General features: G+C 40.2%; 1 protein-coding gene across 14 annotated transcripts; it reads right to left on the bottom strand.

Annotated features, from left to right (window-relative positions):
* Nucleotides 1-13,716: 13,716 nt before the first annotated feature.
* On the bottom strand, nt 13,717-61,175 carry CCDC15 (coiled-coil domain containing 15). 14 transcript variants are annotated; one of them, XM_027959292.3, is made up of 16 exons: nt 61,147-61,175; nt 60,334-60,522; nt 58,016-58,165; nt 57,265-57,456; nt 51,534-51,647; nt 47,921-48,040; nt 45,741-45,857; nt 44,970-45,473; nt 43,953-44,075; nt 41,042-41,116; nt 40,020-40,142; nt 32,872-32,964; nt 32,613-32,716; nt 16,542-16,718; nt 15,887-16,035; nt 13,717-14,616 (listed from the first exon to the last, which is right to left on the bottom strand). In XM_027959292.3, the coding sequence occupies exons 2-16, from the start codon at nt 60,511-60,513 to the stop codon at nt 14,495-14,497; spliced, it is 2,343 nt and encodes a 780-aa protein (XP_027815093.2). In that variant the 5' UTR covers nt 60,514-60,522; nt 61,147-61,175; the 3' UTR covers nt 13,717-14,494. The 14 variants fall into 14 exon arrangements, 8 of the variants coding, with proteins under 8 accessions (XP_027815093.2, XP_011957233.3, XP_011957235.3 ...); XM_012101843.5 differs by having other exon boundaries at nt 60,883-61,154; XM_012101845.5 differs by having other exon boundaries at nt 61,077-61,154.
* Nucleotides 61,176-72,089: the final 10,914 nt, after the last annotated feature.

The following is a 72,089-nucleotide window of genomic DNA, read 5'->3' as shown; positions in this document are numbered from 1 at the left end:
TGAAGAAAGCTGAGCACTGAAGAATTGATGCTTTTGAACTGTGGGGTTGGAGAAGACTCTTGAGAGTCCCTTGAACTGCAAGGAGATCCAACCAATCCATCCTAAAGGAAATCAATCCTGAGTGTTCATTGGAAGGACTGATGCTGAAACTCCAATACTTTGGCCACCTGATGTGAAGAACTGACTCATTGGAAAAGACCCTGATGCTGGGAAAGATCGAAGGTGGGAGAAGGGGACTACTGAGGATGAGATGGTTTCATGGCATCACTAACTCGATGGACATGAGTTTGAGCAAGCTCCAGGAGTTGGTGATGGACAGGGAAGCCTGGCATGCTGCAGTCCATGGGGTCACAAAGAGTCAGACACAACTGAGTGACTGAAATGAACTGAACTGAACTGAGAGAAAAGAGGTATGTCTTCATAGAGCAGGTGGTAGTAATAGGCTTCCCTGACGGCTCAGCAGGTAAAGAATCCACTGGCAATGCAGGAGACAGGGATTCAACCTCTGGGTAAGGAAGATCCCCTGGAGAAAGAAATGGCGACCCACTCCAGTATTCTTACCTGAACTATCCCATGGAAAGAGAAGCCTGGCAGGCTATAGTCCATCGGGTCTCAAAAAGTCATACGAAATTAAGCATGCCCGTGGAGGTAATACTTGGCTTTAAGGGTGAGTAAAATTTTAAGACTGAGAACTGGAAGAATAAACAAAATGACTAGTAATCCTAAGGGACTCTCCTGACCCAAATGTTATGAGTCAGGACCCAGCACCCTTGTGTCCCCAAGGAAAGGCCAGACTCAATCCTGCGAGATTCATGTAGGAGCAATTCCCAATTTGGAAACAATATCAGGGAATCTCCCTGTATATCTGACCTGGCAAGGCTTACAGTCCCACTGCTCAGCTGCTGAAAGACTCCTGGCAAGACCAGGAGTGTGAGACCTGATGTAACTGGGATCCGTAGGCCAGGGATGTAGTTGTATGGATGGATCTAATTGCAGCTTACTCCTGGAGTCAAATTAGTTTCATTAATGACTTTTAACCCATACATTTCCGTTTTGACAATGGTAAAGAGGAAGAGGTAGGTAAGGAGTTCAGAAAATGTAATAGGACTTAAGGTAAGTTTCAGTTCAGTTCAGTCGCTCAGTCATGTGCGACTCTTTGCAACCCCATGAATCGCACCACGCCAGGCCTCCCTGTCCATCACCAACTCCCAGAGTCCACCCAAACTCATGTCCATTGAGTCGGTGATGCCATCCAGCCCTCATCCTCTGTCGTCCCCTTCTCCTCCCACCTCCAATCCCTCCCAGCATCAGAGTCTTTTCCAATGAGTCAACTCTGCATGAGGTGGCCAAAATATTGGAGTTTCACCTTTAGCATCATTCCTTCCAAAGAACACCCAGGACTGATCTCCTTTAGAATGGACTGGATGGATCTCCTTGCAGTCCAAGGGACTCTCAAGAGTCTTCTCCAACACCACAGTTCAAAAGCATCAGTTCTTCAGTGCTCAGCCTTCTTTAGGAGCTTAATGCAGGCCAACTCCGATACTTCAGTCTCATGTCTCCTGCAGCAGGAGTGTTCTTTTCCACTAGCGCCACCTGGGAAGTCCCTAAATAGAGTACATCTGTCATTTAAATTTCTTTTGTTTTAGAAAATTTTTCTAGTTGTATTGCCATTGTTTTCTTCCTTTAAAAAGTTTTTTTAATTTTATATTGGAGTATAGCCGATTAACAATGTTGTGATGGTTTCAGGTGGACAGCAAAGGGTCTCAGCCATACATATACACGTATCCATTCTCCCCCAACCTCCTTTCCCATGTTTTCTGTTTTTTTACAGAGCAGGGGTCACAGGCAGAAAGGCTCTTGTCTACCATCCCTGACCCAAGTTACTGGTATGAAAAGTACAAAGAGTTAACTTACGTGAAAAAAGACTCATGAGGCTGAATGCTTCAAGACTGAGCTGTGTGACAGTCAGGTTTTATGTGTAGGCTATAAAGTCTCAATAGTGACAGGAAGAGATGTGTTGTTAGTCAGCTCATTGGCAATTGCTTTGAACTCCTTAGAGGAAACACACAATCCATCTGGGTAAACAGGGTAAGACATGTTCCTTCTCCAGCTGAACTGCAACTCAGTGTTGCCAGTGTGATAAGGCGGCCAAATCCTGTGAGAGGAGGTACCTGCAGTTCTAAGCTAGGAAGGATTTCAAGGTAGGCATCATCTCATCTTGGGTTGAGCAATAAACAAGGCGTGCTAATTTACAACTTAAATGGCACACCCATCCATTTGGCAACTGGGCAAACTCTCTTTCCTTGATTCTCTACCTCAAAAAAAAAAAAAAAAAAATTGGCTTCAGTGGTAAGCAGGCTCACAGGAGGATGGAATAATGAATACAATCAAATACCCAAATCTTCCCTGGTGGCTCAGCTGGTAGAGAATCCACCTGTAGTACAGGGGACTTGAGTTCCATCCCTGGAGTGGGAAGAGCCCTTGGAGAAGGGAACAGCTACCCACTCCAGTATTCTGGCCTGGAGAATGCCATGGACTGTATTTCCATGGGGTCGCAAAGAGTTGGACATGACTGAGCGACTTTCACTTCACTTCAAATAAAGGTAAATGTCATCATAACCATGGGACTTAGAAAATCTTTTCACTTAGGCATTAATATGAAAAGTCAAATGAAATGTCTGAACCATCCCATTGAATTCTCACAACTCTATGAAGTAAGTACTATTATTATTCCCATTTTGCAGGTGATGAAATGGAGGCCCAGACAACTCAAGTAACTTGCTTAAGGTCACACAGCTGATACGTGGTACCATAAGAATTGAACCTGTGACTGTGACCTTAACCACAGCCCAAACTATCCCATAGAAGTAGGGCCTATGAAGACAGAGCAAGAAAGATATCTGACTACAAAAAAACAGTGTGACAATCTCTAGCAGATCCTATCCAGAGGCAGGATAGAAATCTAAATGACTTGTCCCATCTCTGATTTACAGCACATAAATATTCTTAGTCCCATTTTACCCTAAGATTTCAAAGCTTCTTTTACTAAATTACCATTTTGTTCTTTTTGTTATTTATACCGTATTTCCTTTTGTAATTTTTAAAATTTCTACCCTATTTTCACTCGGCTGACAAAGGTCCGTCTAGTCAAAGCCCTGGTTTTTCAAGTAGTCATGTACAGACGTGACAGTTGGACCATAAAGAAGACTGAACACTGAGGAATTGATGCTTTTGAACTGTGGTGTTGGAGAAGGCTCTTGAGAATTCCTTGGACTGCAAGGAGATCCAACCAGTCCATCCTAAAGGAAATCAGTCCTGAATATTCATTGGAAGGACTGGTGCTGAAGCTGAAACGCTAATACTTTGGTCACCTGATGTGAAGAGCTGATTCACTGGAAAAGACCCTAATGCTGGGAAAGATTGAGGGCAGAAGGAGAAGGGTTTCATCAGAGGATGGGATGGTTAAATAGCATCACTGACTCAATGGACATGAATTTGAGCAAATTCTGGGAGATGGTGGAGGACAGAGGAACCTGGAGTGCCACAGTCCACAGGGTCATAAAGAGTGAGACACGACTTACTGACTGAACAACAACTCTATTTTCCATGGTTTTACATCCCTGATTTTCCCAACTTTTATATGCCTGGGAATTTACCAAAAATAAAACCCAGTGACTGACTGCCCAGTCTTTCTTATAGAAAGACCACAAAATGGGAATTCCCTCGCAGTCCTGTGGTTAAGAATTTGCCTTCCAATCCAGGGGGTTCAATCCCTGGTCAGGAAGCTAAGATCCCACATACCTTGCGGCCAAGAAACCAAAACGTAAAACAGAAGCACTGTTGTAACAAATTCAATAGGCTTAAAAATGGTCCACATCAAAAAAAGAAAATAATCTTAAATAAAAGACCACAAAATGCTGCAGCCTCTAGGTTCTAATCACCACCTGAAAATAATGATCACGTCAGAAGTCACACAACTATAAAAATTAATTTTTAAAAAGTCACGCAACTAAGGGATATTACTTCCCTACCTAAACTTCCTATTATTGGGGAGGGCAGTGGAAGGGGAAGGGGAAAGGGAAGGACATTTTATAAGGCTAATAAGTTTATTTTAGTCTCAAGTTTTTTTTAATTATTTTAAAAATTATAAAAAAATAGAGTGAATAGCATAATAAAAACTCAATATACCTGCCCCTTAGATTCACTATTATCAAAGTGTTGCTGCACTTTATCTGTATCTTTTGTCCCATTTTGCTGAATTATTCCAAAGCAAATCTCAAACATAATTTTATTTCATCCCTGTATACTTCAGTATCCATTCCTGTATAGGTATTTTCTTATACTACCACTGTTCTCTTAACAAAATGAATAGCTTATACTATTCAAAATTGCTTCATACACACCTTTTTCAGACTCTTTTGTTTTGTTTTACATCAGGATCTAAGCAAGGTCCATACATTATATTTGAGGGTTATACTCTCTATGAATCTGTCTTAATGTAGAGCTACCTTCCCATTTTTCAAATTCAAGCCATTAACTTGTTGAAGAAATTGGGTGAATTTTCCTAGAGTGGTCTCTCCTCTAGATATCCGCTTTCTCATGGTAGAATTCATTTCCCTCTCTCTCCCTATCTCCTATAAAGGGAATTCTCACTGTTTTCCTCTTTACATATTCATCTAAACTAGAAAACACAGAAAATGATTTGCGACTGTTTTCTCAATTCTCCCAAGGAGGGTACACGGCGCGTGCCATTCTAAGCGTGTAACTAAGGTGAACTTGGGTCTTATTTGCCCACTAGGGAGCAGAGCCCATTCACTAACACCGGGGTGTCATGAAGGAAATGACAACATTTATTTGTAAGGTGCCAAGCAAAGAGTGCAAGGTAGCTGGTGCTCAAAAGACCTGAATTCCCCAGTGGATTTCAGGGAATGATTTTCAAGACAACCTTAGGGGCAGAGGTTGCAGGGAGCGTGATCAGCTCATGGACTTTCTTCTGATTGGTTGGTGATGAGGTGGTAACAGGGTGATGTTTCAGGAATCTTTATCATCAATCGTCTGGTTCCAACCAGTCTGGGGTCTGTGTGCTTATGTTCAGCATTTAGTTACCACCCTCCACCTGGGTGGGTGGGGGGCTCTAAGCCCCCCCAGAACAACTCAAAAATACATGTCAGGATTCCTGGAGGAGGAACTACGACTGTTTTATTGCTGAACTGGTTGACTGCTTTTCCTTTGATTCTGCGCTCCCTCACTTCCCTAATTAGCAACTGATTGAGTCTGCTCATTAGAACTCAGGGAAGTTTTAGTAGATGAAAACCTTTTTCTACAAGAAACGGGGGACACAGAGGGACTTTTGTGCCTGGGAAGGCCCCACCATCCACAGTTTCAATCCCCTTTTCTTTGATACTCTTCAGTTGTATCCAGTTCCCCTAGGGGACTAGAGGCAGGACAAGAAAGGGAATAACATTTTAGATAAAGAGGTTAATCATAAACTCAGCCAGAGAACTCAGTTTGAGGGGCACTTTGTTTCAACTGAAGGATTCCCTGGTGGCTCAGCTGGTGAAGAATCCGTCTGCAGTGCAGGAGACCTGGGTTCGATCCTGGGGTTGGGAAGATTCCCTGGAGAAGGGAAAGGCTACCCACTCCAGTATTCTGGCCTAGAGAATTCCATGGACTGTATAGTCCACGGGGTTGCAAAGAGTTGGACACGACTGATCAACTTACACAGACACTGGTGGCTCAGACGGTAAAGCATCTGCCTGCAATGTGGGAGACCCGGGTTCGATCCGTAGGTCGGGAAGATTCCCCTGGAGAAGGAAATGGCAACCCACTCCGTACCCCTGCCTGGAAAATCCCATGGACGGAGGAGCCTGGTAGGCTACAGTCCATGAGGTCGCAAAGAGTCAGACACAACTGAGCAATTTCACTTTTCCTAGAGAAGGGAATGGCTACCCACTCCAGTCTTCTTGCCTGAAGAATTCCATGAACAGAGTGAAGAGAAGTTAATTTATTATACATAGTGGATTCCTTAGGGCAGTAGAACTTAAATTTCAAAGCCAAAATGAAAAAGGTTTAAAATCTTGATTATATTGTTTCAACTTTTTTTTTTTTTTTTGGCAGAAATACTTTATTGAAGGCACTGAATGCTTCGTATTGAAGGTTATCAGGAGGTACAATGTCTATTCTCGCTTTTAGTGACAGAAAGATGAATTAATGGGTTCAGATGATGACAGTGAGTAATAGTTTCATCCATTAATGATTGCCATAGATATTTTGAGGGAGGGGGAGGAACCTAAGACAAGAATTGAGTGAAACATTCACCAAAGGTGATCTCATCTTAGGGCCTGGACAGGATGATGACTCATGCATCATATACACCACCAAACTGTCTTCATCAATCTTAATCGAAAGAAATCAATTTGACTTCTCCCCATCAGCACACCCAATAACAGTGGTCAGTAATACTGAGAGCCAAGACTAGACACAAACCATTCATTTATACCCCAAGAGAGCTTTAAAAATAAAAATCAACACATTCAAAGTCTTTTGGCCAGCAGAAGGGCACAGCCGGCCAGGAGAACATTTGCCTTTATCTTCCTCTATGGTATTTTCCAGGCTTCCCGGGTAGCTCAGCTGGTAACGAATCTGCCTGCAGTGAAGGAGACCCTGGTTCAATTCCTGGGTCAGGAAGTTCCCCTGGAGAAGGGATAGGCTACCCACTCCAGTATTCTTGGGCTTCCCTGATGGCTGACAGTAAAGAATCTGCTCGCAATGTGGGAGAACTAGGTTCAATCCCTGGGTTGGGGAGATCCCCTGGAGGAAGGCATGGCAACCCAGTACAGCATTCTTGCCTGAAGAATTCCATGGACAGAGGTGCCTGGCGGGCTACTGTCCAAAGAGGTCGCAGAGTCAGTCATGAGTGAGTGACTAAGCTCTGTACAGTATTTCCCTGGTGGCTCAGATGGTAAAGAATCCGCTTGCAATGTAGGAGACCCAGATTTGATCCCTGGGTGGGGAAGATCCACTGGAGAAGGAAATGGCAACCCACTCCAGTACTCTTGCCTAGAGAATTCCATGGACAGAGGAGTCTGGCATGCCAACAGTTGGACCCAACAGAGCGACTAACACGCGTGCGCGCGCGCACACACACACACACACACACACACACGTGTGCTTTCCTGAGAAGCAGGGGAGAATCCCCAAGATGGGACACACAGTAGACTATGATCACTACACTTAAAGGGACACTAAAGGAAATGTTTTGCTTCCAGAAACCAGAATCTAAGTAAGTAGACACAGAAAAGGCATACCTGCTAACTATCATACCGTAAATTGTTGGAAGATATGAAAGAAAGCAGCAGTTTCTAGCCTCTGCACTGAGTGGGTAGTCAATAAAATTGTTGACAATCTTATTCCTGCCCATCATAAAAGGGCTGAAAAAGTAAGGGTAAGTGATACTGGACAACTTCCAGTAATACGCTGGAGCAATGCCAGGGAGAGGACACAGCGTTCATTAAATCAGAGCAATTTGAGAAAGCTGTTTTAGGTTGAACTGCCTAGGAAAATATGTCACGCATCAGCTTTTTGATCATTATTGCATGAAAACGAGTACATGAATATCCTCTGCAACTACTATAATCCTGGAATTACCTCTATCACATACATATTCCGTCTCTTGGCCCAAATTCTCTAGTTGATACAGGTCTCTCTGGGGAACAGCACAGCTGAGCCTGGGGTATGGAACCCCCATTGCCGGACACACCTATAGTGTCCTACACCCTCCTGTCGTAGTCCACTATGACCCTACTGAACATGCATTTACTCTGACAAGATTAATATTGGAGTCAGAGTTGAAGGGAGTGAACTTGTCTAACACTATCGTGCTATCTACAAGTAAAATGTACGAGTCCACGACTCGTCATGAAGAGCAAATGAAATGGAGAGTTAGAGAGGTCAAAGGTGTAAAATGTAATTAATGAATTTGTAGAATGTTAGAGCTACAGGGGAGACTGAAGTTCACTTAGTATAACCCTCTTTACAGAAAACTGTAGCCCAGAGAAATTCAATTGCTTGCCCTGAATTAGTCTTAATTACAGAATGAAAAACAAAGTAACATGATGTCTGTAAGGACATCAAAAACATCAGGTAGGACTACTAATCATGTAGAAGCATTTGGAATTTAAAAAATTCAAGTCTGTGTATTTATTTAACATTTACTGAGAGCTTGTTACGTGCCAGATACAGCATTGAACAAAAATCCCTGTGTCCGTGGAGTATACAATCTAGTAAAGAAACTAAACATTAAGTAAACCATACAGTATGCCACACAGCTGTGGAGGAGGAAGTGGCAACCCATTCCAGCATTCTTGCCTGGAGAATCCCATGGGCAGAGAAGCCTGGCTAGCTACAGCCCACGGGGTCACAAGAGTCGGATACAACTTAGTGACTATACCATACAGCTGTAAATATCATGAAGAAAAATAAAGCAGGGAAAGGGGAGGGGGGACCTAAGGGGAGCAGGTGGATAGGAGGGTCACATTTTAAAACAGGTGGTCAGGGGCTTCCCAGGTGGCGCAGTGGTAAGAATCTGCCTGCCAATGCAGGAGATGCAGGAGACACAGGTTCGATCCCTGGGTCAGGATGATCCTCTGGAGAAGAAAATGACAACCCACTCCAATATTCTTGCCTAGACAATTCCATGGACAGAGGAGCTTGGCAGGCTACAGTCCACGGACTCATAAGAGTCAGACACAACTGGATGACTGAGCATACACACACACAGACACACACACACAGAATGTCCTCTAATTAAAATATACTTGATAAGGTAATAAAGTGATCCAAAAATTATCTGAGGAGAAGTGTCTCCAGACAGAGAAAGAGCTAATAAAGAAGACTTGAAGAAAGAGTCCCTGGAATGTCCATCCAAATACCAGGTCAACGAAGCTCAGCAGAACAAGCAAGGAGGAAAGCAGTGGGAGATAAACGTTTGAGAAGTTAAGTGGGACCAGATTTTGTCTGTGTGTGTTGTGTGTAGAAAGTGGGGATCATGAGATTTGGTTTTGGATGTGTTAAGCTTGGCTGCTGTATTGAGAAAGTACACAGATACAAATAGAGATTATTTTGTTTAGTTGTTAAGTCATGTTTGACTCTTTTTGTGACCCTTTGGACTGTAACCCACCAGGCTCCTCCGTGCATAGGATTTTTCAGGCAAGTATACTGGAGTCGGTTGCCATTTCCTTCTCCAGGGGATCTTAACAGCCAGAGACTGAACTTGCATCTCTTTCATTGTAGGCAGATTTTTTTTTACCACTGAGCCACCTGGGAAGAGATTACTTAGGAACTCTTAAGATAATCTATGAGATAGACGATGATGGTATGGACCAGGCATCTCACAGCAGAAGTAATGTGAACTGGAAATGTATTTTTCAGGTAAAGCTGACACAATTTGCTGATCAAGTGAAGGATGAAAGAGACAGAGTGGGGAAATTCAATGATTTCTTCAAGGTTCTTGGTCTCAATAACTAGACACATGGAATTGCTAATTAACCAATATGGGGAAGACTATAGGAAGAGCAAATTGAGGGGAACCAATTTGGAGAAGGCAATGGCACCCTACTCCAGTACTCTTGCCTGGAAAATCCCATGGATGGAAGAGCCTGGTGGGCTGCAGTCCATGGGGTCGCAAAGAGTCGGACATGGCTGAGCGACTCCACTTTGACTTTTCACTTTCATGCATTGGAGAAGGAAATGGCAACCCACTCCAGTGTTCTTGCCTGGAGAACCCCAGGGATGGGGGAGCTTGATGAGCTGCTGTCTATGGGGTCACACAGAGTCGACACGACTGAAGTGACTTAGCAACGATGAGGAAATGTTAAGTGGCAGTTAAGGTTAAAAATTTGGATTTTCAGAGAGAGATCTATGCCAGATATATAAATGTAGGAGTTATCAGTATATAGATAAGAGACCCATGAGATTAAAACAGATGACCAGAAGAGCAAGTGTAGACAGTAAAGGTGTCCAGGGACTGAGACCCGGGATACTCTTAAAAGCTTTGGGGTTGTGGAAGCCAGGTGTAAGATATTTCAATAAAAAATGGAGTGATCAATTGTGTTTAAGTCTGATGGCAGGTCAAGATAAACTTTAAGAATGACCATTGAATTTAGCAATGTGGAAGTCACTGATGGCTTTGAAAAGCCACTTCACCAGAGAGGTAAAGGCAGATAAGTCTTACTACAATGTATTCAAGAGATAATGTGATGAGAAGAACAGGAACAACAGACATTAAAAAATTAGTTCAGAAAGGTTACAAGATACAAGACTAAAAAATGAAAGTGACAGTTCTCAGTCATGTCTGACTCTTTGTGACCCCATGAACTACAGATTCCATGGAATTCTCTAGGCCAGAATACTAGAGTGGGTAGCCTTTCCCTTCTCCAGGGGATCTTCCCAACCAACCCAGGGATCCAACCCAGGTCTCTAACAATGGAGGTGGATTCTTTACCAGCTTAGCCACAAGGGAAGCCCAAGAGTACTGGAGTGGGTAGCCTATTCCTTCTCCAGCAGATCTTCCTGACCAGGGATTAAAACGCTGTCTCCTGCACTGCAGGTGGATTCTTTACCAACTAAGCTATCATAATATACAAAATTCAACTGTATTTCTACACCCTTATGATGCACAATGAGAAAATAAAATTAAGAAGATCCATTTAAGAAGTATCAAAAAGAACAAAATACTTTGAAATAAATTTAACAGAAAAGTACACATTATATGCTCTGAAAATTATAAAACATTGTTGCAAGAAATGAATGGAAAGACATCCATGTTCATGAATCAGATGACAACTCCCAAACTGATTTATAGATTCAATGTGACCCTTATCAAAATCTCAACTAGCTTTTTTTGCAGGAAGGTGATCTTAAAATTTCATATAAAAATGCAAGGGACTCAGTATAGCAAAACAATCTTTAAAAAGAAGAACAAAGAAGCCTCATGCTTCTCAATTTTGTAACTTGCTACAGTAATTAAAACAGACTACTTTGGTTTAAGCATAAATACATAGATTAATGGAATAGAAAAGAGATTTCAGAAATAAACCCTAATATTAATGGTCCATTGATTTTTGACAACAGTGTCATATCAATTCAGTGGGGTGAATAATAGTTTTTTGAACAAATGATGCTGGGACAACTAGATATCCTCATACAAAAGAATGAGGTTGGATGCCTATCTAGCTCTATACATAAATATTAACTCAAACCAGATCATAGACCCCAGTGTAAGAGCTGAAACTAAAAAACTCTTAAAAGCACACACAGGAGTAAATCTTTGTGAACTTGGACTGCGTGCACACATGCTCAGTCACTTCAGTCGTGTCTGATTTTGCAGCCATATGGACTGTAGCTCGCCAGGCTCCTGTCCATGGGATACTCGAGGCAAGGATACTGGAGCGGGGTGTCAGTCCCTCCTCCAAGAGATCATCCTGACCCAGGGATTGAATCCATGTCTCCAGCACTGCAGGCAGCTTCTTTACCCACTGAGCTACCGGGGAAGCCCTGAACTTGGATTAGGTAATGACCAAAGCAACAAGAGAAAAAATAGATGAATTGGACTTCCTCAAAATTAAAAAATTCTGTCCTGCAAAGGAAACCATCAAAAAAGTGAAAAAAAAAAAAAAATCCCCAGAACAAGAAATATTTGCAAACCGTAAGTCTAATAAGGAACCTTATGCAGAATATATTAACAACTCTCAGAACTCAATAATCAAAAGATAAATAACCCAATTACAAAATGGCAAAGGATTTGAAAAGACAGTTCTCCAAAACAGATATACAAGGGGCTAATAAGCATGTGAAAAGATGCTCACCATCGCTAGCCATCAGAAAAATAAAGATGCTCACCATTGTTAGTCATCAGGAAAATCAAAATCACCATGAGATACCACTTCATACGCTTTAGGATGACTATAATCAGAGAGATAGATAAGGATAAGAGTTGGAGGATGTGAAGAAAATCTGAACCCTTATACACAACTGGTGTGAATGTAAAATGATGCAGATGCTTTGTAGAAGTTTTCAGTTCCTTAAAATGTTCAACATTAGGCTACCATATGACCCAGCAAATCCCCTCCTGGGTATATAGCCAAGAGAAATAAAAACACAGCAAAGCTTGTAAACAAATGTTCATAGCAGCATTATTCACAGTAGCTAATGAACAGAAACAGCCCAAATGTTCATCAACTGGGTAAATAAAATAGAGTATATCCAGAGTGGAATATTATTCAGCAATAAAAAGCAATGAATTACTGATACAAGCTACAACATAGAGAAATCTTTAAAACATGATACCACATGAAAGACTCTAGGCACAAACGACTATTTCTTACATGACTCCATTTATATGGCAAGTCCAAAATAGGCAGATCTATAGAGACAGAAAGCGGGCTGGTGATTGGCTGAGAGAATGAGAAACAACTGCTAGTGGGTATGGGATTTTTCTTTTCTATACTAAAAAAATTGGATTATTGTTAGAAAAAAACTATAAAATTCACAGCTGTAACCAATTTTAAGTGTATCTTAAGTGTATTTATATTCACACTGTTGTGAAAGAGACCTCTGGAACTTCTTCATCTTGCAAAACTGAAACTCTACTCATTACTCACTTCCCATTTCCTCCTGACCCCAGATCCTGGCAAGCACTACTCTGCTTTCCTTTTTTTAATTTTGGCCGTGCTGGGTCTTTATAGCAGCACACGGGCTTTTTCTCTAGTTGCGGATGCACACTTCTCTTGTTGCGGGGCACAGGCTCTAGAATGCGAGGGCTCAGCAGGTGCAGCCCACGGGCTTGGCTGCCCTACAGCATGTGGGATCTTAGTTTCCCAACCAGGGATCGAAGCTGTGTTTCAAGCATTGGAAGATGGATTCCTATCCACTGGACCACAGGGGAAGTCTCCATCACTACTTTCTGTCTGCATGAATTTGATTATTCTAGGTTCCTAATGTGAGTGGAATCACACAGTATTTGTCTTTTTGTTCCTAGCTTACTTCACTTAGCACAATGTCCTTAAGGCTAATACAGGTTACACTACATGACAGGATTTCTTTCCTTTTTAGGGCTGAAGAGTATTCCATTGTATGTATACACCACATTTTGTTTAACACCCATCTGTTGATGGAAATTTAGGTTGCTTCCATCTCTTGCCACTATGAACATATCTGTTGAAGATTCTGCTTTCAATTATTTAGGATATATACCCACAGTGGGATTGCTGGATCACCTGGGCATCTCCTTAGAGTGACAAGTGTTCTAAACTTTGATAGTGGTAATAGTTGTACAACCATAGAGTATAATAAAAACCACTGAATTGTACATTTCAAGTCGGTGAATCAAATGATATATGAATTATATCTCAACAAAGGTGTTAAAAAACACAACTCAGAAAGGCTAAAGCAAGGATTTAGTTGCATAAGGATTTTGACTGAATTGGATAATTAATCTGATTAAATAACCAGTCAATCTTGTCACACAAGTAATTCTAACACTTATTTTCAATGACCTGGCTAGATGTTTAGGTGTTTTCTGAGACATAACTTCAGTGCTTTTTCAACACTGACCATTAGAAGTAGGAAAAAGAAAATCTCAGTACCTCTCCTTAATTCACAATATTAAAACTTTTCATATTTTGTGTCAAGAAACACTGTAAAGAAATAACAAATTCATACTAACTATAGCAATTTTTATTTCACCTGCTCTGTAGGTATGGCATTCACCAGATTTTTTAGAGATAGAAAAATAAAGTAGGACTTTACTCTCTTTGACTTCAGATTCACTTTTTGAAATGTCACTCACAATTATTTCACATAAAACATGCTCAAAAGGCAGAGGGTTTATTTGCCTTTTTTGCTATAAAAATTATAAAATTAAAAAGTCCTGTGTTCATCATCACTGAATGGGGAAAGAGGTAATAAAAACACGAGAGAAAAAATTTTGAGGAAAAAACATACATCAAATTCAGATTGTTCTCATCTCTAACTGCTGTACACAACTAGAAAAGCTAACAGCAATACAGATGGCCACTGGTGCTCAGAAATTCATTTCTTCATCTTCTCGTCTTCATCCAAACATTTTCAATTTTGTCAAGATTCAAGTGGTACAGTTATTAAAGATAATAAATCAGATAATCTCAAAGATTTCTAATAATATCTTCTGAGCAGAGCAGAGCAAAGTGAGAGAAACCTCACCAGCCTGAGTGATCATTTTTAAAACAATAGGTACCAGATGGTTTACAGTAATGAGACAAGTCTGGAAGCCAATTTTCAATCTTGGTCCCAAGCAGAGAGTGAAATAATGGTCATGATTTAATTAAAAAGACACCAATTGTGTGGGACAGTCTTTCCAAATTACACATCTTATACACTTTGACAGTTTTTCCTAAAATAATCTCTTGGGGTAGATTTTAAGTAGGTTGAAATACTAATGGTTGATTTCAGATTCTTATTACAGGTTTTTCAAAGTCCGTCTATGTGCAGAAGCAAAATTATGAATGGCAACTCGAAGATCTGAGTTCCCCTCAGGGATGTCACAGGAATTGATGACTGAATGTAGCGCCCGGGTATATGCTGCAAATAAAGATTAACATAGTGATGAATGAAGTAGGATTCTAAAAGTTCTCCCAACCTCTTCCTAATAGTACTGCTTCTCTGCCCAGTCTTATAGGCATTAACTTTAACAATCCATTGAATAAGTATTGAGTATTTACCACATGCCAAGTACTCTGTGATTACAGAAAAGATCATGAGAGGATGGACACAAAAATTAAATTACAGTGTACTATTTCCAAACCAGAGGCATATACAAAATGTCATCACAGCATGAAGTTCAAAATGAAAAAAAACTAGGAGAGGATGAAAAAGATTCCCAGAAGTGGCAACATTCCAAAAAAAAAAGGAATCGGTAACATTTAAGATGGTATTGAAGGATTAATAGAAGTAAAGGAAAGAAGACCTTCTAGGCAAAGAAATGAGTGTGTGGGGGTACAAGGATATATATTTTTTTAATGTGGTGTGTACTGACAATAGCAGGTTCGATATGGCTGGAGTATGGCCTGGAGCCAGAGGGAAAACATGCCGGTTATACACTCTATTTTGTATTGCAGTGGTAAGTCCTACAGGTCTGATGATAAGGGAACGGCACAATCAGATGTGAGTTTTTAAAACATAATTCACAGGACTGATAAGAAACTCATATCATAGATGGAACATTAGGGATACAAACACCACCACCATATTCGGTATTTGTATGAAGCCTCTATAATCTCTACACTATGTAAATCAATACATTTAAGAATGGACAGGAAACAAAAATATGAGTGACAACAGGAAATGACTCCATTTCTTCTAGCTGGCATTCTTAACAGAGTTTACATTGGTCCTCATGTTTCTCAGTGACTCCTAGCAGAACTGGCAGTCTAATGTGGATATACACACATTATAAATAATATACAGATGATAAGTCTATGTTAGATAACATTTAAGAATTTGGATAACAGGGTATTCAACTGGACAGAGGCCTAACTTAGATAGCTATAAACCTCTAATCTTCTTCATTGATAGGAGGACCTGCAACCCTAGTCTCATTACTGTACAATGGGCTAGGACTATTTCCCTAGCATAAATGAAGACAAGAAGATAACATATCTCAAAGAGAAATATAACTCATTATAGTTATTTTTATTGCCTCAGAGTTGTTATGTAAAGGGGGGGTGTAACAGTCTTTGATATATAATAAGCACTTAGTCAATAAATGCTATATTTCTACTACAATCACTACTTTTACTCTTGTTATTTTTTATCTGCCACCAGGCCCCAACCATTCCTTGAAGACACTTACCTTTGTGGTTTTTATAGAAAATACAATTATTGGCACAGGTATCAGGATGAGCATCCCAAAAATCAGGACCACAGCAGCAGAGTGGAGGTAAAGTAATATTATATAGTTGCATTTTCTCCTGGATCTGGGCTCTTAAAGCTTCTACATATCTATAAAAATACAGTATGACCAAGCAAAGTGAACCATTAGGAAGAGAATAAGCATGAGTCCTTATTTTACTCCTAGCTCAAACTGTTAAACTATTTCATATCACTGTGCTTCAATCCTTCCTCTGTGTACGAAGAAGCAGTACAAGGGAAAATGCAGTGCTATTCCAGAGAGGTATTAGGCAATCAAGAAATCTGTTCACCTTCTGAGGCACAGGGTGAGGGTTTGATCCCTGGTTGGCAAGCTAGGATCCCACATGCCTCATGGCCAAAAACAGCCAAAGAACATAAAACAGAAACAATATTGTAACAAATTCAATAATGACTTTAAAAAACAGTCCACATCCAAAAAAAAAAAAAAAGTCTTAAAAAAAAAGAAATGTGATGAAGTTCTGTGCCTCCTGAAGCATAAGAAGACACAGTCAATTCATTTTAGGGAAAATGAGAACACCGACTTCCTAACAGGTTTCCTCTAGGGCCAAAATTTCATGCAGAACTTTCCAAAGTACCTTTGGTATTCTTTTTCTTTCTGCTGTTGTTTTTCTCTGGCTCCTTTTACTTCCTCAAGCTGTAGTTGGGCTAACATCTCACTCATCTTCTCCCCTGAACATGGCTCTTCATGGGAGTTCATTCTTAATATTCTTTGTTCTTCAGCATAACGTTGCTGCTCTTTCTTTTTCTTAATTCTGAGAATAAAATCAACATGGTTAGGAATTTCATCAAGTCATTATTTAGAATTAGCTTTTAGATCCAAATACCTCAAGAAATTCCCAGAAAGAGGGGAGTCAGGAAGTCAGTTTAACAACCCTAGAAAAGCCTCAAAACTCCCTGCTGGCTGATTTAAGTTTATCTCATTGCTCATGTGTACACATAGTCTCTTGAATGGAAATGACTAATAGTTACTACTAAAAGAGTGTTCCTGGAAGAATTCTAACACAAGAACTTTCTGAGGTTAAAATTACAAGTAGATAGGACTTCTCCTTTTAGCTAAAATGGATTACCAGGGACTGGATTTGCCCTACCACCTTAAACAACCAAATAAATAAAACAACAAATCAACCCAGAAACCACAAACAAACAAACAAAAACCAAGTAACTTAAATAAAAGTGCTAGTTGTTCAGCTGCGTCTGACTCTTTGTGACCCCAAGGACTGTAGCCCTCAAAGCTCCTCTGTCCATGGGATTTTCCCGGCAAGAATCCTGGAGTGGGTTACCATTTCCTTCTGCATCCCTAAACAAAGCTCAGAAAAATATTATCAAAATACAAAAATAACCAGTAACCAACCAATGAGGTAAATTCAACGTTGGACGTCTAATCAAAAATTACCAGGCATGCAGAGGCAGGAAAATACAATTCATAATGGAGAGAGTAATCAACCACCCAAAATCAACTTAGAATAGACAGTGATTAGAATTAGCATAGAAGGACATTAAAACAAGATAGTACAATTATTAATAGATCCTGTATGTTCAAAAAGCTTAGACATAAAGAAGACTGAAATCAACTTATCAAGATGAAAACTACAATTTCTGAAATAAAAAATACATTGGAGAATAAGTCTATAAGTTAAAGAAATAGAATAATTAGTAACCTTCCAAAACAGAAAGCACCAGACCCAGATGGGCTCACCAAACAATTAAGGAAGAAGTTACACCAGATGTCTTCAATCTCTTTCAGTGGACAGAAACAGAAAGCATGCTTCTTAACTCATTCTGTGAGCATTACTCTAAAATCATTCTCAGCATTACTCTAAAATCAAAACCAGATAAAGATATTAGAAAGTATTACCAATACCTCTCATGAACAAGACGCAAAAATCCTCAAAAATATTAGCAAGTCGAATCTAACAATGTACATATATATCACAATCAAAAGGAATTTAGGCCAAGAATGAAAGGCTGGTTCAACATGAAAAAAATCAATTAATGTAATAGAGCACTTCAAAAGCTATATAAGAAAAATCACAATTCTATAAAAAGATGCAGAGGAAGCATTTGACAAAATCAAACACCACACAATCCAGCAGTGCCCCTTGGTATTTACATAACTTACACCCACACAAAACCTGCGCATGGATGTTTGCAATAGTTTAGTTGCCAAATGCTAGAAGAAACCACGATGTCCTTCAGTAGATGAACGGATAAATAAACTGTTGTACTTTCAAACAGCAAAATAATATTCAGTACTAAAAAGAAATGAGCTATCAAGCCATGAAGAGATGTTTGATGTAAATGCCTATTACTAAGTGAAAGAACCCAATCTCTAAAGGCTACATACTGTATGATTCCAACCGTATGACATTCTGGAAAGAGTAAAACAATGAAGACAGTGAAAGATCAGTGGTTGCCAGAAGCTGGGGTTGGAGAGAGGGAAAGAAGGTGAACAGGCAGAGCATAAAGGAGTTCTAGAGTAGTAAAACTCTTCTATATGATACTTAATGATGGATACAAGTCATTACACATTTGCCCAAACCCATAAATGTGCAAGACCAAGAGTGAACCCTAGTGCAAATTATAAACTTTGGTTGATAATGATGTACCAATATAGGCTTATCATGTGTTAACAGTTGTACCACACTGGTAGGGGATGTTGATAATGGAGGAGGCTCTGAATGTCAAGGGATAGTACATATGCTCTACCTTCCTCTCAATTTTGCCATGAACCTAAACTGCTCTACAAAAATAAATTCTTTATTTAAAAAAATACACTGGATGGGATTACTAGCACGTTAAACATTGCAAAACTAAATCTGAAAGCATAATAATAGAAATTATTCAAAATAAACCACAGGGAGAAAATCCAAAAGTTTAAAAAGAACACAGAAGACCCACAGAGATGTTATGGGGAGGGGAGGTGGGAGGGGGGTTCATGTTTGGGAACACATGTAAGAATTAAAGATTTTAAAATTAAAAAAATTAAAAAATTAAAAAAAAATAAAATAAATAAAAGGAACACAAGATGCTTGCTCCTTTTAAGAAAAGCAATGACAAACCTAGACTGTTAAAAGGCAGAGACATTACTTTGCCTACAAAGATTCATATAATCAACGCTATGGTTTTTCCAGTAGTCATGTATGGATGTAAGAGCTGGACAATAAAAAAAGCTCAGCACAGAAGAATTGATGCCTTCGAACTGTGTGCTGGAGAAGACTCTTGAGAGTCCCTTGGACAGCAAGGAGATCAAATCAATCAGTCCTGAAGGAAATCACCCTGAATATTCATTAGAAACACTGATGCTGTTGAGTGTATTTTCAAGTGCTTATTAGCCATTTATATATTATTTCCTTAGGAGAAATGTCTATTTAAATCCTTTGTCTACTTTTTAATTGGGTTATCTTTTTTATTACTGAGTTATGAGTCCCTTTATAGATTCTGACTACAAGTTTCTCATCAGATATATGATTTGCAAATAATTTCTCCCATCTTTAGTTGTTTTTTTCACCTTCTTTATAGTTTTTAATTTTGATGAAGTCCAACTTATCAATGTTCTCTTTTACTATTCGTTGGACAATTGATTTTTGACAAGTGCACCAAAGTATGCAGAGGAGAAAGAATAACTTCAGCAAGAGGATATCCTTATACAAAAAAACCACTTCACACTACATGTGAAATGAACGCAAACTACATCACAGACTTAAATGTAAAACCCACAATGAAAATCTTTCTAGAAGAAAACATCAACAAATTTTTGTGACCTTTAGTTAGGCAGTGATTTCTTAACTATGACACCAAAAGTACAATCTCTTTAGTCATTTAAGAAATGTAAACTAAAACCACAATGAGGTACCACTACATACCTATTCAAATGGCTAAAATGAAAAAGACCGATCACACTAAGTGCTGGCAATGATGTAAGGGAACTTGAACTCTCTTACACTGCTGGTGGCAACATAAAGTGGTACAACTACTTTAGAAAACCATACTGAAATATATACCTACCATGATGATCCAGTCCACTCTCAGGTATTCACCCAAGAGAAAAGGTAACAGATTTCCAAAGACTTGCTCATGAATGTTCACTGCAGCTTTATCTGTATTAGCCCCAAACTGGAAGCAACCCAAATGTCCATCAACCTTTGAAACAGATTGTGGTATATCCAAACAATGGAATACTATCTATAAGAAAAAGGAATAAACGCTTGATACCACTACAACAAAGACAAATCTTCAAAATAATTACTCTGAATAAAAGGAGGTAGGCCAGGACTTCCCTGGTGGTACAGTGGATAGGAGTCTGCCTGCCAATGCAGGGGACAGGGGTTCAATCCCTGGTCCAGGAAGAGTCCAACGGCAGCAGAGCAACTAAACCCATGAGGCTATGCTCTAGAGCCTGTGAGATGCAACTACTGAGCCCGTGTGCTGCAGCTACTGAGCCCTCGCACTGACAGCCTGCGCTCCACAGCAAGAGACGCCACTACAATGAGAAGTCCTCACACGGCAACTAGAGTAGTCCCCACTCTGCAACTAGAGAAAGCCCATGCACAGCAACAATGACCCAGTGCAACCTCCACAAAGTAAAATTAACTAATTTTTTAAAAAAGGAGCTGGGCCAATCCCACTCCTAGGTATATATCCAGAGACAATCACAATTTGAAAGGATGCCATGTACTCTTGACGTTTATTGCAGCACTATTTAAAATAGTCAGGACATGGAAACAATCCAGATGTCCATCGACAGAGGAATGGATAAAGAAGATGTGATATATATAAACAATGAAATATTACTCAATCATAAAAGGAACAGAATAGTGACATTTGCAGAGATGTAGATGGATCTAGAGATTGTCACACAAAGTGAAGTCAGTCAGAAAGAAAAAAACAAACATTGCATAATATTGCTTATATGTGGAATCTAGAAAAATGACAGAGATGAACTTATGTGCAAAGCAGAAATACAGTCACAGATATACAGGACAAACTCACGGCTACCAAGGGGGATGGGATGAATTGGGAGACTGGGACTGACACTTATACACTACTAGGTGTAGGATAGACAACTAATGAGAACCTATCGTATAGCACAGGGAACTCTACTCAGTGCTCTCTGGCGACCTAAGTGGGAAGGAAATCCATAAAAGAGGGGATTTATGTATACGTATGACTGATTCACTTTGCTATACAGCAAGAAACACAACACTGTAAAGCAACTACACTCCAATAAAATTTACTTAAAATAAAAGGAGCTGGGTACAAGAGTACATGCTGCAGAACTCCAGAAAATGCAAACTAATCTACAGTGACACAAAGCAAACAAGTAGCTGCCTGAGGAAGAGGGGGCTGTGCAGCTAAGAGGTACTACCAAGGCAGGAGGAAACTTTTGAGGATGACAGGTATGTTCACTGTCTTGACTATGATAGTCACTTAATGTCATCTATACTCACTTCTAGTAGTTCTAGTTGCTAGATTGTCTAATGTCACCTCCATGGTAGAGGTGACACAGATTCAACTCTAAACTAAGGATTTTTCAACTTATGAGACTGTCAATCTCTGCATGCACACGTCAATAAAAGCATGGTCTGCTGAAAATTCTGATCCACATGTTTTAAAAATAGCTGGCTGTCCTATCAAAGATCAGGCACTGTTTGTTAAGTTCATAGTTCTGTCTCCAGTAGTGACAAGTCGTCTGTTCACTCCATTCTGGGGTCTACCCTCATCTAGAACATGCTATGCCAGCATCCTCTGTCCTTCACTGTCTCCCACTGAGTTGGTGATGCTATCTAACCACTTCATCCTCTGCCGTCCCCTTCTCCTCCTGCTCTCAATATTTCCCAGCATCGGGATCTTTTCCAGTGAGTCAGCTTTGTGCATAAGGTGGTCAAAGTTTTGGAGCTTTAGCTTCAGCATCAGTCCTTCCAATGAATATTCAGGGTTGATTTCCTTTAGATGGACTTAGGTTTGGACTTTAGATTTGATCTTCTTGCTGTCCAATGGACACTACTCAAGAGTTTTCTTCACACCAGAGTTCAAAAGCATCAACTCTTCAGCGCTCAGCCTTCTTTATGGTCCAACTCTCACATCTGTACATGACTGCTGGAAAAAGCATAGTTTTGACTATACGGACCTTTGTTGGCAAAGTGATATCTCTGCTTTTTAATACACTGCCTAAGTTTGTTGTAGCTTTCCTTTCAAAGAGCAAGTGCCTTTTAATTTCATGGCTTCAGTCACTGTCTGCAGTGATTTTGGAGCACAAGAAGATAAAATCTGTCACCACTTCCACTTTTTCCCCATCTATCTGCCATAAAGTGATAGGACTGAATGTCATGTTAGGTTTTCAAATGATGCATGTTAAGCCAGCTTTTTTACTTTCCTCTTTCACCCTCATCAGGAAGCTCTAAAGAGCTTCCTTCACTGTCTGGAAAGAGGAAAAAAGTTTCTTGTCACTTTCTGCCATTAGAGTGGTATCATCTCTATATCTGATTGTTGATATTTCTCCTGGCAATCTTGATTCCAGCTTGTGATTCATCCAGCCTGGCATTTCACATGATATACTCTGCACAGAAGTTAAATAGGCAGAGTGATGATATATAGTTTTGATATATATTCCTTTCTCAGTTTTGAACCAGTCAGTCGCTTCATGTCCAGTTCTAACTGCTGCCTTTTGACTCACATACAGGTTTCTCAGGAGACAGGTAAGGTGGTCTAGTATTCCCATCTCTTTAAGAATTTTCCACAGTATGTTGTGATCCACACAGTTAAAGGCTTTAGTGTAGCCCATAAAGCAACAGTACAAATTCCTCTGGAATTCTCTTGCCTTCTCCAACGAATGTTGGCAATTTGATCTCTGATTCCTCTGCTTTTTCTTTTTCTTTTTTTTTCCTCTGCTTTTTCTAAATCAGCTTATATCTGGAAGTTCTCAGTTCACCTATCGCTGAAGCCTAAAGGATTTTGACCATAACCTTGCTAGCATGTAACATGACCACAATTGTACAGTAATTTGAACATTCTTTGGCACTGCCCTTCTTTGGGATTGGAATGAAAACTGATCTCTTCCAGTCATGTGGCCACTAATGTGTTTTCCAAAGTTGCTGATATACTGAGTACAGCACTTTAACAGCATCATCGTCTAGGATTTTACATAGCTCAGCTGGAATTCTATCACCTCCGCTAGCTTTGTTCATAGTAATGCTTCCTAAGGCCCACTTGACTTCACATTATAGGATGTCTGGCTCTAGGTGAGTGACTACACCATCATGGTTTTCAGGGCAATAAGACCTTTTTCATACAGTTCTTCATATAGTTCTTCTGTGTATTCTTGCCACCGCTTCTTAATCTCTTCTGCTTCTGTTAGGTTGCTTCTGTCCTCGCTATCGTGCCCATCCTTACATAAAGTTTTCTCCTGATACCTCTCTCTTGAAGAGATCTCTAGTTTTTCCCATTCTATTGTTTTCTTCTATTTCTCTGCATTGTTTGTTTAAGGAGGACTTCTTATCTCTCCTTGCTCTTCTCTGGAATTCTGCATTCAGTTGGGTATATCTTTTCCTTTCTCCCCTGCCTTTCGTGTTCCTTCTTTCCTCAGCTATTTGTAAAGCCTCTTCAGACAACCGCTTTGTCTTCGTCCATTTCTTTTTTTTGGTAATGGTTTTGGTCACTGTCTCCTGTACAATGTTATGAACCTTCATTGATAGTTCCTCAGGCACTGTACCAGATCTTATGCCTAGAATCTATTTGATCCTCTACTGTACAATCATAAGGGATTGGTTTATGTCATACCTGAATGGCCTTGTGGTTTTTCCTACTTTCTTCAATCTAAGCCTGAATTTTGCAATAAGAAACTAATGATCTGAGTCACAGTCTGCTCCAGGGCTTCTTTTTGCTAATTGTATAGAGTATCTCCATCTTCGGCTGCAAAGAATATAATCAATTTGATTTTGATATTGACAATCTGGTGGCTCAGATGGTAAAGAATCTGCCTACAATGCAGGAGGCTCAGGTACGATCCCTAGGTTGGGAAGATTTCCCTGGAGAAGAGCATGGCAACCCACTCCAGTATTCTTGCCTGGAGAATTCCATGGACAGAGGAACCTGGCGGGATACAGTCCATGGGGTCCCACAGAGTCAAACATGACTGCACGGAGACCATCTAGTGATGTCTATGTGCAGAGTCATCTCTTGTGTTGTTGGAAAAGGGTGTTTACTATGACCAGTGTGTTCTCTTGACAAAACTGTTAGGCTTTGTCCCGCTTCATTTTGTACTCCAAGGCCAAACTTGCCTGTTACTCCAGGTTTATCTCTCGACTTCTTACTTTTGCATTCCAATCTCCTATGATGAAAAGGACATCTTTGTTTGGTATTAGTTCTAGAAGGTGGTGTAGGTCTTCACAGAACCGGTCAACTAGCTTCTTTGGCATTAGTGGTTGGGGCATAGACCTGGATTACTGTGGTTACTGAATGGTTTACTCTGTAAATGAACCAAGGTCATTCTGGGGTTTTTGAGACTGCACTCAAGTCCTGCACTGTGTACTCTTTTGTTGACTATGAGGGCCACTCCATTTCTTCTAATGGATTTTTGCCCACAGCAGTAGATATAATGGTCATCTGAACTAAATTCGCCCTTTCCTCTCCATTTTAGTTAACTGATTCCCAAGATGTCGATGTTCACTCTTGCCATCTCCTGCTTGACTACGTCCACTTTACCTTGATTGATGGTCCTAACATGCCAGGTCCTTATGCAATACCGTTCTTTACAACACTGGGTTTCACTGCCACCAACAAACACCTCTGCAAACTGAGCATTGTTTCTGCTTTGGCCCAGTGGCTCCATTCTTTCTGCAGCTATTAGTAATTGTCCTTGGCTCTTCTCCAGCAGCATACTGGATACCTTCTGGCCTTGGGGGCTCATCTTCCAGTGTCATATCTTGTTGCCTTTTCATACTGTTCATGGGGTTCTCGCAGCAAGAATACTAGCCATTCCCTCCTCCAGTGGACCACATTTTGTCAGAACTCTTCACTATGACCCGTCTGTCTTGGGTGGCCCTGTATGGCATGGCTCATAGCTTCACTGTGTTACATAGCCCCTTCACCACGATAAGGCTGTGATCCATGAAGTGGATCACAATCAAACTCAAATGCAATATAAAGTTGGAACAAGGTAGAAGTAAGAAATCTCAATACTCCAACTTGTGTAGAGAGATGTTTTATTCCTAGCAAGGATCAAGATACAAAGGCACATCAGGCAGTGTACTAGGAACATGAGAAAGGTAATGTGGAGAAGAGCCACAGCACACATACTTATTCACACCTGAATTTTCTTCTTTTGGCCACGCTGGACAGCATGCAAGATCTGACTTCCCTGACCAGGGATTGAACCCATGCTCACTACAGTAGATGTGCAGAGTCCTACCCACTAGACTGCCAGGGAATTCCCCACAATTAACTTCAAAATATACATCAATTTGCTCTCTTAAAATATAATGCATGATATAAGTAAGAGAATAAAAGGAGGAGATTAAAAAAGTATAAAAGTTTAAATATGAGCCTAGGATCATAGATGCCCTTCGCCAAGGATCTATTTACATAAAGATCTTTTCCCAAAGAGAGCCAGTTTTAAAAAGCAAATGTTTTGAGGACAATTCATATTTGATTAGTTCAATAACTCCTGAGCTGGTGAAAAATGCAAATGTGAAAAGATTTTTCACAGATGAGAAATTGAACTGAGGTTTTCAATTGTTGCTGTTGTTTAGCTGTGTCTGACTGTTTTACAACCCCATGGACTATAGCCCACCAGGCTCCTCTGTCCATGGGGTTTCTCAGGCAAGAATACTGGAGTGGGTTGCCATCTCCTTCTCCGGGGCATCTTCCCTACCCAGGGATCAAATCCGCGTTTCCTGTATTGGCAGGCGAATTCCTCACCATTGACCCACCAGGGAAGCCTCAGGTTTTCAAGAGTGAAACTTAAATGGAGCCAAGTGAATAATAACAGAATGGTTTAGTTACTGGTATAATTCTCCATAGGCTTCCTAGGTGGCAGTAGTGGTAAAGAACCCAACTGCCAACGCAGGAGACGCGAGATGCTGGTTCGATCCCTGGGTCAGGAAGATCCCTTAGAAGAGGGCATGGCAACCCACTCCAGTATTCTTGCCTGGAGAATCCTATGGACAGAGGAGCCTGGCGGGCTACAATCCATAGGGTCACAAAGAAATCCGACACGACTCAAGTGACTTAGTGCACACACATAATTCTCTATACCATTTATTCTCTATACCTATAAACTAAGAGCTAAGGAAACATGTCAGCATTGTTTCTCAAACGTGGGTAACAGGAAAATTACTCGAAATTGTTGGTAACAGGACAATTACTAGCAGTGATGTAATCAGCCCTTTCCCCTTCTTCCCCCCTAGTTAGTCCTCTCTTCACAGTCAAATATCTTAAGAGTCTAGCTTTTTCCTCTCTGATCTCCTCTCCCCTCCAATATGGCTGTTAACACCCATCAATCACTCCACAAAAAACTCTCTCTAAGGTCATTGGTGGCCTACAGGTTAATCCATCTGGCATTTACATTCTCAACAGGGGCGACATTATACCCACGGCAGCAAAAACTGATTCTAGGGAGCAAAATATCTTAGATGTTAAAATAGTTTGTGGCCCTTGAAAAGGTCATAGTACATAAGCAGAAATATACCATGTCTATTTCTTCCTCTAGAAGAAGGCATTGTCCATTTCTTATTCTATGCCTTCTCCCTAGGTGACTTTCTGCATACCATCTGCTTCTGTGACCACCCCTATCATCTGTAACTCATTAAGCTCCCGCTCCGGCATAGACCATTCCTCTGAGATTTAAACCTATTTAACTGCCTGCCAGTTTGACATTCCACTTGAGTGTCTCAAAGGTATTTATCTGGGAAAAGGATCCACAGCTTTGGTTAGATTCTCAAGTTAAGAACTACTGCCACACATTAGTTTCAAAAACGATCGTAACAATAAAAAATGGCAAAACCAACCTAAAAAGTTGAGGAAAACAATTACTTTATAAACCTCTCAAATGTCCTTAAAGCTTCTTGCGTAAATATACTTTTTAGTTGATACACAATAGAAATTTAACTAGGTTGGAAATCAAGATGTCAACACACGGGTTTTCCCCAGGGCACTGACGTGAATACAATTACAGTGGTTCTCGGGTCATGCTAAACCCAATGTCAAACTTTCAGTAAAAGAGAGTAAGAATATAAAACTCTGCAAATTGATTTGTCAACTTGCTGCACTGAGTGTGTGCACAACAAGGAGATGGCAATATTTACATTTGGAAAGAATCCTGAAGAGAAAGCGGTATCATAGGCAAAGTACGCTAAAAATACATTCTTATAACTACAACAACTCAAAAACTCTTGTTAGTCATCCTTCATATAAGGTCACGCCACTAATCCTTTACAAGGTTAAACTTTGTAATAGAGATCTAGAACTAAAATTGAAGGCTTTTTGGCTCTATGAATTCATACCTCTTGAGCAATCCCAGAAATCTGCCAACACTAACACTGTCAAATAAAGGGAACTCTGCATTCAAGAATAAGAAGTAGCTTTATTCCTGGAGTTAAAAGAGGTGTCTGCTAGAAAAATAACTTCTTAAGGAGATGAAAGAAATCTTCCTCTTCAGTACAACAGGATTAAGGTCTAATCTAGCACAGTCTAAATCTCTGCTTGCCAATCCTGTTTTCCTGTTCAACCTTTTTCTCTCGTTCTTGATTCTGACAGTATTCTTCCTTAGTGATTTCTGAAATCATTACTAAAAATAACCTAATATTTCCTACTGGATGCTCTACCTGAATTTCCTTTAAGGCACTTCAAATCCAATTTGCCCCAAACTAAACTTATCTTCTCCACCTCTACCTCCTTGCTGGAAAATCTGTTTCAAAGCAGCTGATTAGGTAAAAGGGCTAAGGGTGGCCTAAGCCATAAACCTGGAACTTATCTTTGAATTCTCCTCTAGCAGTATCTTATCAATTCTATGTCTTCTGCTCTTAAAACTGCCTCCTTGTCACTGCCTCCCTGGCCCTGGCTTATAACTTATTGAAGTTACAGACTTCAAAGCAGTTAGGTGATGGAACTAAATAAATTTGGGATTGAATCCCAGTTCTGCCACTGTTAAGTACGATCTTTATCTTAGGCAACTTAGTTAACCTCTCTGGGGCTCATTTTCTCATCTGTAAAATAAAAAGAATAATAATCTCCTAACATCTAGTCTTAGCCATTTTACCCATTCCTCACAATGTATCTAAGTGGCTTCTGTTTTCAGGATAAAATCCAAATTCCTTCTTATAACATACAAAATTCTTTATAATCTTTCCTCATTTTATAAAGCTTACCTCTTGCCATTCTATTAGCTCCGATCATATCCAGCTCATAAGTGTCATATTCTTCGTGTTACTGCTTTTACAGTGTTAGTCTTTCTGCCTGGAATCGCTATCTACTCTTGGTCCACCCGGTTCCAGTTGTGTCTTATACACTTCTGACCCTTAATACCTCAGCCCAGGAAGTCTTCCCTGTACTACTATATTGGGACCCCAATTTTGGGTTCAAAACAGTTTCTGTGCTCTCATACCTTCTTGTAATTTTTTCCTTCTACTGACATTAGAAGAAAGATTTTACTTTACTAATATTTTACTTGATATTTTTACATTTATGTTGATTAAAGAAATTAGTCTGTAATATTGCTATCTTTTAATATCCAAGACAGGTTGATTTGAAGGTTATACTGGCTTCTATAATTATTTGGCAAGTATTCCTGTTTTCCATTCTCTGGAATATTTTATGTAAAACTTAGTGCTATTTTTCCCTTAAATATTTGGTAACTAACATTTATTGAGCATGTGTCACATGCCAGATTCTACACTAAGTTCATTTGCCATGTTACCTCATTTAATCCTCACAGTAACTTTCTGAGGTGTATATTCCTCTTATACCTGTTTTATAGAGAAGAAACTAGGGCTAATAGAAAGTAACTTTCCCAAAGTCAAGAAGCTGGTGGGCAGCAGAGCTAGGACTTGAACAGGTATCTCCCCAGGTTCTTAATCACATGCTATACTGTCTTGTAATACTTAACATATCACACTATAATTATTCATTTATTTGCCTCCCCATTAGTCAGTGGAATCTATCTACTAAGATCCTCGAAGGATGGGATCATCCATATTTTATATGCTTTAAATCTAGCATCATGTCTACCAATTAATAGATGCTCAATAAATAGCTGCTAAATGAATAAATGAAGACATATCATTTGATTCTCGTAACACCTGGGTGAGGTAAAGTGGTTACTATCAATTCCTATGTAGAAAGTAGGTATATGTTTATTTTAGAATGCTGCTAAAGTGGTTTCTGTCTTCAAGTTAAAACAAATAATCCCCATGCAAAGAAGGGCATACATTTCGTTTCTTCAACAAGTAAAAAGCAAAAAATAATTTTATATTATTTGCAAACTGTCATTGACAACAGATTTAATGTTCTGATACCATCTGTAAGACAGAGACCTTCATATTTCTTCCGGGGTCAAGAGTATAAATCCAACAAGAAAAAGATTATCCAGTGAAAAAATGGCAATAAAACAAAAGCCTTAAGCAGAAAAGCTTTCAAAGAAGGTCAGCAGAATAGTAAAGAAGAATTCCCCACTGACTACACCATGTGGTAGGCATGTCATAAGAAGATTTAAGGTAGACATAAAATACCCACAGCAGAGATGTCTTGGCTTCAATTAGATGAACTAAAATTTCTATTCTGTGTTTTGCCTGATAAGTCTGTAAAAATGCTTATATATGGGCACCACAGAATTCAGATTTTTTTATTTTTGATGGAGATCAGATCATAATTATGGCAAAAGAGAGCCAATGTCCTTAGATTCTGAAACTATTATCCAGGGAATTACATAATTACAGTCCCAAAGAACATTAAGAAGAGAAAATATCCTTGAACTATTTAAACAGAATTCTGCCTAAAGGCTACCCTGGCTAACTTCACAAGGATTTTTCCAAGCCTCTCTCTTTTAATCCCAATCCAAAACATACATACATATACACTTTTTTACTGCAGCAGTTTCTGCCAAGTCGCGTTTAGGACAACAGTATTATAACATGTCTCAAAGGGGAAAAAATGTGAGAATAAAAACATACCAAAGGAACTACTAAACACCTCACAGGAAAACCATTCTCATCAGTGGACTGCCACATAAAAATTTCAGAAGTCATTGTAGTCTTTATAGCAAAAAAACAAGACATTAATCTAGGGGGCCCTTACTGCTTAGGCTCCCAGAGTCAAATATATAAATAATAAAAAATTAAAGTGCAGAAAGAATAGAAAAAAATTATTTATTTCCCCCAGTGAAAGACAATTCTTGAACATCTTGCAATGCTTAATTTAATCATTGTGTTCATCATCATTGTTCTTGCAAAAAGCTCTGCTTCCGTTGGGTCCATGTCTTGGGAGAAGTTCAGGGGTAGTTAAGAAGCTGTCCTGGGGAAGAAGGCAGATGCTTGGGCAGAAGCCCTAAGGTCAGGGGCTAATAGGTGAAGCAGTGCCCCTAATAGGCCACTAGGTCTTCTTATTCTAATTTCAAGTAAAATTTATATTCATGAGAGAAATTAAGCTTATAAATGTTGCTTTCTTATAAAGTCCTTGTCAGGTTGGTACTAAGATTATGCTGGCCTCTACAATTATTTGGGAAGTATTCACTATTTTCCATCCTCTAGAATAGCTTATATAAACCCTGGTGTTATTTTTTCCCTTAAATATTTGGGATCCCCTAATGCAGACATCAACCTAGATAGCATATTAAAAAGCAGAGACATTACTTTGCCAACAAAGGTCCATCTAGTCAAGGCTATGGTTTTTCCAGTGGTCATGTATGGATGTGAGAGTTGGACTGTGAAGAAAGCCGAGCACTGAAGAATTGATGCTTTTGAACTGTGGTGTTGGAGAAGACGCTGTTTTTGTTTTTTTTTTTTTTTGGAGAAGACTCTTGAGAGTCCCTTGAACAGCAAGGAGATCCAACCAGTCCATCCTAAAGGAGATCAGTCCTGGGTGTTCATTGGAAGGACTGATGCCAAAGCTGCAACTCCAATACTTCAGCCACCTCATGGGAAGAGTTGACTCATCAGAAAAGACCCTGATTCTGGGAGGGATTTGGGGCAGGAGGAGAAGGGGACAACAGAGGATGAGATGGCTGGATGGCATCACTGACTCGATGGACATGAGTTTGAGTAAACTCCAGGAGTTGGTGATGGACGGGGAGGCCTGGTGTGCTACAATTCATGGGGTCGAAAAGAGTCGGACATTACTGAGCAACTGAACTGAACTGAACGCAGACATCTGAGCCTGTATCTAAACGTGAGTTTTTCTTTTTGGTAAGATTTTTTTCAAAAAGTGATTTAATTTGTTTATATTCCATAACTGATTTTTTTTTTTTTGGTGGGGTTAGTCAGATTTCTATTTCTTCTTGCATTCATTTTGCTCTTTTTACGAATCTGTCTATTTCATCAACGTGTTCAAATTTTCTGTCTTCTTATTAATATTTAATGTTTCCAGGCTCTGTAGTAATGGCTTCTTTTTCATTCCTAATATTGGTAAATGATGCCTTCTTTCTTTTCAAGTAACAGTTTTAATTCTTCCTTTCTAATTTAATGTCTTTTATTTATTTCTCTTGCCTAACTGCTCAGGCTAGGATTTCCTATACTATGCTGAATAGAAGTGGCAAGAATAGGTATTCTTGTCTTGTTTCTGATACTAAAGGAAAAGCTTTCAGCTTTTCACCATGGAGTATGATGTCAGCTATGGACTTGTCACATATGGCCTTTATTATGTCAAGGTACATGTCCTCCATATTCACTTTGTTGAGAGCTTTTATCATGAATGAATGCTGAATTTTGCCAAGTGCTTTTTCTGCATCTATTGAGACAATCACATGATCTTAATCATTCATTATGTTAATTTGGTGTATCATGTTGATTGATTTGTGGATCTGAACCACCCTTGCATCTCCAGAATAAATTCCACTTAATCCTGGTATGCAGTAGTTTCTTAGAAAAATGAACATCCTCTTACCATATAATCTAGCAAACGTACTCCTCATTATTTACCCGAAGGAGCTGAAAATGTATGGCCACACAAAACCTACACATGGATGTTTAAAGCAGCTTTATTATAACTGCCAAATCTTGGGGAAAAAAAATAAGATATCCTTCAGGAAGTGAATGGACAAACAAAATGTAGTATTTCCAGATATTAGAGTATTATTTGTCCATATGTAAAATAGGATTATGGTGTGTCAATGTAGGTTTATGAGTGGTAATAAATTCACCACTATGGTATAGGATATTGACAGTGGAGGAAGCAGTCCATGTGCAGGGGTAAGAAGTAAATGGGAACTTTCCGGACTTTTTGTTTAATTGTGCTATAAATCTAAAACTATTTCAAAAAAATAAGTCTATTAAAAAAAATAACTCTTAACCATCTTTTAATATTGCAACTGAGATAAAAAATAGTTGTTTCCACTATGGATAAGAAGGTGAAACCACTGCCTGACTCTTTCTAAAATCTAGCTTCCAAAATAATCTTATAACTGGTAATTTACAGCTCACAATGAGGATCAAAGCACTTACTTTTCAATTTTCTTCTTATGTTCTTTTTGCCTTTGTTGTTCTTTCACTTGTTCTCTTTCAATATCCATGAAAAGTCGTCTATACCTCAGGTATTGCTTTTGACGCTAAAGAAAAGAAGTAAAAATTGTTAAGACTCTGCTCTCAGAGACTTTCCAAGAAAGGAAAATATCCTTAAACTACTAGCTCAGTATGTTAGGATACAACAAATTGCTTCCAATCTCACATATATTGATGTCCAAAAGCCATTACCACTACATACCTCTTTCTTGTCTTCCTCTTGACTTACTCCAGACTGAAGTGCCAGGGGAGTTTGAAATTCAGGGTTCAATCTTGACTGATACTCATCACCAACCTGTTAGGAAGTCCAGTCGTGCAAAGTGACAAAACTGCCAAAAGCTAGACAGACCTAGGCACGCTTTTGATAATTTTATCTACTAATTCTTTCCTCCTGCAATCTTGAGCTCAACTAGATTTTAAAAGTTTAAAAAAAATATATATATATATATATAAAAGAATAAAATTTTAAGAAAGAATAAAAGGAATTAATCAAACAAAAACAAAAAACTCAGGTCAAAGACAAGGATGAATTCATGACAAATCAAAATGTTCAGAAGCCTTCTAAAATGGTCACTTGAAATCATTCTATTATGACTGTGTGCTTGGGATCGAATATAGGATATAAAATTAGATCTCTTACTATCTCATATCTATAATAATTTTCAATTTGTACATATTCTTGATGGTGTGAATTTAGAGAATAAAAGCTTGAAAGAAAATATTATAGCAATCAGCTGTCATGGCAGGGAAGAAACTAGAACTTATTTTCTCCCAAAATACTAGGAAAGCCTGTTGACATAACTTAATACACTTATTTTGACATTATATGGCTCAAATTATGATCTCTAACTTTTAGAAATACAAGTTTTAAATTACTTTGATCTTTTTAACTTAAAAGTTATTTATCAAAAAGAAGTTATTTATCTGTCAGCAAAGTTGCAAGATACAAGATCAGCATGCAAAAATCAATTAAATTTTTATGTACTTGCAACGAACAATTTGAAAATGAAATTAAAGGTAAAATTCATATAATACACCATCAAAACACACCTTATGAATAAATTTTATGAAAGAAATACAAATTGCATACACTGAAACCTACAAAACCATGTTAAAAGAAATAAAAGATCTAATTGAGTAAAAACACATCTCTTGTTCACGAATCAGAAGACTTAATACTGTTAAGATGGCAAATGAGTCAACAGATTTAATGCAGTCTGCATCAACATTTAAGTTGATGGGACTTCGCTGGCAGTCCAATGGTTAATATTTCACCTTCTAGACTTCCCTGCTGGTCCAGTGGTTAAGACTCCACCTGCCAAAGTGGGGTACATGAATTTGATCCTTGGTCTAGGAATATTCCACATGCCACAGGCAACTAAGCCCATGCGCCACAACTACTCAGCCCACGCTCTAGAGCCTGTGTGCCACAACTACCAAAGCCTGCACTCCCTAGAGCTTGGGCTCTGCAACAAGAGAAGCCATGGCAATGAAAAGCCTGTACACCACAACTAGACAAAGCCTTCCTGCAGCACTGAAGATTCACCTTCCAATGCAGGAGATGGGGGTTCGGTCCCTGTTCAGGGAGCTAAGATCTCACAGGCCTTGCAGTACAAAAACAAAAGCATAAGACAGAAGCAATATTGAAAAAAAAAAAAAAACAAACAAACAAACACCTCAATAAGGACTTCAAAAATGGTCCACATAAAAAAAATTTCAAAAAAAATTCAGTTTACTTCTCTGTAGAAGTTGACAAGGTAATCCTTAAATTCATATGAGTGAAAGTCACTCAGTCGTGTCCGACTCTTTGCAACTCTGTAGACTATACAGTCCATGGAATTCTCCAGGCCAGGATACTGGAGTGGGTAGCCTTTTCCTTCTCCAGGGGATCTTCCCAACCCAGAGATCGAACCCAGGTCTCCCATATTGCAGGCGGATTCTTTACCAGCTGGGCTTTACCCAGAATAGCTGAGATGATCTTGAAACAAAGTTGGAGAACTCACTTTTTTCAATTCAAAACTTATTACAAAGCTACACTAATCAACACAGTGTGGTACTAGCATAAGGACAGACCCATAGATCAGTGGAACAGAACTGGTAGTTCAGAAATAAACTCATATTTACAATCAACTGATTTTTGACAAGAGTGATGAGAATTCAGTGAGTAAGAAGAGTCTTTTCAACAAATGATGTTGGGTCACCCTGGATACCCACATGCAGAAAAGAGTGAAACTGGACCCCTACCCAACACCATATATAAAGATTAATGCAAAGTGGATCACAGGCCTGTTCTTAGAGAAATATTAGGTAATGGTTTCTTAGATACGACATCAAAAGCACAAGCCACAAAAAAGTAGATAATATGGACTTCATCAAAATTAAAAATTTCTGAGATGGATGAAACTGGAGCCAATTATACAGAGTGAAGTAAGCCAGAAAGAAAAACACCAATACAGTATACTAACACATATATATGGAATTTAGGAAGATGGCAATGACGACCCTGTATGCAAGACAGGAAAAAAGACACAGATGTGTATAACGGACTTTTGGACTCAGAGGGAGAGGGAGAGGGTGGGATGATTTGGGAGAATGGCATTCTAACATGTATACTATCATGTAAGAATTGAATTGCCAGTCTATGTCTGACGCAGGGTGCAGCATGCTTGGGGCTGGTGCATGGGGATGACCCAGAGAGGTGTTGTGGGGAGGGAGGTGGGAGGGGGTTCATGTTTGGGAACGCATGTAAGAATTAAAGATTTTAAAATTTAAAAAATAAAAAACTAAAAAAAAAAAAAAAAAATTTCTGTGCTGCAAAAGAAACCACTGACAAAGTGAAAAGACAACCCACAGGATAGGAGAAAACATTTTCAAATCACAAAATAAGGGTACTATGTGTAGAATATATTAAGAACTCACATAAGTTAATAATCAAAAGACAAATAATCCAATTAGAAATTGCACAGAGGATTTAACAGTTTTCTGAAGAAAATACACATATGGCCAATAAGCACATGAAAAGATGCTCATCAAGAAAATGTAAACCAAAACCACAATGAGATATCATTGCACACCCATTAAGAGAGCTATAATTAAAAAGACAAAAGACAATAAATAACAAGTGTTTGTGAGGACGTGGAAAAACAGAAACCTCGTAATACTGCTGGTAAGAACGGACAGCACTGTGCCACTTGGGAAACCAGTTTGGCAGTTCCTCCCCAAAGGTTAAGCATATGGATGGATACCATAAGTCTCAGCAATCTCCTCCTACTTATACACCCAAGGAAAATGGAAACACATATCACAGAGAAACATATAAACAAATGTTCACAGCAGCACTATTCACTATTAATAGTCAAGAAGTAGAAACAATCCAAACGCCTATCAACTGATGAATGGATAAATAAAATATGCTACATGCATACAATGGAATATTATCCAATGACTAGCAATCATTGCTACATGCTATAAGCATTGCTACATGCTATAAGGTCTATGACTTGGAAAACATTACGCTAAGTTAAAGAACTCAGTGATAAAAGGCCATTCTATGATCCCTTTTATATAAAATGTCCAGAATAGGCAAATCTAGAGAGATTTAAAAGTAGACTAGTGGTTACCTAGGACTGGGGTTGGAGGTAAGGGGCAAAAGGGAATGAGTGGTTGCTAAAGGGTATGTGACTTCCGGACAGTGATTAAACATTCTAGAAGTGACTATAGCAAAGTCTGCACAACATTCTGAATATAGTAAAAACACTGAACTGTAAATTTTCAATGGGCTGTATACCTGTTTGGTATACAAAGCAGCTAGGCTTCATTATTTGACTACTCCTTATTTGTGAATTTGCCTATTCACCAAGACGTATTTGTTATCGTAGAATTAACGCTTGCAGTGCTTGTGGTCACCTCCAGACGTGAGCAGTGCTGGGAAAAATGTGAGTCATCAGATGGACATGTTGTCAGCTAAGGTCAAACACTGTGATGCTCTGCCTTCTTATTTCAGCCTTCATACTGTAAACAAGTATCCTTTCAAATGTACATTGAGTCCAAAGCTTTTTGCATTTTTGTGTTTTTTTCGTTGATTGTGCTATTTAAAACACCCCTCAAGCACAGTGCTCAAGTTCTACCTAGTGTTTTTAGCATAAGAAGGTTGTGATGTGCCTTATGGAGAAAATACATCTATTAGATAAGCTTCATTCAGGCGTGAGCTATAGTGCCGTTGGCAGTGAGTCCAATGTTAACGAATCAACAATACATTTTAATAAGGTATCTAAACAGAAATTCATGCAAAACAGTTAAGCAACGGTTCAGTACTGACTAAAATTCAGTTGCAGTATTTATGGCAAGTTTATAGAACATAACTATTATGAATAAAGAGAATTGACTATACACCTCAATAAAGTTTGTTACAGATAAAATCTAAAAACAATATGTAGCAAAAGGTTAATGGTGGCTATCTCTGTAATTTGGGGTCTTTTTTCCTTTTTATTTGTATTTACTTTTTGCTGTAATAAAAATGAAATTATTTTTTCTGCTTTCATAAACGTAAAAAAGGACTGCCCCAGTGGTCCAGTGGTTAAGAATCTGCCTGCCAATGCAGGAGACACAGGTTTGACCCCTGGTCCAGGAAGATTCCACACACTATGGAGCAGCTAAGCCCGTGCATCTCAACCACTGAAGCCCATGCCCCTAGAGCCTGTGCGCCACAACAGAAGCCACCGCAATGAGAAGCCAGCAGGCCACAGCTCCAGAGAGCCTGCATGCGGCAAGGAAGACCCAGTACAGCCAAAAGTAAGTACAGGAAAAATCACTGTTATAAAGTAAGAAAAATCAGACTTCCAGCACTGGCCAAGGAGTAAGCCCACTCCGAGCCTCTAGCTCTCTCTCACTGATTCTAAGTAAAAATTGTAGGAAATGTGGCTCTAAGTATCTGGAGAGTATATGCGTGTGGTACCCTGAAGAGGGGTGAGTATGGAATGCTACTCAACACTCCGTAATAACCTAAATGGGAAAAAGAATCCAAAAAAGAATGCAGATATGTGTCTGCATGACTGAGTCACTCTGCTGTACACCTGAAACTAATACAACATTGTAAATCAACTATAATCCAATAAAAATTAATTTTTTAAAAAAGGAGTGAGTTAGAAAAGTGGATTCCTTAATTCTATGTATGAAATGGCATACACCCCAGAATCACCCCTGAGCTGTGCTGCCTGGGATGGACTTAATGGAGTATAAAGAAGGCTCTGAGAACTGAACTAACATTGGAGCTGCTATTCACAGAAGATGAGAGAGAACTTGGAGCCTGAACTTAACCAGGTCAACTGCCTGCTAGAACAAAAAAAGGAACATTCTTCAGAGGATTTTAACAAGAAGTCAGTCTCACAATATAATGTTCAAAACTGGACCCAGAAGAAAACATGGAAAGTGAATCCAGAATATGGATCCAAAGAAAAACAACTCTGGGATGGGACATTCCTGGCGGTACGGTGGATAAGACTTCACACTCCCAATGCAGGGGGCCTGGGTTCGATACCTGGTCAGGGAACTAAGATCTCATGTGCCATACAGTCCAAAAGGAAAAAGGACGATTCTTCCTCTGAGATTAGTAGAAACAGAGAAAAATGGCAAAAGAGTAAATGGTCAAGGGAATTATTGAATGATGGCCCCCTTTTTAATGAAAGTCAAAGAGTATAGGGTTGCAGAAAGAACTTTATGGAGTATTTAAGGTTTAGAATTATCAGTGTGGGCCATGTGTGAGGGAGCTAACAAATAGCAACTAAGAAAAATGGTAAGCAGCACTGGGGATCTATTTGTGACTGTAACACCCCAAGTATGGATGTGTATAATTATATCTATACCACTAAAGAGGTGTTTTTTTTTTTTTTTTACAATAAACCTGGATTGTTTGGGAGTCTGAAAGGTGAAAGGACTGATCTAGGGTTTTCAGGGCTGGTGTGACAGAAGGACAGGCAGAAGAGATTCTGACTATTAAAGTGGCACCCTGAATCAGACAGTCAGGACTAGGTGCCCCTCTTCTTGCTCAGTTAATGGCCTATCAATTCTCTACCACTAATTACGTTGCTTCATAATTACCGCTTATTTGTCAGTCTCTCTTCTTCAGACGGTCTGAAACTTGAGTGCTAAGTCTTATTCACAGCTATATCTTTAATATTTAAAACCTAAACAATGGCTAACATCAAACTGGTGCTCAATAAACATTTGATTGACTGACCAATTCTTTCTAAACAAATTTAGCAAGAGACAAGCAGGTACTAGGCACCATGCTAAAGGCTGTCCACACTCCAGTAAACAAAACAGGTATGCTCTCTCTCTTCATAAAGCTTACAGACTACTGGAAAACATGGAAATAAGTAATTACCAACTGTCTTGTGTATGGAAAAGGAAACAAACAGAATGCAGGGACAGAGGAAAACCACAAAAGGGGAGGAGGCCTACTTCTGATAAGGTGGTCAGAGCAGAAGCTGAAGTTGAAATTCTAAAGGATGAGAAGAGACCAGCTTCGCAAAGAAAAAAAAAAGAAGACTCTCAAAAAGAGGAAAAAATAGGCAAAGGACTGCAAGTAGAAAGGGCTTGCAGAATATAGAAATGGTGATGCAGAATAAAACACAACAGCCTTCCCTTAGACCAACCTTAGAGACCTAAACCAAAAATAATAAAGCTGCAGTTTAGTCTGAAAAGCTCAGCCCAAGTCCTTCTTTTTGCCTTTCTTCCTTTTTTTCTGCTCTTTTAAAAGGACCAAGGGAAAATTTCTCTTGATCTTTTTCATATATTCTAACAATGCTGGTTGCCTGAAGGCTCTGTTTCTAAAATAACAAAAAACCACGAGTTAGAAATTATGCAGACAGTGTAAAATTCTGATGGGAATAAACTAGACTTCAGTCATAGGGAAATCTCAGTAGGCCAGAGTACTGTGACATTTTCTTGCAAAACATAACCCTAACAAGTTCCAGCCTAAATGTCTTAGTGATCCTGCCTCATGCTCTACCAGGTTCCTGATGGGGATCTAGTCCTGGCTGTTGGGTTAAGATCCTCCTGACCCCGACCCTTCAGAAACCACTTACTTCTTTCCTTCTCATAAAAGAAGAGACACCAAAAAAACACCTTTTATAAGAGAATACACATGTAAAAAATACAATTTTTCCAATAGGCAACAAGTGTTTCTGACAATACCCTAGCCTTCAGGGAGTAATCTTAGGTCAGGATAGGTTTCACACACCATGAAATAAACCAAGAATCTGCTTTTTGCTCAGCCTTACTGTTCCCAGCTCAGTAGGTACCTATGACCCTATCTAAATCCCACTGCTCACACTCCACAGTCTGCTCTACCTGTTTTCTGCTAGAAGCCTCTCTCTGCTGCTTGGATGCAAGATGCTGATGCCCATCCAGAAGCAAATCTTCCTGCCATTTTTCAGCTGTTCCAACACATGGTTGCTGTATGGAGGATAAGCTCTGAAAGATACAAAAGTGTTCACCAAATTGCATGAGCAGTGACATGATGTTGGTGAAAATACTTTAGGCTGCAGTGATAGCCCTGATGTAATCTAAACATGTCAGAAGAGACTGATGCATTAGGGCATGAAAGTAGACACTACACTTCTTGCCACTACTATGGATTTTTAACTGTATCTGCGAAGCAATCCTAAGTTTCTCTATTGGTAAAACAAGGAATAATGGCATCGATCTCCCAGGGTTATTTTGAGAGTTTAATGAGACAACGGATACAAAGTTCTAGAACCATTGTGGCTATGGTAAATGTTTAATGAATTTAAGCTGTTATTCATAATGATACTAATAACATTACTAATACTGTTAATAAGAGATAACACTATCATCATTGCTTGCTGGCAGCATAGCTCTGGCAAGCCCGTATCAAACTCTCACTAATTGACTTTCTACTGCTTACTCCTCACTATACTAAGCTCTACCTTCTCTCTGGCAGAGACTGGATCCTGGATTTCATGAATGACACATTCACAGTGCTCCAGAAATAGCTCCTCTCTCCATCTCTCATCTGTCACATTATGCGAGGCCTGCCCATAGTTCCTGTGCTAAAAGAAAAGAAACCTTGAACAACTGTCCAAGAAGTAGCATCAGGCCAGGGCCCTAGCGAAAGCTTCAGTGAAGAGGCCAGAACCAGTCTCAACAGGGCAGAACAGTCACAGAACAAGAGGACGTTATACCTTTGCCCATTGTTATTGACCTTAACACTAAACCCCTGAAGCAGTTATGACTTTGCCCTGCCAATCTGGAATTCAAACCTAAGGAATCTGTCGTCACTTACTCCCCACTATATTCTGTTCTACTTGCTTTCTGGGAAGGGCTAGGTCTTGAACACTGGTGAGACTTACCAACCACACTCCAGAAGCAATTCCTCTTCCAAGCTCCGATTTCTTGAAACGTGAGGGTTGCATAACACACTTGCTCTAAAGGAACAACAAAATACAAAACTAATTGAGCAAAAATAATAGGTTATTATTTAATAACCTATTAAATAATAACCTATTAAATAATAATAGTAGTTTAATAATAGTACTGTACACTTCAGTGACAACCCACAATAATGATACGAGGGAAGGATAATTTAACAGGTGTGTGCATGTATGTATTTAATATAAAATTTCCAAACACACATCAAAGTAGAAAAAAAATAGTATAAGGAATCCAAAGATACCCATCACCCAGTGTCAGCAGTTAGCAATATCATGTTTTTTCATATATCTTTTCTCCCACATTTTTCCTAGGGTATTTGAAAGCAAATCCTAGATTATTCTGTTTTTTTCTTTTTCTTTTCTTGCATGGGGTAACTCTTTATTCAACAACACATTTAGAATAAGATAAGGCAACAAGAAAATATCTTTACAAAGTTGCCAACATATTCTCAGGTAATGCCAGGAAACAAGCTTGTGTCACTTCCCTTAAGGACGCTTACTCAGTGTCCCTGATAATTCCGTGCACAAACAACAGAAGTGGTGAAGTCTGGGAAGCTGTGAGTGGCAAACAGCTTGTTTTGTTCTTCATCATAATTGGTCTGTAAACTGGATGTCTGGCTTTGGTGTACTGCTTCAGCTGCCCAAGAGTAGAATTCCTTCAATGTATAGAAGACTAAATGTTCAAAGCCAAATTTACTGAAGGACTTGAGTTTACTAAGAACTATTTACTGACAACCAATCAATATTATACAAGTAAAATCTATCTCTTATTTGGCCCAAATGACAGACATATGCTTTGTCACCTGGACTCTCTTTAGATTTGACACATTTTGAAATAACTGAAGACATCATACTCTTAGTCTAATGCCAGAAGCTTTAATTCTATGCAACCTACATACAAGCTAGCTTGACAAGCTCTAGCCCAAATCTTAAGTAATCTCAGTTCAGTTCAGTTCAGTCGCTCAGTCATGTCCAACTCTTTGCGACCCCATGGAATGCAACACACCAGGTCTCCCTGTCCATCGCCAACTCCCAGAGTTTATTCAAACTCATGTCCATTAAGTCAGTGATGCCTTTCAACCATCTCATCCTCTATTGTCCCCTTCTCCTCCTGCCTTCAATCTTGCCCAGCATCAGGGTCTTTTCAAATGAGTCAGCTCTTCGCATCAGGTGGCCAAAGTATTGGAGTTTCAGCTTCAGCATCAGTTCTTCCAATGAATATTCAGTACTGATTTCCTTTAGGATTGACTGGTTGGATCTCCTTGCAGTCGAAGGGACTCTCAAGAGTCTTCTCCAACACCACAGTTCAAAAGCATCAATTCTTCAGTGCTCAGCTTTCTTTATAGTCCAACTCTCACATCCATACATGGCTACTGGGAAAACCATAGCTTTGACTAGATGGACCTTTGTTTGCAAAGTAATATGTCTGCTCTTTAATATGCTGTCCAGGTTGGTCATAACTTTCCTTCCAAGGAGCAAGCGTCTTTTGATTTCATGGCTGCAGTCACCACCTGCAGTGACTTTTTTAGAAAGCAGATAGCGTGCCCACTGTCTTCTGCTCTACCTGCCCTCTGCAGGGAGGGAGGTGGTCTTACATTTTAGGTTGAATGTACTGATGTCACCCCAGAGTCAATTCATCTTTCTTCTCGCATTAGAGATGACAGTTGCTTCAGAAATACGTTTAAAAGAAATGACAAACACAGAAAACAAATCGTCTAACCAGGGCAACATGCTAACCTTAACACTCTGGGCTTCAGTGAGAATGCCAGGGAAATGGTACCACATGAGGGTATTCTGATACATTTTAGTTTGAACAGGGATGTTAAACTTTTAACCCAACTCTATAGATCTTACTTTTTAATCCCGAAACATTCACAGAACAGTCTGACAACCCCCTCAAATTTTAAGTAATTTAGGATCTGCTAATTCCCCTACATTGTTCATGTAAGAGCAGTATACCTGTGGGAATAATGCCTCACCAAAAGTTATAGCATAATCTTAATAAATTAAAATAGTCTGATTCCGCAATAAGAATACAAGTGTGATTTATCAGTCTTCTGAATGACAGAACTGCTTTGACTGATACAGTTCACTAAACAAGGGTCTGATTCTATATTTCACATTACCAGTTGTTGGAAATGTATAAAATCCAGTTACTTTATTTTCCATCTATGTCTCTTCTTTTTTTGCAGGGTGGGGAGGAGGGGCACACCTCGGAGCATGTGAGATCTTAGTTCCCCAATCAAGGACTGAATTGCACCCCTGCAGTGGAAGTGCAGAGTCTTAACCACTGGAATAGTGTTGTCACTCAGTTGTGTCCGACTCTGCGACCTCATGGACTGTAGCCCGCCAGGCTCCTCTGTGCATGGGCTTCTCCAGGCAAGAATACTAGAGTGGGTTGCTATTTCCTCTGCCAGGGGATCTTCCCAACCCAGGGATAGAACCCAGATCTCTCGCATTTCAGGCAGACTCTTTACAGTCTGAGCCACAATGGAAGCCCACTGGACCGCCAGGGAAGTCCCCCATCTATATCTTTTTGATTGAGCTCTACCTGATCTCTGATGGAGGCCTGGTCCTGAAGTTTGCTGCTACTGCTAAGTCGCTTCAGTCGTGTCTGACTCTGTGCGACCCCACAGACAGCAGCCCACTAGGCTCCTCTGTCCCTGGGATTCTCCCAGCAAGAATGCTGGAGTGGGTTGCCATTTCTTTCTCCAATGCATGAAAGTCAAAAGTGAAAGTGAAGTCATTCAGTCGTGCCCAACTCTTAGTGACCCCATGGACTGGAGCCTACCAGGCTCCTCCGTCCATGGGATTTTTGACTGGACTCTACCTGATCTCTGATGGAGGCCTGGTCCTGAAGTTTAGGAGGCAGATATTGATAACTTTCCAGAGAAAACTCTTTTCTTCCTTTCTCATTCATCATATCACAATATGTCTCCTTGAAGCATACCTTCTAAAAGACAAAAAAAAAAAAACAACCATATATTGTCAATTGTTCAATGGAAGCAACATGAAATAATAGTCCAGGCTTTATTAGGAACCTTACAGTAATTTTTTCAACTCCAGATAATGTGAAACAATATGTAATAAAACACAAACCACACTTCTTGAAATCTATCTGAGAACAATCTTGAAAAGTTCCAAACTAAGCCCAAATAATGCAATTCCTCATGTTCTCTCCTTTTTCTGCTCTACCTTGCCACTGATGAAGGCCTCATCTTCATGCCTGTGTAAAAGATCCTGATGGATATCCACAGGAAACACCTCTCCCTGACTCCTACCTATCAACATTGATACTTCTGGCTTCAAATCTGCTCTCTAAAAAAGAACAAATATAAAATAGCAGTTGTTCAGTTAAGAAACACAAGGTAATCAATAATTAACTGAGGCCATCATCTTAGAGAATAAGTTAATACACTATGCCACATAAGCCTAGCCACAGCCCTAAGTAATTTACTTCCTGTTGATCCCTTTCTTTTCCTCTTAGTCTAATCAATCTCTGCTGGAGGGCTGGCCTTGGGACCTGGGTTAAAAATACTGTTGGACACTAGCGGTCTACTCTTTTTTCCCATCTTTCAGCTCTCAAAACAGATGACAGCTGTGAGAAATATTTTACCTGACAAAGAAAGTTTTTTTAAAAAGTAAATTGTCCAGACAGGGGTAATATGCTGCTGCTAAGAAGTTTAACATTAATAAGAATGTTGGACATGTGAGAAATCAATCAGGCAAGTTATCTTTTCCCCAACTATGACTCTCTAAATCAGCTGCAATAGTTCTTGCAAATCGCACTACAAGCCTTAACATGCTTATTTCTTTTTGTTGTTATCTTCTTTCCACTTTATTTTACCTGATTGCTGGGTAGAAAATCCTGGTCCTGACATTTGGGTTGAATATTCTGGTCTTTGGGGAGAACACATTGGTCTTTGGGTAAAACACACTGGTCTTCAGGTAGAAAATCCTGGTCCTGACATTTCGGTAGAACATTCTGGTCTTTGGGGAGAATGTGCTCATCTGTGGGTAGAAAAGTCTGATTTTGGAGTGGAAAATCTTGCACTTCCAAGGCAATATCCCCATCTTCTAGTCCAACAGTCGTGTCTTTCAGCATACCACTCTTAGTTTTTGTCTTAATGGCCTGGGCTTTGGCCTCAACAGTGTGGTCTTCCAGGTCGATATGCTGGGTACTGAGTCTCGGCTCACAGCGCTGGGCTTCCCACTCAACATCGAGGACACTTGTCAAATCCCCCTGGGCTTCTGGAAGATAATCCTGGGTTTCTGGCAAAACGTCCTGATGTAATTGCTTTACTTCTTCCTCTTCCATCACATCAAATAGTGGGGTTTTGAATTGTACTTTCTAAAAGTGAACAGAAACATTGAATATAGAATGCCAAGTAGCAGTAACACTCAGGTTTTCTGTGAGATTCCTAAAATAATCTTAAAAGGATAAGGCAGTCAAACCAAACCGAACATTACTAAGATAAAACGCAAAATTACAGTCTTTGCTCAACTCAACAGAATCTGAATCTACAATCCCAAACCAGGCACAAGAATACCAACAGCTCAAGTCCAAATCATAATTACTTTCATTTATATTATACCATCTCCCTTCCCTCTGCTTTACCTGAACTCTGCTGAAAGGTATATCTTTGTCTTCAGGAAGGAGAGTCTCCTGGTCCCCCCAAGACAAATGCTTTTTCCCTTTCTTATCTATCATAACAGATGAAGATTCCTCAGGTTCCTAAAGAACATACAAACAAAAATGGAAAAACAAACAAATGTTACAGGTAGAAACAAGAATGCATGTAAAAGAATTAAGTTAGAATTCTTCTTCACACTATATATAAAAAAAACTCCATATAGATTATAAGAGCTAAAACTATAAAATTCTTATGTAGAATTAAGTGATGGTTTAATAGATACTACACCATAGCACAAGTAGCAAAAATTAGACACCAAACCTAAAAATTTTGTGCTAAAAAATGATAGCATTAAGAAAGTGAAATGAATATTTACATTGATGGCAATGTTGATGCAATTTCATTGTTATGTTGATGGAATGTCAGCCTTATAAATATGGTTTTGGAAACAGAAATTTTTTATTGTTTTAAAAAGATTTGTATTTTGGTAATTTTCTTTTGATGAATTGGTGGAGAGTCATTTGAGGGCCTTTAAACTGCTTACAAAATGGTGGGATTTTTGTGTAGTGGATAAAATGAGTAATTGAAAATGTATCCATAGAAATCAAAGGTAAGTGGGGTCTTTGTGAGTTGAGGAGTAGTTTTAATGTAGAAAGATATATTCACAAATGAGTCTAAAATTTGAAAAGAATTGGAGAAAAAAAATCTATTATGAGAATAAAGCAGTGACATGGTTAATTTGGAACTTTTGTTCTTACACCAATAAAGGAAGGTACCCCAATAAAGAGGCTTCTCACACACATAAACACAAAAAAATGAAATAACAACCCAGAGAATGGGAGAAAATACCTGCAAATCATGTAACTTTAGGATCTGCATTCAGAATATATGAAGAATTTTGTTTTTGTTTATTCACTAAGTAGAGTCCAACTCTTTTTGCAACCCCCTGGACTGCAGCCCACCAGGCTCCTCTGTCCATGGGATTTCCCAGGCAAGAATACTGGAGTGGGTTGCCATTTCCTTCTCCAGGGAATCTTCCCAACTCAGAGATCAAAGCTGTGTCTCCTGCACTGCATGTGGATCCCTTATCGCTGAGCCACAGGGAAGCCAAAAGAATTCTTACAACTTGATAATAAAAAGACAACCCAACTTAAAAATGGCACTGCATCTGAACACAGATTTTTCTTCATGAGAGATAAATAAATGGGCAATAAGCAAATGAAAAGATACTCAAGATCACTAGTCATCAGGAAAATACAAATTGAAAGTATGGTGAGATACCACTCCAAACCTACTTAGGAGGCTATAAAAAGATGGGCAACAACAAGGATTGAAGAGGATGTGGAGAAACTGGAAACCTCATATATTGCTAATGGAAAGCAGCTTGACAGTTCCTCAAAATAACAGGCATAGTTATGTGATCCAGAAATTCCATAACTAGAGAAATGAATGTTCACACAAATACATCTAACTGCTTATGGCACAATTATGCATAAAAGCTAAGTGGAAACAATCCAAATGTCTATTAACTGATGAATGGATATACCAAGTGTAATATACTGATGTACTGATACATGCTACAAGGTGGATAAACTCTGAATACATTAAGCAAAGTAAAAGAAGTCAGTCACAAAAGCCCCATTTTATACTATTCCATTTATATGAAACACACATTTACATGAAATGCCCAGAATATGCAAATCTACAGAGACAGAAAGTAGTTTAGTGGTTGTTTAGTTCTGGGGATAGAAACAGGAAGGGACTAGGGAGTGACAGTTAATGGGTACAGTGTTTCTTTTAGGGATAATGAGGATCTTCTAAATTAGATTGTGGTGATGGCTGCACATGGCACCCCACTCCAGTACTCTTGCCTGGAAAATCCCATGGACAGAGAAGCCTGTCAGGTTACAGTCCATGGGATCGCAAAGCATCAGACATGACTGAGCGACTTCACATGATGGTTGCACAATCCTGTGAATACACCAAAAAACACTGAAGGGTACACTTTAAAGTAGGTGAATTGTGTGGTATGTGAATTATAGCTCAATAAAACTGTTAGAAAAAAAAAACTATTGGATATTATAATCCCAAAACTTAAGTCCATCTTGTATGGTTAGTTCTAACAGGGCATCTTTTTTCCCCTCTACTCTTAATATTTACCTACCTGATCATCCATAAATTTCTGGTAATCTGCAGGAGTTAAAAGACCTTGATGGACCTCCAAGGGCAGTTCTCTTACGCCTATATTTATCCTGGTAAATGATGGCTTCCTACAAAGTGCTTTCTGCAAAAAAGAAAAATTAATACAAATGGTCTAGAGAAAGCAATATGCTCATAACACTAAGTTGAGTTTTTGTGAACTATCTGATACAATCTTAGCAGTTTATGGTAATCTAATACAGAATCACAGAATCAGTTCAGTTCAGTTCAGTTGCTCAGTCGTGTTCGACTCTTTGCGACCCCATGAATTGCAGCATGCCAGGCCTCCCTGTCCATCACCAACTCCCGGAGTTCACTCAGACTCATATGCATCGAGTCGGTGATGCCATCCAGCCATCTCATCCTCTGTCATCCCCCTTTCCTCCTGCCCCTAATCCCTCCCAGCATCAGAGTCTTTTCCAATGAGTCAACTCTGCACATGAGGTGGCCAAAGTACTAGAGTTTCAGCTTTAGCATCAGTCCTTCCAAAGAACACCCAGGGCTGATCTCTTTCAGAATGGACTGGCTGGATCTCCTTGCAGTCCAAGGGACTCTCAAGAGTCTTCTTCAACACCACAGTTCAAAAGCATCAATTCTTCGGCGCTCAGCTTTCTTCACAGTCTAACTCTCACATCCATACATGACCACAGGAAAAACCATAGCCTTGACTAGACGGACCTTTGTTGGCAAAGTAATATCTCTGCTTTTCAATATGCTATCTAGGTTGGTAACTAGATAACTTTCCTTCCAAAGAGTAAGCGTCTTTTAATTTCATGGCTGCAGTCACCATCTGCAGTGATTTTGGAGCCCCCAAAAATAAAGTCTGATACTGTTTCCACTGTTTCCCCATCTATTTCCCATGAAGTGATGGGACCAGATGCCATGATCTTCGTTTTCTGAATGTTGAGCTTTAAGCCAACTTTTTCACTCTCTTCTTTCACTTTCATCAGGAGGATTTTTAGCTCCTCTTCACTTTCTGCCATAAGGGTGGTGTCATCTACATATCTGAGGTTATTGATAATACAGAATAGAGAGTTCTATTTCAAGTATACAAACAAATAATTTACCTAACAAACGTAAGGAGTGATATAAGATAGTAGAATACTTTAACTTTCTTTGCAATTTGCCCCTATCCTAGCCAGTAACAACTTCAGAATGCTTATAATTTTGTCTTGGTGACCTAACAGCGGGCAAATGAACCTATCTTCTACGTGTATCTCTAAATCTAGAACAACAGTGACAACCAGACAGATTCTAATGGCAGTAAAAATAAGTCTAATAAGCAAATGAAACCAGAGCTCAACTGGGTTATAGGCTGTTCTTTCTGACCAGCAGATTCCTCCTGCTCACAACTGAGTGGGTAGAACTGTTCAGATTTAAAGCAAAGACTACATACTCGATAAGAAAATTTTCACTGTCAATTATATGGCATAGATTTGTTTGTGGTACTTTATCTGAAACAGCACAGGCATTATTTGAAAGCAAGCAGCTAGACCAGTCATCATTATCATAATGAACTACACTTAAATGGCACCTTTGACGTATAAAACTGGTTTATACAAGGATGTTGTATCAGACTTAACCTCCTCTCTTCTACTGGATAATTATTTCAGTCAGACCTAGGAACAGTACTCTTTTTGGAAAAACATCAATTGAAAGGTTGGAATATGTTCTGCACAATATAAAGTATCAGTCTCTAGGATCTGGTCATCCTTCTTTTTCTGGTTTAAATAAACTGGGTCCAACCATCTCCTTTTAGCAGTTCCGGGAAGTCAGTCTTACGGACCAAAACTACAGTACTGCCAAATCTGTGGAAGAGGTATGAAAATTGTCAAGAAACCAAGTCAAGAATTTAGTTACAAATGAAACTGTGTCTTGAGTTACAACAATGCAATCCTAGAGGCAACCACACTTGATGCATCTAAGATGGAATGCAATATTAGGCACACCCATGCCTACTTGCTTTTTATATTTAACTATGTGTGCCAGTCACTTAGCCGTGTCCAACTGTTTGTGACCACATGGACTGTAGCCCGCCAGGCTCCTCTGTCCACGGGATTCTCCAGGCAAGAATACTGCAGTGGATTGCTACTTTCCTTCTCCAGGGATCTTCCTGATCCAGTGATCAAACCCAGGTCTCTTGCATTACAGGCAGATTCTTTACCATCTGAGCTACAGGGAAGTCCATATTTAACTACAAGTTTCTTAATTATCACTATAGAGGAAGTATTCTACTAACTACAAACATAGAGGCGTGTCTTTGATGGTTGCTGGTTGCACTGAGATACTTAAGGGAAAAATACAAAAATAAAATATAAACATATATGTAATCTAGGAAAATGTTTAAAAAAATACTAATTACATAGGAAAACTGAGAGAGAACTAAACAAGAGACAGCTGATAAAGGTACCAAAAAAAGAGTAAAAAAAGACTGATTAATAATCCATTTTATCGATGCTGCCTATCAAAACTTGAAACTAATGTGAAAATTAAGTAAACATAGGGAAATATACGGGTTTAGGATCCAAATTTGTGAACATGGAAATAAGGAGACACCAAAACAATGTAATTTTATAAGCATAGCTTTAAATATTCTTTTAAATCTAACAATATTTAGGTTCCAATTTGATCTAACTTTACTCTATAGCTTTTCTCACTGCAATCACAGTCTTCATTTTCACTATGGTAAAATATATACCAGGGACGTCCAGAAAGTTATTCTATATTTTGAAACAAAAGAATTTCTTTCTGGACTTCCCTGGTGGTCTAGTGGTTAAGACTCCATGCTTCTCCTGCAGAAGGCACAGGTTCAATTCCTGGTCAGGGAAGTTCCTCATGCTGTTTGGTATGGCGAAAAAAAAAAAAAAAAAATCCAAAGAGAATTTCTTGGAGAGAATCCAAAAAACCAAGAGAATTTCTTTCTTTTTAAAAAATGCCATTGACCTCTTCCTTCCTGATTAAAATTTAAAATATATACACTATGGAAGATTTCTATGATTAAAAAAAAAGAAAAAAAAATCACTTGTAATAACACTACCCAGAAATAATCAGCATGAACCTCCTGGGTCATTTCTTTTCAGGCCTTTGTCTATGCACATAGCGTTCTCTCCCCATCTCGATATTTTGGTTTACACTTACCATTGGAAATAATATTCTGTATTTACGTGCTTGTTTAAGAATATGCTTCCCTACTAGCACAGGAGCTCCTTGAGGGATCTTTTCATCATTGTTAAGTTCTGCTTCTAGAACAATGCCGGGCAACTACACATAGTCCATAAATATTTATTGGATGAATTTTTAAAATTGAGCTTATACTATATCTAATTTTATATCCTACTTTTTCCACTTACCTTTATATCACAAACACTTTCCCTAGGCTTCAAATATCCTTTGAAAGCATGATATTTTTGATAACAGCTATATACGGATATATCATGTTTGTAGACCACTCCCTACTATTGGAAAATTAAGGTCATTTCCAATTATTTTTCAGTTCTAAATAATGCTGAGGTATAAATTAATCTTTATCCAATTTTTTACCTGTATTTTTAGAAACAACTCATGAGAACTTAAGTTACCTCCTGGGTGGGAAAGCTTTTCTTTCTAGCATCTGGAAACTCTGGTGCATCTTTCTGATTCACAGTTTTAAACGATGCCAGCCGGTGACGTGCTTGTTTCATGCTTTGACTAAGCTGCCAAGGAAAAGGGGAAAAAAGAAAACAAAAACAGGCTAAAGTCTTAATACCAGATTCACTAAGTGTTCCAACAGGAAAACAGGCCCCTATTATTAAAAAATGCCAGACCTGAGACCAGAGGATTACCTGCAAAGACGACTTTCTGATGTGCTGATAAGCTTTTACAACACTGTTTTATTATTCTAAGAGACTGCATTTCATAACTTGATTTAAGTGCTGTTACTCAAATCATTTTTTAATAATGTATGCTTTATATTAAGTAAGTTGGAGAAGGCAATGGCACCCCACTCCAGTACTCTTGCCTGGAAAATCCCATGGGCGGAGGAGCCTGGTAGGCTGCAGTCCATGGGGTCGCGAAGAGTCAGACACGACTGAGCGACTTCACTTTCACCTTTCACTTTCAGGCACTGGAGAAGGAAATGGCAACTCACTCCAGTGTTCTTGCCTGGAGAATCCCAGGGATGGGGGAGCCTGATGTGACCTATGGGGTCACACAGAGTCGGCCATGACTGAAGTGACTTAGCAGTATATTAAGTAAGTACACAAAAATATTAGAACCTAAAGATCTGAATTTGGAAATGATTCAGCAGATATATTCTTTACCTTTTATCTATCTTCTTAATAAAGAGTTATTTCTTCAACCGGTCCTTGCATGCCTGATCACTTTTATCACTCCTAGTTCCCTAAAATTGCTTTTTCTTATTTACATGGGTTCCTTCTTCACCTGTAACATTTGAAGACTGTACTTACTTGTCTTTTCTCAAATGTCTTCTTCCAGGAAGCCTTCCTACATTAATTTTAAACACAAATTCAAACATCTCAACAGAACCAATTTGTTTCAAGTACTCTAGACAACAATTAGTAATAAGTATTAATATCAAATATGTTAATTTTGTGCTTATTCCTTATTTCTACCTAGCAATTTCAGCAAGCACCTACTTTGATTTCTTTTTCAGAGAAGCACTGCCTATTTTATATTCACATATTTGCACAGAATGTTCCTTTAAGGAAAACCCAGCAAAGTGGATCCCTATACAATTCAGTAAAATTATGGCAAAGCCAGGACCAATTTCAACCCATCCAGTGAAAGTTTAATGACATCATTTCTTCCTTAAAGGAAAATAATGATTATGGTTTACAGATATGAATAACAAATATTTTATGGTATTTACTAACAGTGACTAGAGATGAAAATTCTCTCGTTACCAGTCCAGTTTCCTTACAGCATATTACCTCTGTTTTGACCTTGCTTCTAAGAAGGTCTATATCTCTAGCCAGAGAAACCAGCTTGAAACATTATACTTTATTCTATTAAAAGGAGGACTTTTAAATTTAGTTAGAGTAGAGTAGCTGGGCTGCCCTGGTGGCTCAGACTGTAAAGCATCTGCCTGCAGTGCGGGAGACCAGGGTTCAATCCCTGGGTTGGGAAGATCCCCTGGAGAAGGAAATGGCAACCCACTCCAGTATTCTTGCCTGGAAAATTCCATGGACTGAGAAGCCTGGTGGGCTACAGTCCATGCGGTCGAAGAGTCAGACACGAGTGAGCGACTTCACCATAGAGTAGCTAAATTTAGTTAGTAGAGTAGCTAAAGGGGTCAGTTCAGTTCAGTCGCTCAGTTGTGTCCGACTCTTTACGACCCCATGAATTGCAGCATGCCAGGCTTCCCTGTCCATCACCAACTCCCCAAGACAGAGTTAATTACAATGCAAAAAGACACAGTATATTTGCAGTTGAAGTTATGAAAAAGTACAGAGCCACAAACGCCTGCTTTAACTCATTGTCAGGTATGGCAGACATCACTGCCCTGTATAATGGGACCAAGGATGCAAAATATTTGGTGTGACAGATTTAAAATAAGAGTTACGTATTCTTCTTTTTCCATCAAGTCCAACCTCTATTAGAATTGCAGATTGCTTTTAGTCCCTTAAGCAGGATATTTCAACTGGTCCAGCAATTGCACTATACCTAACATTCAGTTTCTCTGTCATTAAATCAACCCAGAAGCCCTTTCAATGACCTGCTATTAGGATGTAGTATGCTGAGTAACAGTTACCCAAAGATATCAAGGGGCTTCCCAGGTGGCATCAATGGTAAAGAACCCATCTGCTAATGCAGGATGTACAAGAGATGTAGGTTTGATTCCTCGATCAGGAAGACCCCCTGGAGAAGAGTGTGGCAACCCACCCAGTATTTTTGCCTGGAAAATCCCACAGACAGAGGAGCCTGGCAGGCTATAGCCCATGGTGTCCCAAAGAGTTGGACATAACTGAAGCAACTTAGCATGCACACAAAGGTATCAGGTCTTAATTCCTTAGACTTGTAATTGTTACTTTACAGGGAGAAAGGGCCTTTGCACATGTGATTAAGTTGAGGATCTTGAGAAGACATAATCTTGGATTATCTAGACCAGCACTAAAAGCCACCATAAGTGGCTTTTATAAAACAGATAGAGGAAAACCAGACATACAAAAAAGGTGATGTGAAGATGGAGCCAAAGATTGGTTTGATGTGGCCACAAGCTAAGGAATGCCAGCAGACACCAAAAGCTCAAAAAGTCAAAGAACAAATTTAACCTAGAATCTGTAGAAAGGAGCATATCCCTGCAGACACTTTGATTTTGGCTCAGTGAAACTGATTTTGGACTTCTGGTGTCCACAACTGTGAGAGAAAAAGTTTTTGTCATTTTAAGCCACTAAGTTTGTGGGCTTACAAATCCCCCTATTTGTTAAATGTTCATTTTACATAATTTGTAAAAGTTTTGGAGCTGTGATGATGAGAATACCAGTTAGTAGTAGAAAAGTAAGTAAAGAAGCATGAACACATGGAGAGACAGGGTGACCAGCTGTCCCAGTTTGCCTGGAACTGTCCCAAAGGAGTTAGTGCTTTGGACACTGTCTCACTGTCTAGTTCTTAGTGACATCTAGTGGATAGAAAGTGCAACAGAAACAGTAAGATTTTTTTAAAAAAAATTGAGCTTCTATTGTCACAGATTGCACAAGCAAAAGTTTATAGGCTCAGAGTAGTTTAAGTCACTGAATATTCCTCAGTAGTTCATCTTCTTTTAAGAAAAAAACAGGGTCGGGACTTCCCTGGTGGTCTAATGGTTAGGACTCCTTGCTTCTACAGCAAGCAGCATGGATTTGATCCCTGGTCAGGGAACAAGAAGATCCTACAAGCTCCAAGGTCCAGCCCCCGCACCCCCCCCTAAAAAAAACAGGGTATAAAAACTTCTATATTCTAGACTTTTTACTGTTCCTATCTTAAAATTCTTTTGAATTTACCAATTCAACTCAGTTTACCAGTTCAAAATATACAGCTCAATTCCACCTCCTCCAAGAATTCTTCCCCAACTATTTCTTTAGAATTAAAACATTTTTGAACTTCCACTGCACAAATTTATCACCAAATGCAGCATATATTTCCATATTATTAACCAACAGATTAGGAGTCTGTTAGCTTTGTATCTCTACTTGGAAATGTAAACCCATGAAAGGTCCTATTTCACATATCATTAGTATCCCTACAATGCTTAACAAACACAGTATATTCAAATATCTGTGGACTGATGTGTCCTGAAGGCTGAGTGCCAAAGAACTGATGCTTTTGAACTGTGGTGTTGGGAGAAGACTCTTGAGAGTTCCTTGGACTGCAAGGAGATCCAACCAGTCCATTCTGAAGGAGATCAGCCCTGGGATTTCTTTGGAAGGAATGATGCTAAAGCTGAAACTCCAGTACTTTGGCCACCTCATGTGAAGAGTTGACTCATTGGAAAAGACTTTGATGTTGGAAGGGATTGGGGGCAGGAGGAGAAGGGGACGACAGAGGATGAGATGGCTGGATGGCATCACTGACTCGATGGACGTGAGTCTGAGTGAACTCCGGGAGTTGGTGATGGACAGGGAGGCCTGGTGTGCTGTGATTCACGGGGTCGCAGAGTCAGACATGACTGAGCGACTGAACTGAACTGAACTGAACAGATGAAGTACAAGCCTCACTCTAATGGGATTTATAGCTACAAGCACCATGAAAGCAAAGGCTGTGTCTGTCTTGGTCAATGCTTTATCCTTCGTACTTTATGCAGTGTCTGGCTCAAGAAATACTGGCTCGGTAAATTGTTCATAATATTTAAAAGAAAATAAAAAATGATCACTATAAGCCAAACAATAACAAGAAAAAGTCATAGTCTGGGAAAGAGAAAAAAGTCTTTTAAAAAAGTATTTTAACACACATGTACTTATAAAACTTTCTCTATTTATCCTAACAGCACAAAAAGATTTGCTTCATATTTATGACCAAGCTTGTTAGCATCACACAACTTTTATTTTCATATAATCATTACTTTCCACATTTTTTTTCTCCTCTTACTAACCCTCTGGATTACATTTTAAAAGGATAAGACAGGAGAAGGAAATGCCAACCCACTCCAGTATTCTTGCCTGGAAAAGTCAGTGGACAGAGGAGTCTGGCGGGCTGCAGTCCATGGGGTTCCATGACTGAGCACACGCGTGAGGAGGGTGGAGGGAGATTAGTTGGTAGCAATAAACTTGTAGAACTAAATAAAATGAAATAAAATAAAATGATAAGACGAAGGATTATTCCCACAACCAAGTTGAAGAACGTGATCAACTGAACAGAAACCAAGGTACACTAAGCAGGGTGGGGGTGCTGATTAGATGGCGTCAAGTGACCTGAGCGGCTGGAGCTACGCATGGTGGTTAATTTTTAAATATTAGGTATTCAAAGTCAATCACTGAAAAGTTACATTAAAAATTTGTGAGTATGTCAATTTAGAGTTTACTTATTATTACTTGACTTACAGGTCAATTCACTGTGATAATCAGACTGAGGGACAGAAAAAAGAAACAAAAACAGTCATGGGAATTCCCATATACGTACTGAACCTTTGTGGAATAGAGGTTAGGAATCACTTTTGTCCATATGCTGTAAACTGAGAGTCACTTACCCATAAGAACTTAAGTATAATTGGAACATCTACGTTCTTTGACTTAAAGCTTTTTCTCGTGAGTTTTGAACTCTAATACTTTAGTATCATAAGTGTCTAATCAATAAATATAAATTGTTGCTATTGTTCAGTCACTAAGTCATGTCCAACTCTTTGCAACCCCATGGACTATAGCACGCAGGCTTCCCTGTCCTTCACAATCTCCTGGAGTTTGCTCAAACTCATATCCATTGACTCAGTGATGCTATCCAACCATCTCATCCTCTGTCTCCCCCTTCTCTTCCTGTCCTCAACCTTTCTCAGCCATCAGGGTCTTTTCTAGTGAGTTGGCTCTTCACATCAGGTGGCCAAAGTAGTGGAGCTTCAGCTTCAGCTTCAGTCCTTCCACTGAATATTCAGGGTTGATTTCCTTTAGGATTGTCTGATTTGATCCTCTTGCTGTCCAAAGGACTCTCATATAATTTTAAATATATATTAAAAATAAACATCGTCCCATTAATCTTCACTTTACAAAGGTAAAAAAAGGGGGGGGGGAGGTGATAAAAATCGAAGTTGATGTGACTCCTAATCTCTTCATCATAGGCCAGGTATGTTATATATCTAAAAAAAAGAAAAAACCAGAAACATAAATAAAATGAATATGTACTTACAGCCTGGGCTTGTTGTTGGAACAGTTCATTCTGATTCTCTCTGTCTTCTATTCCACCCTCAAGCATGTGGGGAGGAGGCAATCTGGCCCTTCCAATAGCAGCATTCAAATTGCTTGGAAAAACGCTCGTTCTTTTAGGAGTTAAGTGTGCTAGATCTGAAGAGTACATGGCTATTGAGCCTTCTTTCTCTGCCTACATGAAGGAAGGAAGAGTGAGATTCCTCTTGTGAAAGTGATTCCCCCCAGCCCAGTATAATCAACTAATATCTACAAGCAGCCCAAAAGTCTTAAAACCGGGGCTGGGGAGAGGGACGGGGACTTCTAGTTGGCAAAGGAGCTAACATTTACCAGGCACCTACTGGGTGCTAATAATCTACATTATCTAATTTTCAAAACAACACTGTGAGACAAGTATTATATCCCCACTTCACAGATAAAGAAACCATAGCTGAGAGAATTTAAGCACTAGGCCCAAGGTCACATAGCTAGTAAGGAGCAAAGCCAGAATTCAAACCCCAACCCAAACTCTGACATTATTTATAACTATTTGGTGAAAGCAAAAGAGGTAGTCAGAACAACACAGGAAAACAGAAACAACAGGTTCTCTGCCTACAAATCTACTGCCCTCACTAGTTAATCAGACTATACAAAGCCTGGGCTCAAAAAAGGTGATTCTGTTATTGCTTAATAGCATTTCCCATAACAAACACATGTTCCATCCAATCTTTATTCAGGCTCAGTTTTGAACTTACAGCTTCATAAGACCGCTGAAGTTGTTGCTTTTTTCTCAGCCTGATTTGCTGATTTACTCGGCTTTTGACTTGTCTCTGAAAACGCTTCAGAGCTTCCTGCTTCTTTCTTAGCTGCTCCTTCAGTTCTTCTTCAATTATATATGCTGAAGTCTTTAAAGATGAAAGATAGAAAATAAATGTACTGTCCCACTAGTTGCCTACTGTAAACACAAAGTGGTCAGGATACAATCCCGAAAAAATACTTCAGTTCTATAATCCAAAATTCCCTGTACAGTAAAGAAGTCACAGTAGTTCAGAGCTGATAATCTAGACATAGCTGTGCTGCACTTGGTTGCTATGTCGTGGCTGACTCTTTGCGAGCCCATGGACTGTAGCCCACCAAGGTCCTTTGTCCATGGGGATTATCATGCCCTCCTCCAGGGGATCTTCCCAAACCAGGGATTGAACCCAGGTCTCCTGCATTGCAGGTGGATTCTTTACCATCTGAGTCACCAGGGAAGCTCAAGTGAGTACCAAGAACTTAAACCAAATCACAAACTAAAACTTAGAATCTGTTAGCACAAAAATCAAATCTTAATTTTTCATGTACTGAGAACTAAAAGTATCTTCATTAATTCTTAATGAACTAATTCAAACCTATCTTGTGTTTCAGTTTCTAAAGTGAGTAAAATAGTCCACATATATCAGATTGCTCGACTTCCCTGGTGGCTCAGATGGTAAAGAATCCACCTGCAATGCAGGAGACCTGGGTTCAACCCCTGGATAGGGAAGATTCCCTGAAGAAGTGAGTGGCTACCCACTCCAACATTCTTGCCTGGAGAATTCTATGGACAGAGCCTGGTGAGCTAACAGTCCATGGGGTCGCAAAGAGTCTGGCACAACTGTGAAACTAACACTAACATATCAGACGGCTCACCACTCACCCACTATATGCTATTATAAAACGAGAATTATGCTGCATTTTTAACCAAGCATGTCCTTCCTGTCATTTCTACCTAGAAAAGGCCTACTCAATCTTCAAGAACATCCAATACCCATCTCCTCTCATTCTTGGAGAAGGAAATGGCAACCCACTCCAAATCCCATAGACGGAGGAGCCTGGCAGGCTACAGTCCATGGAGTCCCAAGAGTCAGACACAACTGAGCGACTACACCACCACCACCACCCACCACCTCTCTTCCTTACTAACATTGAGTACAATAATTCTTAACTCCCTATTAGATTATGAATCCTTTGAGGGCAAGAAATGTATTTCATTCTCCTTTGTTTCCCCTACTGTAATGGAGCCTAGAATACAAAGGTACTCAATATTTATATAATGCTTAATTCCAAAACAATCTGGAACATTTTATTACATTTGAGTCCTTGATCATTGTTCACTTCCTCTCAGTGCTCTGAATAGCAGAGAATGAAAATAATAGTAGTCACCATGAGTAAAGACCTATTAGCAAAAACACTTTAACTCATATTACTGAATCCTCAAAACTAGCTCCAATACTAGGTATTCTTATCTCTTATATGAAAGATGAGGAAACAGGCTCAGAAACATTCATCTTTAGTAGCTGCCAAAGATCCTACAGCTGGCAAGGAGCAAAGCTAGAATGTTCTCTGACTCCAACACTTATGTCCTATACTGTATTGCTCTTCTCTTGACTATGTCTCTCTTCCATAACGAGTCTCCAAATTAAATAAACCCATCATACCTCCTGTCTATCCCTTCTTCTAACACAGTGATACCAAATTCTAATTCTGAGGGGTGCCTCAAATTATTTCACAGTCTCTAAATTCTCAAAATCAAGTGAAATTAAATTCCAATTAAAATTATGAGTTCCAAAAAATCTGTCCCATAAACTGTTCTAGAACATATGTACCAGAGAGCAGAATGTACAAGTATCAATGAATAATTAGGTAACACAGTTCCAAAGGAGAGATATATATATATCAAGTCTGGACAAGTGACTCAGGTTAACTCAAGACCAGACAAACTGAAGCAACCGGCGCCTCTTTCCTTCATTCCCATTGTCTGTCTGCCCTCTTTTGCCCTCACCTTGAGATTACCAAACATATTCCTGAAGTGCATGACTGGTTCCAAATTGCGGCTTTCAAGTGTAAACCAAAGATTAAGAGTGTACCACATTTTAGAAACAACTAAACATCTTTGTATGATAATTAACAACTACATACTTGTTCAATAACCCTAAAGCAAAACCATAACTATTTATGACGGAATACAAACGGCATCCCCAGACTGCTTTTTCGAGCACAAGGAATTAGGGAAAGAAAGATGCCACCACATTGGCATCAAACTGACACTCACAGCTGCCGGGACTTCTGAACTATCTGGTGGGGCAGGCTCCACCCAGGCCCCAACGGGTACTATAGCCTGGTTCCTCTCAGCCAGCACTGCCAACACGTCCTTGCTCTTCAAGGGGTTTAAAGCCAGGGGCAACTTCGTGGTATTTCGAGGCTTCTTGAGGGGGGCCATACTTCTTGGCATCTATGACTCCTGGTTAGGAGAGAGGAAAAGCTCAAAATCTTAAAACGACCACCTTAAAAACTCAATTCCCTAACACCTGTGCCACAGACTTCTGAAAATGAGGGAAGCCTTGCAGGAGGCCGTACTCTGACTAAGATTCTGGCGAAGGAAGGGGGAAAAGAAGGGAAAAGGGAAGATACAAAATAAGTGTTATAAAGGAAGGAAGTTTCAAGATCGCCCTCGAAAAGCAACACGGAGGAGAGCGGGGGTCAAACAAGAACCTGACTGTGAGGAGGAAACTGTGCCATTGGTGGCGCAGCGACATGGGAAAGGGAGGAAAGAGCGTAGCAGCGGGAGCGCGATGGGACTGGGAGGGTGCGGGGTGGGAACCTGGGTCTGAAGACGAAAGTTCAAATAACTGGTATCCGGTTATGGGGGCAACGCTGATCGCCAGGGAGTTCCGGACCAGAGAAAATCCTGTTTCTCAGGCCTCGGGGTCACACTCTGGCTGAGACTGCACCGGCCTAGTAGTATCGATCGCAGCCGGCCACAACTCAAGCTAACGTGGATACTAAGGTAACTACCGCCAGTAAACCGCCGCTTTGGGGAAGTCCGCGCCGCGCCGCCCCACCCCGCTCCTCGGCGGCCTCGTACCCGCCTCTACCGGGCTTGCGTCATCTCTCGGGGACTGGGAAAGCGTGAGGGGCGGGGTTTAGCGCTCCCGATGTGCGTCACCTCCGCTTCGTCTCGCTGAGGGGGCGGGACTTGTGAATGCTGGTGGAATGGGTGCGGCCTGGGTGGGTCCACACGGCGCCTGGGAAACCGGCCAGCAGAAATGTGGGTCTGCCGGCGGTGCCTCGAATATCCCAGCACCAGGGACGTCCGGCATCTTCAGGAAAAGGAGTGTTTTGGGCTGAAAAGCGGGTTGACTGAGCGTGTTGTTGTTGCTAAGTCGTGTCTGACTCTTTTGCGATCTCACTGACTGTAGCCCGCTAGGCTCCTCTGTCTGTGGGATTTCCTAGGCAAGAGTCCTGGAGTGGGTTGACATTTCCTTCTCCAGGGAATCTTCCCAACAGGGGGGATCGGACCGGGTGTCCTTGGCAGGCGGCTTCTTTACCACTGAACCATCAGAGAAGCCCATAACTGAGCTGGCCAGGGGCCTAATTGAAGGAAGCACAGGAAAAGGATGGGCGAAGGCGGGCCTGGCAGGGCTTCCTTCAGGAATGAACTAAGCCAGCAGCTCAGACCATAAAGAATCTGCCTGTAGTGCAAGAGACCAAGGTTCAGTCCCTTCGGGAAGATCCCCTGGAGAAGGAAATGGCACCCACTCCAGTATTCTTGCCTGGAAAGTCCCATGGACAGAGGAACCTGGCAGCCTACAGTCCATGAGGTCCTAAAGAGTTGGACAGGACTCAGCAACTAACACTTTTCAAGCCAGTTGTCAATCATGCTCATCCTTTATACACCTGCTTACATTAGTAGTGCTATATCATACATGCTCTTATGCATAAATATGGTAGCCTCCTGAGTGGTCTCCCTGTCTGCTCCAAACTTTGGTATAACCCAGGGACACTTCATTATCCCTTTGAGATACCCATGCGTTCTTTCATGTAACTTATCATAATTGAGAGATTTTTATATACCAGTACTGTTTTAGGCACTGGGAATGTATAGTAGTGAACAAAACAGATAAATATCCCTTGTTCATGGAAGTGATGATGAGAAATAACAGCATAGACTCATGAATAAATAAACAAATGTGTCTAGGTGATGAGCATTGTAGATTAAAAGCTGAGGACGAGGATAAAAAGTGTGTCAGAGGATAGGGGAGATGAAATTTTAGATAGGATGACCAGAGAAGGCTTCACTGAGGTAATTTTGAGCAAAGACTCCAATGCAAATTTCCATGGACTAGCGGAACAAGCCGATTTTCACTGGAGAGCTTTCTAAAAGTTCCAAGCAAAGTGAACAGCAAGTACAATCGCTCCAGAGTGGGTGCCTGCCTGGCTGAGAACCTGAGCCCTGGGGCTTCCTCACATTAAACAGGCTGGGAAGAAGAGGGGAATGCAAAGAGATTGGAAGGATCAGCCAGTAAGCCTAGGAAGAAAACCAGGAGCGTGTAATACCTTGAAGAAAATGTTTTATTGAAGAGGAATTTAACCTGTGTTAAATTCTGATAGGTCAAATAAGATGGTGACTGAAATTTAACTATTGGATTGAACCACATGGAGGTCATAGATAACTTTTATAAGAGCAGTGTTTTGGGGGTAGCTTGAGATCAAAAGGCTGTTGGGTAGACATAGAGAGGGAGGAAGAATTGGAGACAGCCATTTTAGACAACTCTTACAATGAGTTGAATTGTAAAGTGATGCAGAGAAAATGTGTATCTGAAAGATAGGAACATGGGATTCCTTTCTTTAATGTTGCAGTCCACGTGCTCTGCTGATGCTAACTATCCAGTAAACAAAAGAAAACTGACAATGCAGGAGAGAGATGGGGGAATTTTTGTATCTGTGTCCTTAAGTGGGTAAGAGGAAACAGGAGGTAATGAACAAGAGGGAATGGATCTAGTGAACAGTTGGAGGGATTGGCCTTAGATAGCAGGAGAGAGAGTTCATTATACCACTAGCAGTGAAATAGAATATATACTGGTAATTGGCTAATATGGCAGTGGGAGCTTGTGGAAGTTCTTTTCTGATTGCTCTGTTTTCTCTGTAAAATAGTATTTTTGTTAGCTGACTCTAATGATCCCCACCTCCTGGTATTCACACCCTGTGTAGTCCCCTTTCACACTGTACACACTGTGTTGAATTGTTCTGTGTGACCAACAGTATATGACATGTCACTAGAAATTAGGTTATAAAAAAAATGCTGTGTTTCTTTCTCTCCACCATGTACTCTCATTCTCTCCATCTCTCACTGTTGCTGTGATTCTCACTCGTTCCCAACGCTTGCTCTGGGGGAAGCCATTTATGTCATGAGAAGTCATATAAAAAGGACCACATGGCAGTGAACTGAAGGCTCTTGCCAACAGCCTGGTGAATGATCTTGGAAGTGGATCCTCCAGCCCCAGTCAAGTCTTCAGAGACTGCAGTCTTGGCCAACAACTTGACTGCAATCTCATAAAAGACCCCGAGCCAGAGTATCCAGCCAGAAACTTTGTGAGATAATATTTGTTGTTTCAAGATGCTAGATACTGAGGTAACTGGTTACACAGAAAGACATAACTATTACCAATAGAAAGCAAATTCATCAATGAATAAAATAGAAAAAAAGAGATGCTGGACCTTTGAAAAGGTATAAAATAGTTGTCCAGAAGAGTAGAAGTATGAACTAGAAACATGTACAGTTGCCAGATGGCCTTAAGGACCCATGTGAGGTTCATGATTATGAATTTAAAGTAAGACTAGTCAGCATGTTTGAGGCTTTTCCTTCAGTTGCGTGGTTACAGGCATAATCATAGGTGGAGGTTTTAATTTTAACCAGGGTTGAGGTTTTACTAAACTATTACAAGCAAGAAAGGTACAAGAGAGTTAAAGATGAGTGCAAGGGAGTAATTAATGACTGACCATGGAATTGAAACTTCCCTGGTGGCTCAGATGGTAAAGAATCCGCTTGCAATGCCGGAGACCTGGGTTCAATCCGTGGGTAGGGAAGATCCCCTGAAGGAGTGCAGGGCGAACCGCTCCAGTATTCTTGCCTGAGAATCCCCATGGACAGAGGAGCCTAGAAGGCTACAGTCCATGGGACTGCAAAGAGTCGGACATGACTGAGTGATTAAAAATCATCTTACCTACTTGTCACCCTTTCCCATATTTGTTTGTGTGCTTAGTCACTCAGTCATGTCCGACTCTTTGCGATCCCATTGGCTGTAGCCCGTCAGGCTCCTCTGTCCATAGAATTCTCCAGGCAAGAATACTGGAGTGGATTGCCATTCCCTTCTCCAGGGGAATTTCCCAATCCAGGGTTCGAACTCAGGTCTCTTGCACTGCAAGAAAATTCTTTACCATATGAGCCACCAGGGAAGCTACTAAGTAGATAAGGGACCTGGTAAAGTTGGCAGGATCGAGACCTTGTAGGGTCCAGTGGGGGGGTCTAAGGTTTGTTAGAGTGAGATGCACTGAAAAAATTAGAGGTGGTTGAGGGACTTCCCTGGTGGTCCAATGGCTAAGATTCCCAGCTCCCAATGTAAGGGGCACAGGTTCCATCCCTGATCAGCGAACTAGGTCCCACATGCCACAACTAAGAGTTCGTGGGTCTCAACTAAAGATCTCACATGCCACAACAAAGATGTGATGCAGCCAAATAAATAAATAAATACCTATTTTTAAAATAGGTGGTGATCTCAAGATTCTTGAAACCGCAATATCGGTACTGTCAAAGTCTATGGTGTGACCAAGGGAGAGAGTGCTGAAGTAGAAGAACAAAATTGCTGCAGAAGAGGTCAGAGAAATGAGGGTAAGGGCACTGAATGGATTATCCCTGAGGTTATTGAAATCGGCAAGATCCATGACCAGAATAGTGTTGGTGAGAGCCAGAAGCAAGTCTTCAGGGAATTCCAGGAAAAGACCTGGAGGCTGGTGAATGAGTGTAGCTGGCAAATTAGTGCATGGCATAGCCTAACATCAGAGTCAAAGCGAAGGACGAAGCAGAGAAAAAGGAGCTCCCTTTTTATAAATAACAGAATTAAAAAACAAATAGTTTCTAGATAGCACTGAGTAATCAAGTAACAAGAAGGAAACCCAACATTGTAGGGCAATTATCCTCCAATTTTAAAAAGTAGTGTAAATTTTTTTATAATTAATTTTAAAAAAAGAAAGTAAGGGGAAAAAAAGAAGAAAACACACCCCACATCCACCCAGGGTGGCGAGAAACAGAAAACAGCTACAGCTGGAGAAGGCCAGCGGGAGATGGATTTGTGCACCTACACACACACACACACACACTCACACACACACACCCAACACTAGGAAGAAGTGTTACCTGCTCACTCAGGTCTGTGCCTCCCACTAGCTGCTGTGCCAGTGGCTTCTTACAAATCTACATTCTTGCATTTCCAGAGAGATCTCATCTTGAGCCCAGCTCCCATTTGCTGACGTTTTCACAAGGCTTATCTTTCATGGCCAGAGTTAGTTTCTGAGCAAGGGAACTGTTTGCTTAGAAATGTCTGTCTTCAGGAACTTAAAAGAACAGGTGTTGCTGGCACCAGAGTGTTGCGGCCCTGCTTCAATCACTCCTCCTCGGGGGAGTGCTCTCTGATGTGTGTGGCTGGGGGATCCCTAGCTATCAGCGCATGGAGCCCGAGTCACGGGTCCTTGGCAGTGGTCCACCCCACACAGAACTATGAAATGTGCTGTTTGGTTGCCACTAATCTGTTTGTGGCTGACTGACCCTTCCCATAACCTGTAACACACTGGAAAACGTGGTCACCTGTTCGTCCCAAGGGTCTGTCCTGAGGAGACGCTTTCCTTAAGTGGGAAAATGGCCTGTTCCCCCCTCTAGGGACCTGGGTGCTCAACTGCTGTGTCATCACCCATTTCCACTCTCTTCCCTGCACTTGAGCAGGATTCCCTAGGGTTAGCATCCAACGTTCTGGGCTGTTTCCTCCAAGTCTTCTCTGTTCCTCCTCCTCTTTGCCTACCTCTTGATGCCAAAAACTCAACTCCTCTGTACACTGGTGCTGAATTAAATCTTGGACAGAGTTTTGGGGGAAGCAGAAAAGAGTAGCTTTATTGTTTTGCCAGGCAAAGGGGGCCACAGTGGGCTAATGCCCTCAAAACCATGTGTCCCTACTTGGGGAAGACAGTGACAAGTTTAATAGTAAATGTCAGCTCCTGACTTTCTTCTGATGGGTTGGTGGGGAGCTAAGTAGGTGTCAACATCATCAGCCTTCAGGTCCAACTGGTCTGGGGTCAACATGCTTACAGGAAGCATACCATAACTTCTCCCACCTGGAAGGGATTTCCATATCTACAAAATACCTAAAAGATATTGTTGTGTGTACCCTTTGATGGGGAAACAGGACCTTGGCCCATGACTGTTTCTACGTGGTCTTGCGTCCCCTCCCTTCCCTAATTAACAACTGTTTGAATTTGCCCATTGGAACTCAGGGAAGGTCATGAAGGTTGAATGAGGGCTGTTTCCTGTGATCAAGGAAATGGGAGACACAGAAAGGCTCTGTGCCCAGGAGCCCCACAAGGCCCTGCTTGGTATCAATCTCAAAATAACCTTTCTAACTGAAATCATTGGCAAGGCTCCTTCTGCTTGTTTGTGCCAACCAAGTTTTTTACAAGCAGTGTTTCCTTGTAAATGGCATCAATAACAGATTGTTCCGATTAAGCCCGCTTGTCTCAAGAGCATCTGCTGTACTCATCTTTGCAAAAAATTCTCTAAATTTATCAAAGATAAATTTTCCCCTTTATCTTCGTGGGTGATTAAAAAAATATATTAACACAAGAACTTCATTGTCCTCCGTATTACCAAATACTCATCTCACATGGACATAGAGATGCGCTTCCCAGATCCCGAATCAAGGAAGGACTTGATGGCCCAGCTTCTGAGAGCGTTGTAGTCCCTTGAGCTGTCGGCTCCTTAAGGGACATCAGCTTCAAAGAGCAGCCTTGCTCTCTCTCTGAGGAGGAGACTCATCCCAAGATTGATGGGTCTGGGAATGTAAAGACAAGATATTTTTTTGTTTATTATTATTATTTTTTAAACTTTTATCTTGTATTGTGGTATAGCTGATTACCAATGTTGTAATGGTTTCAGGCAAACAGCGAAGGGACTCAGCCATACATATGCATGTATACTCTCCCCAGAACTCGCCTCCCATCCAGGCTGCCACATGACATTGAGCCGAGTTCCCTGTGCTATATGGTAGGTCCACACTGGTTGTCCATTTTAAATATAGCAGTGTGTACATGTCCATCCCAGACTTCCTTACTATCCCTTTCCGGCAGCAACCCTAAATTTGTTTTTTAAGACTGTGAGTCTCTTCTTGTTTTGTAAGTTCATTTGTATCATTTCTGTTTCGATTCCACATATAAGTGATGTCATATGATATTTTCCTCTCTGACTTGCTTCCCTCAGTATGACACTCTCTAGGTCCATCCATGTTGCTGCAGATGGCATCAATCTCATTCTCTTTAATGGCTGAGTAATATGCTGTTGTGTATATATGCACCACGTCTTCTTTACCCATTCCTCTGTCAATGGACACTTAGATTGCTTCCATGTCTTGGCTATTGTAAACACTACTGAAATGAATATTGGGGCGCATATATCCTTTTTGATCATGTTTTTCTCTGGATACATAAGGTGTGGGTGTTTCTGCCTAACTTGGAGCAATTCTGATGAGCCATCATTTCGTCTTCAGAGCTCCCCATGGACTTGGCTGAGGCTGTCCAGCCTGAATCACAGCTCAATCGATCCCTCTGCCTCCTCCTATTTCCTCCTCCTCCCTTCAACAGGTGTCAATATCCAGCACAGTCCCTGATAAAATCCTGAACTTGAAACTTCATTTCAGAGTCTGCTTTCTGGTGAAACCAACTATAACCCCCTCTGAGTGTTGTTACGCCTCAGGGACCAAGGCATGAACAGCTTTCAGTCCATGTTACTCCCACTGTAAAATCCATAGATAGTCCTTGTGTGTATGTGCTAAGTTGCTTCAGTCTTGTCCAACTCTTTGCAACCCTATGGACTGTAGCCCCGCCAGGCTCCTCAGGCCATGGGATTCTCCAGGCTAGAATACTAGAGTGGGTTGCCTCCTCCAGGGGATCTTCCCAACCCAGGGATCGAACTCCCATCTCTTATGCCTCCTGCATCAACAAACATGTTCTTTATCACTAGCATCATCTTTATTCTTTTCTTATTCATCAAAGAGGCTGGCAACATTTCAAAGAGATGGTCTAACCACAATTTAAAGTCCTTCCTATTAGCTGTTGCCACTTTTGAGCCTGTGGATTAAGCTAATTCTCAAGGTTACCCCACCTCTAGACTGTGAGCAAATGTGAGCCAATAAAGTCCCTTACCATGAATGCCAGTTTGCATTAGGTTTTATGTTGTTTGTAACATAGACAGCCCCTAGGTGAGCAAAATAGAGGGAGGCTATTGGTAAAGGTAAGAGAATGTAGCCGATAAGCAAAAAGATTCAGAGCTGCCTACAAAAATTGGTTCCAGTGTATTAGCGCTGCGATTCTAGACCCACGTGGCATGCTTTGCCTCTGATGGTAACTTCCCTGGGATGGCTGTTTGTAGTCAAAGAAGTTGCTAAGATGAGAGACTTCACCTTAACACAAAGCCAGTTTGGGTCAAAATGATTTTGCTGCTGCTGCTGCTAAGTCGCTTCAGTCGTGTCCGACTCTGTGCGACCCCATAGACGGCAGCCTACCAGGCTCCCCTGTCCCTGGGATTCTCCAGGCAAGAACACTGGAGTGGGTTGCCATTTCCTCCTCTAATGCATGAAAGTGAAGTCGCTCAGTTGTGTCCGACTCTTTGCGACCCCATGAACTGCAGCCTATCAGGCTCCTCCATCCATAGGATTTTCCAGGCAAGAATACTAGAGTGGGTTGCCATTGCCTTCTCTGCAAAATGATTTTATCTGTCAATAAATTGTCCTCTATATTATTCACCATATTTTGACATTTTTAGAAAATGTACTCCTAAATACTAGTGGTAAAGAACCCACCTGCCAATGCAGGAGACATAAAAGACACAGGTTAGATCCCTGGGTCGGGAAGATCCCCTGGAGGAGGGCATGGCAATCCACTCTAGTATTCTAGTCTGGAAAATCCCATGGACAGAGGAACCTGGCAAGCTACAATCCATAGAGTTTCAAAGAGTCGGACATGACTGAAGTGGCTTAGCACCAAAATTAAAAAAAATTGCAATCTTAAAAGATACTTTAAAAAGTATATTGAAGGGTCTAAAAACAATTTCAAAAGAGGAATTTCAAGAATGTTTTATAGGGAACTTCCTTGGCTGTCGAGTGGTTAAGACTCCAAGCTTCCAATGCAGGGGGCCTGTGTTCTATCCCTGGTCAGGGAACTAGATCCTACAACTAAACTAAAAAATTCTGCATACTGCAACAAAGATTGAAGATCCTGAGTGCCTCAACTAAGATCAGTTCAGTTCAGTTCAGTTCAGTCGCTCAGTCGTGTCTGACTCTTTGCAACCCCATGAATCGCAGCATGCCAGGCCTCCCTGTCCATCACCAACTCCTGGAGATTACTCAGACTCGCGTTCATCAAGTCAGTGATGCCATCCAGCCATCTCATCCTCTGTCGTCCCCTTCTCCTCCTGCCCCCAATCCCTCCCAGCATCAGAGTCTTTTCCAATGAGTCAACTCTTCGTATGAGGTGGCCAAAGTACTGGAGTTTCAGCTTTAGCATCATTCCTTCCAAAAGAAATCCCAGGGCTGATCTCCTTTAGGATGGACTGGTTGGATCTCCTTGCAGTCCAAGGGACTCTCAAGAGTCTTCTCCAACACCATACTTCAAAAGCATCAATTCTTTGGCACTCAGCTTTCTTCACAGTCCAACTCTCACATCCATACATGACCACTGGAAAAACCATAGCCTGGACTAGACAGACCTTAGTTGGCAAAGAAATGTCTCTGCTTTGCAATATGCTATCTAGTTTGGTCATAACTTTTCTTCCAAGGCGTAAGCGTCTTTTAATTTCATGGCTGCAATCACAACTAAGATCAGGCACAGTCAAATAAATAAATATACTTATATAAAGAAAAGGAACCTTGTCTCTCCCTACACTGAATCCCCTGTATCATAAATTCATTATCCTAAATGTCCTCAGAGTCACCACGGGGGACTCAATCATTCTCTTGCTAAATCTTTTTTTTTTTTTTTTAAGTTCCTGTTGGTTGCCTTTATCCTTTCTTGTCTCATACCTTGTCTCCGAGACATCCTTTTTTCTACCCACTTTTTACTTCTGGGCTTGACTGAAAGTGATCTCTTTCAGGAGTGTAGGGTGTGAACACTAGAGCAAGAAGCATGGGCTAAGTGTACTCTATGTTGACATAACTGCATGACTTTGAGCTGGTTTCTTAACTTCTCTGAGCTTCATGTCCCTCCTTGGGAAAAAAAAAATTCTTGCCACACAGAGTTGTTAGAATAAGACAGTATTCTAAAAGACAGTTTGGCAGAGGAATGGAAACAATCATTAGTTTTTAAGCTAGGGAAAGTTGGGGATCCTTTAATCTTTTTAAAGAAGCAGTGCTATTCTAGAGAAACAAATGTGTAATCCCTCTTTGTTTGGGATGTTTTTTTTAAAGTTTTAATTAGCCCAAGGAAAGGAACATATCAATGGTAAACTATTTTCCCCTCAAATCCTCAGTCTATGCTGCATGCTTCAGTTTCTTCGTTCCTTTTCGTAGTAAAGAACCTTAAAGTCCCTGCCATCTTCCTGTAGGTATTTAGGCTTTTAGATAAACGGTACCTTTAAGAAGCAGTGCGGGACAAGGCTTCCAAATGTCCCTTTGTCCCATTGTCAATTTGTGTGTCTTTATCACTGTTCTAATTTTGCACAAGTAACCCATGTAAAAAATGTACCTTTTTCCAAACTTGTAAATAAAAATAACCTTAAAAAAATAAGAAAAGACACACTGTAAGGGCAGTAGAGCTGTATTATCAACGGCATTGTAGATTTATTAATAGATGCAGCTTTCCCAGGTAGGGTTAAATGCCTCCACAAGGATTGTGTTTTCTGTTACTTTCAAACAGGTCCCCTTCCCCACATCCCACTCCTCTTACTAAAGTCTGGAACACAGAGTGCCTTTCACACTGTAGGCAGTTGACTTCTATTTCCGAGCCTCCCTCTCTGGGAGGAGGGCAGGGAAGGGAGGATGGGAGCAAACACTTTCCGGGATACCATTGGTGGGAGGACACCATCTGAGCATCTAGAAGAGAAACAATGAAGCCTTTGAAGAATTGAGGGTAATCTGTGGCTTCCCCGATTTTTAAACCTCCTTTTGTTTGAGCACTGAAACTTTGTTGTTGTTGATTAGTCCACTCAGTCATATCTGACTCATGACTGCATGGACTGCAGCCCACCAGGCTCTTCTGTCCATGGGATTTCTCAAGCAAAAATGCTGGAGTGGGTTGCTGTTTCCTTCTGCAGGGGATCTTCCTGAAGCTTTACATGAACAGAAATCCAGAGATGTTTTCTAGAACGTCCTAGCCGCATCTTAAATAGGTCAGTGAAAGCTGGATGTCTCCATGCTGTAATGCCAGTGAATTGCTCCTCTTTGTTCCTCTGGAGAGTTGCTGAATAGGGCACGTTCATCAGCTGTGGACACAAGCCTGAGTTCCTCTCAGCTTCTGAGGGGGCAGGAATTCTATTCAGAAATCAAATATTGACTCTCAGCATAAAAACACTTGGATGCTTTTCAGTATTCCAGTTTGAAACTGGGACCTCCTCCTCCTAGCCTTATGGAAATCTACCCCAGGACCCCATGCTCTCCCAGAATCACACATTTCTCCTAACAAGCCCCACGTCTTTTTGAGACACCCCATCTCTGCAGAGGGCTCCCCTGGGAGCACAGATGGTAAAGAATCTGCCCACAACGCAGGAGAACTGGGTTC

The sequence above is a fragment of the Ovis aries genome, chromosome 21 (genome assembly GCF_016772045.2).
Source record: "Ovis aries strain OAR_USU_Benz2616 breed Rambouillet chromosome 21, ARS-UI_Ramb_v3.0, whole genome shotgun sequence".
NCBI classification, from domain to species: Eukaryota; Metazoa; Chordata; class Mammalia; order Artiodactyla; family Bovidae; genus Ovis; species Ovis aries.
The sequence above is the reverse complement of the archived record's forward strand: the minus strand, read 5'-3'. Positions and strand labels throughout refer to the sequence as shown.

Coding starts and splice junctions, on each gene's coding strand:
- CCDC15 (XM_027959292.3), bottom strand. CDS start 60,513: ATGCCAAGAAGTATGGCCCCCCTCAAGAAGCCTCGAAATACCACGAAG. Junction 45,474..45,740: donor TACCTTTCAGCAGAGTTCAG/GTAAAGCAGAGG, acceptor GTTCACTTTTAG/AAAGTACAATTCAAAACCCC. Junction 16,036..16,541: donor AAAGAAAAAGAATACCAAAG/GTACTTTGGAAA, acceptor GTATTTTTATAG/ATATGTAGAAGCTTTAAGAG.